The 52,784-nt window shown below is 49.6% G+C and overlaps 1 protein-coding gene across 2 annotated transcripts; it reads right to left on the bottom strand.

Annotated features, from left to right (window-relative positions):
- Positions 1-4,324: 4,324 nt before the first annotated feature.
- On the bottom strand, positions 4,325-45,221 carry ABCA3 (ATP-binding cassette, sub-family A (ABC1), member 3). 2 transcript variants are annotated; one of them, XM_014542206.1, is made up of 32 exons: positions 45,010-45,221; positions 43,569-43,756; positions 41,893-41,972; positions 41,451-41,715; positions 39,627-39,754; positions 38,781-38,946; positions 36,469-36,728; positions 33,941-34,057; positions 33,530-33,650; positions 29,926-30,099; positions 27,482-27,663; positions 26,313-26,456; positions 25,661-25,790; positions 25,332-25,486; positions 24,900-25,055; positions 24,426-24,636; positions 23,155-23,305; positions 20,682-20,780; positions 19,523-19,706; positions 18,538-18,841; positions 16,987-17,260; positions 13,435-13,639; positions 12,854-13,073; positions 12,384-12,542; positions 10,774-10,946; positions 10,070-10,198; positions 9,774-9,968; positions 7,778-7,965; positions 7,196-7,366; positions 6,739-6,929; positions 6,526-6,599; positions 4,325-5,794 (listed from the first exon to the last, which is right to left on the bottom strand). In XM_014542206.1, the coding sequence occupies exons 3-32, from the start codon at positions 41,944-41,946 to the stop codon at positions 5,663-5,665; spliced, it is 5,112 nt and encodes a 1,703-aa protein (XP_014397692.1). In that variant the 5' UTR covers positions 41,947-41,972; positions 43,569-43,756; positions 45,010-45,221; the 3' UTR covers positions 4,325-5,662. The 2 variants fall into 2 exon arrangements, with proteins under 2 accessions (XP_014397692.1, XP_014397693.1); XM_014542207.1 differs by lacking the exons at positions 33,530-33,650; positions 33,941-34,057; positions 36,469-36,728; ... (4 more) ...; positions 43,569-43,756; positions 45,010-45,221 and adding exons at positions 32,628-32,748; positions 33,039-33,152.
- Between the last annotated feature and the right edge of the window lie 7,563 nt (positions 45,222-52,784).

Here is a 52,784-nt window from a genome sequence, read left to right on the forward strand (position 1 = left end):
TTAGTTCTGGATAGTGAACACCCTTCTCAAGGAGAAATGCTTTAATTTCTGTTAATAAGGAAGTGAGATGTTTCAAAACGTTTCCTCTTGATAACCAACGTACCTTGTTATGCAGCAGCAGATCTACGTACTCACTCTCCATTTCAACTCGTGCATGAATCGAGCGCGCCGCCCCCGTTTGCGCCGCGTCTCCCGTCGCCCGCCCGCCCGACACCCCCCACTTCTTCTAAAGCCACTTCTTCAATAGACCTGCCCAGGCCGAAAACCGACTTCTGCGCATGGGCCACGAGTTTCAATCGTACTGTACATGCGCGCCCACACGTGGTATTTTGTGGAAGAGCCACACTCAAGGGGCCAAAGAGCCACATGTGGCTCGAGAGCCACGGTTTGCCAACCACTGGCCTAACCCCAACTTTGGTGTTGGTGTGTGTGTGGGGTGCCTCTTAGAATGTTTGGGCCATCTCTGAGATGCAAGAGTGGATAGAACTTAGTCCCTCTGGGTCCAGGTAGGGCCCAGGCCAACTACCCAGGAACGTCTGTCCCTCTGTCTGCAGGTGACACTCTGTCCCTCAGTGCAGCGGGCAGGCTCTGGATGAGTGTAGGCGGCACTCACCTTCACATTGGCCCACCTGTGTGAGGGGGGTGAGGCCAGGGGGCCTGCGAGCTTACGCCAGAGGTGAGCTGAACAGCAGCTGGCACGGGGTGTCACTCAGATGGAACAGCAGGAATCAGCTGCCCTGGTTGGCGGTCTAGCCTTATGCCAGCCTTTTGGAGCCTTCTCCCCCTCATCCCCAGAGAGCTTGTGGCCGCCCTTGGACCTGCCTGCCAGCCTCCCCTCCCCTCCAGGTGCTGGCCTTGGCTCACTCCTTGGTTTTGTCTGCTGCTGCTTTGTGAGGCCAGGCCAGGGATCCCAGACCAGAGATCTGGGATTGGAATTTGCTCAGCAAGAAACTGTCCAGTTTGTTTGTTTTTCTGAGTCCCTGCAACCAGAGGGCCAGGGCACTACATGGGGAATGGGTAGGGAGCAGGCCTTAGGATGTGGCCACTTCTGCTGGTCTCTGGAGCTTGATGAGGTGAGCTCAGGTGGACAACGAAGGCATACATAGGGGGGTCACCTTGAGGATGCCAACCTGCCTGCTACAATCATGACAGAAACTGTAGTTGTGTCCTGGTGACTGGGTTTTATCTGCGTGTCCCAGCTCCTTGTAGCTGGTGCAGCCATATGCCTGCATTCTAGGCAGTGATGTGGACGCAGAAGTGCCTGGCAGCCGCTGGGAGCTGTGCCCTCTTGCTCCTACGCTGCTTTCTGATGATGCCATCTGGAAGCCTCAGCAGCCCTTGGAGCCTGAGAGATAACCTTGAGGAGGGAGGCCTGCACCTGCATGGAGCAGGCAAATGCAGTCTGACTCCGACAGAATGCCTGGACTGCCTTCTCTGGACTTTGTACTTGGCAGAGAAATAAATTGTCTTTTCTAAACCACTGCAATCTGGGATTTTCTGATGTGCTCAGCAAGTCTGCTGCGGTCTTCATTCTGCAGAAGCCGTTCTTGTGGCCTGGGGGGTGGGGTCCCCTTGACTTGTGACTTACTGCCTGGCAGCCCTTCCCCACAGTGAAAGCGATGGAGAGGCTTGGCTTCAGCCCTGTCCCCCCACTAAGGTCTCCCCACCCTTCCCACATGGCTGCCCTTTCCTTGTCAGAGCTCTAAGTTCTGGGTGCAGCTGTCAGGCTGAATGAAGGTCAGTCCCTCTGTCCACTGCCTGTTTCCGTTGAGCCACACCATTGGACTGGGCAGGACTTTTCTGGGCCTTGCTCTCGGCCCTGATGTGGGTGTCTGTCCCTCAGGAGCCCCCGACCAGGCCACACAGGGCAGGGAAGGCAGGACCTCATCTCCTGGGTCTCCTAACTGCTGTGGGGGCAGGGCAGGAGTGGAGTCCCCCTGGAGGGCTATGCCTGCCAGATGTGACAGCTGTTTGGGACCAGCATCTCTAGGGACTGTCTGGGCCTGAAGGTCTAGAGGAGAGTGATAGGAATGGGAGGATGGATGACAACGACCAACTTTCTGCTGGTGGGGGAGGGGAGCGTGATGTCCACAGCTCCTTTCTACACCCGTCTCCTGGGCTTCGAGCTGCTACAACTAAAACCATCCGGGACAGGGTATGTGTATGGTTTCTTAGGCCCCACTCCTGCTCCTTGAGGACACTCGGCTTCACACCAGGTTTTCAGCAGCTTTGTAGATGATTTGGGACACACTGGACCCTAACAGCAGTGCTCCTTCCTGCTGCTCCTGGGGTCCCTTCTCATTGTCCCTCCCGCAGTTACCCAAGCTCCATGTGTGGGTGCTCCTCTCACAGACAGTCTTCTGGGTTCTCCCCCACTGTGCTGTGTGCCTGTCCCTCTGGTCCCCACTGCTGCAGCTTCGGCTGTGCCTGTATCAGCCTTCCCACAGCTGCCAGGTCATCTTCCTAAGAAGGACCTCTGATTACGACTGTCCCCACTTTCATCCTGCCAGTCTCCTTCAAATTAATCTCTGAACCTCATCTTCTATCAATGAACCCACCTCTCCTTGAACTGATGCTGTCTTGATTTCATATGTGTGCCTCACATACATATTAAACATTCCTTCAGTCCTAAACACCTTTCCTCACATCCTTTTTTGTGTCATCAAAGGAGAAAAATGACACATTTCTAACACGTGGGCTTAAAAACAGCCCAGGAGCCCTGGCTGGTATGGCTCAGTTGGTTGAGGGTTGTCCCGTGCACTGAGAGGCGCTGGTTTGATTCCTGGTCAGGGCACATGCCCAGGTTTTGATCCTGATCCCCAGTAGGGAGTGCAGGAGGCAGCCAATAGATGTTTTTCTTTCTCATTGATGTTTCTCTCCCTCTCCCTTCCTCTAAAAGTCAGTAAAAACATATTTTAAAATAAAACAGCCCAGGAAGCCCTGCAGTAGGGTTGTCAAGTGTGGACATGCAGCCAAGCCGTGCTGGCCTCTACCCTCCTCCAGTGACCCAGCAAACTCAATATGGGCATAGCAACCACAGCTCCTGCCAACAACTGAGGCCGTTCTCGCAGATGTTTTCCGTTGGCCCATGTTTAGGACCACAACCACCCCAAGGTTTATTTTTTATAACATGGAACTAAAGGATGATAGTTTGAAGAATTTTAAAGGGGAAAAAAAGCTACTGGAAACCATTTGCAGTGTTTATAAACTCTGAGAGACTGATAAAAATGCAAATTTGAAACTGACCAGAATGAACCAGTGATGAAAACAAGTGTTTTCTAAAACTATAAATTCTGAGAGAATGTAAAAGGCACAGAGATTCAAATAATGGAAAATGTAGAAAGCTGAGAAATAAATAGTACATAAATAAAAAGGGAGCTGATGCTGAAGAATAATCTGGAAAGTGGCTTAAAGCCCATGAGTGGCCCTGGGGCTAGAGGTCTCCTGTTCACGCACCTTCCTACACCAGCCCTACACCTGTCTTTCCTCACTGCAGACAAACATCTGTCAGTTGGCTATTTATATAACCTGCGTTTGCACTTGTATTTTTGGCTTATTTCTTCACCTCATGACAGTGAGTTCTGTAAGTTTACTACATACTGGGAGAAACGGGCTCTTGCTTTTGTTTGTCTGAAACTTGACAAAGAAAGCTTGTGTTAGGACTGGGGGTGAGGTACTGGGCCCGTGACTCCCATCTTGTGCGTGACTCACAGACTGTGGTCATGTTCCCTTCCAGCCTTTATTTTCTGGACACTGAGTCACCATGTGTTCGGTGCACCCTCCACAGATGGCCGCTCAGTCCCTGCCTGGTCTCCTGGCTGGTGGCTTCTCAGAAGGCCAGGGTCTGGAGTGGAGGATTGCCTTCCCTCCCTGTGCTGGCCGACTCTGGAAGTTACTGATGGGATGGTGCTACACGAAGGGTCAGCTCTGCCTGGTGTTGTGTCCACACTCTGAGGAGCATGGACTCTCAGGATGCCCCCGGCTATCCTGGGAGCCAAGACTTTAGTGCCTCATCACAGCTGGCATCTCCCTCATGGCTAAAAGTCAGTAAAAACATATTTTAAAATAAAACAGCCCAGGAAGCCCTGCAGTAGGGTTGTCAAGTGTGGACATGCAGCCAAGCCGTGCTGGCCTCTACCCTCCTCCAGTGACCCAGCAAACTCAATATGGGCATAGCAACCACAGCTCCTGCCAACAACTGAGGCCCTTCTCGCAGATGTTTTCCGTTGGCCCATGTTTAGGACCACAACCACCCCAAGGTTTATTTTTTATAACATGGAACTAAAGGATGATAGTTTGAAGAATTTTAAAGGGGAAAAAAAGCTACTGGAAACCATTTGCAGTGTTTATAAACTCTGAGAGACTGATAAAAATGCAAATTTGAAACTGACCAGAATGAACCAGTGATGAAAACAAGTGTTTTCTAAAACTATAAATTCTGAGAGAATGTAAAAGGCACAGAGATTCAAATAATGGAAAATGTAGAAAGCTGAGAAATAAATAGTACATAAATAAAAAGGGAGCTGATGCTGAAGAATAATCTGGAAAGTGGCTTAAAGCCCATGAGTGGCCCTGGGGCTAGAGGTCTCCTGTTCACGCACCTTCCTACACCAGCCCTACACCTGTCTTTCCTCACTGTAGACAAACATCTGTCAGTTGGCTATTTATATAACCTGCGTTTGCACTTGTATTTTTGGCTTATTTCTTCACCTCATGACAGTGAGTTCTGTAAGTTTACTACATACTGGGAGAAACGGGCTCTTGCTTTTGTTTGTCTGAAACTTGACAAAGAAAGCTTGTGTTAGGACTGGGGGTGAGGTACTGGGCCCGTGACTCCCATCTTGTGCGTGACTCACAGACTGTGGTCATGTTCCCTTCCAGCCTTTATTTTCTGGACACTGAGTCACCATGTGTTCGGTGCACCCTCCACAGATGGCCGCTCAGTCCCTGCCTGGTCTCCTGGCTGGTGGCTTCTCAGAAGGCCAGGGTCTGGAGTGGAGGATTGCCTTCCCTCCCTGTGCTGGCCGACTCTGGAAGTTACTGATGGGATGGTGCTACACGAAGGGTCAGCTCTGCCTGGTGTTGTGTCCACACTCTGAGGAGCATGGACTCTCAGGATGCCCCCGGCTATCCTGGGAGCCAAGACTTTAGTGCCTCATCACAGATGGCATCTCCCTCATGGATGGCAACAGGTGACCTTTCTGTCCATTCTGGGCAGCCTGGCGAGTCTGCTGCCAACTGTCCAGCCGGTTTCCCGTTTCACACCCAGAGAAGCTCTGTGCCACGTGTGGACATGGAGATGTCACTGGGTGCTCTCTTCACGAGCTCGTAGGGAAATTCACTCCCTGGGTCAGCTGTGGCCCCTTCCGGGACAAGCTCTCCCCAACCGCCCTGCAGCTTGCCGACACAGACCGGACCGGACCGGACCGGCTCTCGGTTGGGATCTTGACTTCTGGGAGTGGGGTTCGACAACCACCTTAGATGCAGGTGCTTGCATGCTGATTCCTGCTGTGAAGACACTGACACACCCAGTCCACATTGTGCCTTGATTTCATGTCCATCATAGAAAACAGTGATTAGAAATAAAGGTGCAGGATACGATGAACTCGGAGGGAGAGGACGTCCACCTGTGCTACCCCTCATCCCACCTCTGCCAGGCTCCTCACGGCCCCTCATCCTCGGCGGGTGGCTGCAGGTGGGCAAAGCTCAGGAAGACTTGCTCCAATGAGATCTGGCTCACAGAGTAGTCGTCCACTCCATACTTCTCCTTGGCCTTCTCCAGGACACCAAACACCTTTGGGAAACAGACAAGCTGCTGTTAACAAGCCCAGGGCCCAGCTTCTCGGCTGGTCTGAGAGTCCTCTGGCCATAAGGGGTGGTATGGCCACAAAGATCCTACCCCTGCCCAGTCCAGCCCCCAGGGCATCCACAGGGAGTTGGCTTTACAGGGTGAGCTAAGATCCCAGAGGGAAGAGATGGGTTATGCTTGGTGAGCAGACTGGGGGACTGGGTGTCCTCCTGACTCTTAGAATATGACCTAAGGCAAGCTGTGTTCCCTCCCTGAGCCAGTTTCCTTTCCTTTTTTTTTTTTTTAAAGTTTAGTTTATTTGCACTAGCATTTTTTTAATTGATTTTTTTTTTAGAGAGAGGAAGGGAGAGGGATAGAGAGTTAGAAACATTGATGAGAGAGAAACATCGATCAGCTGCCTCCTGCACACCCCCTACTGGGGATGTGCCTGCAACCAAGGTACAACATGCCCTTGACCGGAATCAAACCCGGGACCCTTCAGTCCGCAGGCCGATGCTCTATCCACTGAGCCAAACCGGTTAGGGCTCATTTCCTTTCTTGAACCAATATTTTTCTAACTCAAATATTTCAGGCATAAACCCCTAAACCTCGATGATACTATGGTGAGTGTTAGAACAGAAACTAAAGTGATTCCTCCTTGGAAAGAGCCTGGAATCACCACAGAAGGGGTGACTGCTGGAGGGAACTTCCCCAGCCCCTAAGGGGCTGGTGCTCACCTTTGTCCAACTGAGGTCATCACCAGGCAGGTGGTAATGGACCATCCCTTGGTGCTCATCTTCCAGGACACTGCCTGCACAAAGGAGAGACCGTGTCCCCACGAGGGCTGGGTGGGAGGGCGGGCCCACAGAATCTCAGCCCTCGTCCCAAGGGTCAGGGATGTGGGACTTGGTAGGGGCAAGACTCAGATGTCCTCTGTGCAGCTCACACACCTGGGAAGGTCAGGTCCACAAATGCCTTGAACTCCTGCAGCGCCTCCTGCTGACCATCACTCCTGACCTTGGCCCGCAGGGAGTAGCCACTGCCAAACTTGCTCTTGAGGTGCTGCGGGCTGCCCAGGCACTTGAACTGACCCTGCACCATGATGGCCAGCCGGGTGCACAAGGCCTCACATTCCTCCATGCTGGGGAGAGGCGGTGGAGGCCTGACTCAGGGCTGGGGTATGCTGACACCCACCCTCCATGTGCAGATGGGGAGGTGTCAGCACCCAGATCAGGCTGTTCCTGATTCCCATGCTCAGAGTGTGACCCACGTGCTAGAGCCTGGGGATTCTCCTCACAGATTTTGTTCCCACTGATATCAGTCTCTCTCCACCCAGTCCCTCAAGCCCATCCCTCCCACAGACCCCATCCCAGCTCATCCATTGACCCACAGAGACCCAGGCTCTACCTATGGGAGGTGATGACGATGGCCTTGCCAGATTCACGTGCTCTGGCCACAGTGTCCCAGAGCAGACGCCGGGCCACGGGATCCATGCCAGTGGACGGTTCATCCAGGAAGATGACTGCAGGCTCTCCAAGCAGGGCAATGGCCGTGCTCAGTTTCCGCTTGTTGCCACCGCTGGGATAGAGGGGGTGCAGGAGGGGGCAAGGCTTATTATTAGCATGTTATCCCCGGGTCCCGATAGGTGACAGGGCCCAATGACCGCAGAGTGCCTCAGGTGAAGAGGAACGAGGGAGTGTGCCTGGAAAGCCTCCACCTCAGAGAGCCAGAGGCCCCAGAGAAAGCTGTGCCCAGGGGGTCAGTTCCCACCCCACATGGAGCATCACCTTCTGTCTGCACCTAAGGGGAGTCCTGACCTCACCTGAGGTTGGCTTTACCTCTAGGAGGCAGGAACCAACAGGCAGCCCCTCTCACCTCTCGCCTCCCGACCTGTGTGGCTGTCTGTTCAGGGAGACCCTGACCCCATCCTGGGAAGACCCCTGGGTCATCAAGTCATGGGGCGGGGGAGGGGCTGAGGCGCGGGTGCACCTGTAAGTCCTGACCAGCTTGTTGGCATGAGGCTCTAGGAGCAGGCCCCGAAGTGTGTTCTCCACATAGGCACTGATGTGGCGCTCGGGGATGCCCCGAAGCCGGGCGTACATGACCAGCGTCTCCCGGCCTGTCATGTGGTCCAGCAGGGCATCGAACTGGGGGCAGTAGCCAATCCGCTGTCGCACCTGGGATGGGAACACAGCCGAGGAGGTGACAGGTCAGAGGGAGGCTACTCCAGGTTTCTCTCAGCCAGTTTGTCCAGGGTGGTCCATCAGCCAGTGCACAGGCCTGGCATTGGCACAGCCAAAGCTTGCCAAGCGGCACTTCAGTAGGGACACAGGAGGGCTTGGCTGGCTCAAGGATGCCACGAGTAGCCACACTGCCCCATAACAAGGGGTCAGAGAGGGGCCAGCGCCTCGTCCACTATGGGCTGGGTGGGGGCAGGTTGGTACAAGAATGTCGAGGTTATACAAAGTGATCACCACATGCAAATATCTGCTGGTGTATCATCTACTCATTCCTTCATCAGATGTTTAACAAACACCTAACGTGCGGTAGGACTTTTCTTTCTTCTCCCTCTAATGAAAGAGAGGTTTGGTGGCAACACCTTTGGGGTGGGGCATCCCCTGGTCAGATGGCCACCTTCATCAGAGCCAGGGTGCCCCACAGCCGCTGCCATCTCCCCCTACCTTCAGCTGCTGGCTGGGGACAGGTGAGCCTGAGGTCTGTGGATTCCAAAGATGGGGTTTCTTTCCTTTATCCTCTTTGGGATTTACTTACACTTCCAGCATTTGTGTTTAATCGGTCTGGGAAAATTCCTAGCTATTACCTTGCCAGTGATTAACTTTCCCTTTTCTTCTTTCCTGCTGGAACTCGGATTAAATATATTGAGGACTTCTCACCCTTCTCTCCACTTTCTGGATCACATCTATAGTTTTCACTTTCCTATAATTACAGTCTTATTTATTTTTAAACACAGTAAACACAACTGTTTTGTAATCTGGGTCTGGCAATTGCAAATCTAAAGTGGTGGGCTTGTTTCTCCTGCTGGGCTCTTGTGTCTGCAGGTTCTAGTCACAGGGACTGTCTTCTTTGTTTAGCTGTGCACTCATAGGCCTTGAAACACTATTTGGGGTGTTCTTTGAAGTCTAGGACGAAGGCCTTCCTCCTGAGAGGGGTGTGCTGTGGCCCGGCCCTGCTGCAAGGCTCTACTTCATTCCTTTTCTTGCTCTGCTCAGCACCGAGAGGGGTGTGCTGTGGCCCGGCCCTGCTGCAAGTTCAGGAGACGCGGTTACTCCCCGGCACAGGCTCTACTTCATTCCTTTTCTTGCTCTGCTCAGCACCCGGGGAACCTTCCGGGCAACCCCCAGGGGCAGGGAAGCAGGAGGTTGGCCTGGTTCATCCTTGCCCTGAGGGGCAGCCTTTGGGGTTCAGCCCCACATGGGGAAAGTCTCCTATTACACCTCTACCACGGAGGCCCTGGGTCTTTCTCTTCACTCAGCAAGGCCCCTAAACCCATGCCCATTGCCTAGAACAGCTCAGGGCTCCTGGATTTTGGTCTGAGTTCCTTACCATGCTGTGTGCTCTTCCGTGTTCTTACCAATATGGTTTGTGACTAACATTTTATCTCGCTTTTGGTGTTTGGTGGGATGGCTGGTCTGAACAGCCCAGGGACCATTATTGTACATCTCTGTGCACAGACTGGAGAGAGCCTGTTTTTTATTTTTTATTTTTTAGCAGGGCAGTGTGCTGTGAGCACCATGCCCTCCCAGGTCCAGAGAAATGGCTTCTCTGGGAGGGGCCCAGTCTCGGCCCCCAGCCAGGCCTGGGCTTTTCCAGTCAAGGGGGCCCTTATCTCCCTATCCTTTCTCTCTACCCCATCACCGGCTTAGCTCTGCCCACAGTCACTGCCTCATCCACTTCCTGAGCCAGAGATGAGCTGCATCGCTGCCTCCAGGGTGCCCCCTCTTCCCGTCTCCCTAGTGGCACCCACCTTCCCGATGTCTGAGCGGATGCTGTAGCCCCCAACGAAGGCGTCCCCAGAAGTGAGGGTCTCCTCCCCGGTCAGCATTTTGAAAGTAGTGGTTTTCCCAGCTCCGTTGAAACCCAGCAGCCCGAAGCACTCCCCTTTCTGGACTGCAAGGGAGATCTTGTCCACAGCAAAGAGGGGCACCCGCTGCTCATACACCTGTTAGGTTCCAGGGAGGAATCACAATGGGGAGGCAGGGAGCTTCCAGGCAGCCGGGCACTGGGGACAGAGCTGGGGCCTGCGGGGTGTAGCCACCTTACTTTGCAGAGCTCCTTGATGACCAAAGGTGTGTCCAGTGGGGAGTGCAGGCTGGGCGCCAGGATTCGGTTCCTTTCGTCCACCACATCCTGGTCCTCGGGAAGTGCTGACGGCCGGGTGTACACTTCCATCTAATTGTTCCGGAAAAATACCACAGGGGGTAAGTCCAGCCCGAGGGAGCCTTTTCTCTGGGAGGAGGGGCTGAGGTCTTTGAGACAGCTCATGTGTGCAGACTCAGGCCTTTCACGGAGAGAGCTGAGGGGGCCATAAGGACTGAAAGTAACACCGAGCAGACAAACTGCCTGAGAAATAAGGACAGTGCAGACCCTTGGGGAAAACCAGGAAATTTCACTGAAGGGTGTGAGATTTTAATACGTAAAAATACAAAACCCTCTTTTTAGAGAAGTCATATTTTAGAGAAGCTAATTTGCCCTGGGTTAATCTGCGCATGCAATGTGGTCTCAGCAGGTTTTGTTTGTGGGATGGGATCTATGTGATAAACATGCCGCTGCCTGGCAGCACCGCCTCTGCTGAGATGAAGGCCCCCAAGGCTCAGGAGGACTGGGACCCCTGTCCCAGGCTGCGCATCCTGGGTGCACATACACCCTGGCCCCTGCTGGGTGCTGAGGCCCTCCCTGTGTGCTGCCCGAGGAAGCCTGGCCTCAGTGGGAGACCTGCCCAGTGCAGAGCTGCAGGAGCCACTCACCAGCCCCCGCCTCCTCCGGAAGGCACAGATGCAGGTCTTCAGTCTCCACAGCAGGTCGGTCTCAATGAGGAAGAGCAGGATGAGGTAGGCAAACCCTGAGGCAGCCAGGGAGGTCACAAACCTGCCGACCCCTGGGGCACTCCATGCATAGAAGTTTTCCTGGTACTGGATGTCTGTGTGGGCAAGGGAGAGGGTGCTGCTCCTGCGTCCCCTATTCCCTCACTTCTCTACTGGGGTGCTAGCCCAAGTCCCTCTCTCTAGGCCCACCAGGCACTGCACCCCAGCCCTCTACATGGAGGCTGTGAAGGTCCATGGTCCACCCATCTCCCAAGGGTGCATACCGTGTTTGCCACTGCCACCCAAGAGCCCCAAACACTTCCTGTATTTTGGGGCAGTTTCACCTTGCAAGGGGCACCTACGACAAGTGACCAAGTTGTGCTGTCACTCACTCACACATACATTCACTTCCTTGCCCGGGGACTGACTGCACTGAGACATAAAGACAGGTAGGATGTGCCTCCCTTCCCCCAAGTTGGTCCTGTGAAGTAAGAAAGTGGTAGGAACAGGGCAGAGACTGCAGGGCTCTGTCGATGTGACAACTAAGCTGCCTGCTAAAGACTGTTCCGGGTGCAGAAGGGGTGTGTTGGGGGGATGAATCGTGGCCCCCAGAGAAACATCCAGGTCTTAATCCCCCTACCCTGTGAATGATCTTACTTAGAAATAGCGTTTTTGCAGATGTAATTATTAGTGAAGGTCTCAAGGTAAGATCCTGGATTTAGGGTGGGCCCTAAACCCAATGACAAATGTCTTTACAAAACAAAGGAGACGGAAGTTTGAGATACAAAGACACACGGAAAGGCCACATGAAGACAGAGATGGAGAGGGGAGTGACGCTGCCCCAACAGTCAAAGAACGCCCAGGAGTCAGCAAAAGCTGGAAGGTGGCAGGAATGGGCGGAATCAGGTGGGAGCTGGTCAAAGAAGCAGGGGACTGCGTGTGTGTCTGAGTGCTGCGGAGGCCGCAAGGGGTGCCCAGCCCAGTGATGGTAGGGCTGGGGGTGGGAGAGTCCCCTCCACCACCCCCCCCCAGGAGAGGGACCCCCTAGGCCAGTGGTCGGCAACCTGCGGCTTGGCAAACTACGGCTCGCGAGCCACATGCGGCTCTTTGGCCCCTTGAGTGTGGCTCTTCCACAAAATACCGACTTCTGTGCATGGGCCACGAAGTTTCAATCGCACTGTACGTGCGCGCCCGCACGTGGTATTTTGTGGAAGAGCCACACTCAAGGGGCCAAAGAGCCGCATGTGGCTCGCGAGCCGTAGTTTGCCAAGCTGCAGTTTGCCGACCACGGATAGGCTGATCTTACAGAGATTTAGGGTCAGCCAGGCAGGAAGGAGGAAGTGCACATCACTGGGCAGGGGCGGTGAGCACACATCTTCTGAAGACCCTTTTCATGCCTATAGCCAGGTGTCTCAGTCCTGGGACCAGGGACCTGCCCTGCCTGACACACCGTGCGGAGCCTCCCCAGAGGAGCCCTTCACAGGAACAAGGCTCCTGGGGATGCCCTGGCTGGTCCCGGGGGAGAGCCCGGAAAAGGGGCTGCCGACACTCACTGTATTTCCTGCAGTAGTGGGCGGCCACCTCCGAGGAGGTGCAGTACCTCCTGGTCTCGTAGTTCTCATAGAAGCTGCTGAATGCCATCCCCAGACAGTGGTTGGGCAGCACCAGGAATATGCGGTCCAGGGTTCTAGAAAGTTCTTCTAATTTTACCGCTGTGGGGAGAAGGCACAGAACAGTGAGTGCAGGAGGACACGCCACACCAGCCCCCAAGCTCAGATCAAATCAGGGAAGGCAGGTTCCTGATGCTCCCTATGAAGTGTGTGTAAGCCAGGGCAACCAGCTGGGTGTCCTCGCAGGGTGGCCCCACCCGCTCTGCTGCAAATGCAAGGGGAGGTGCTGCTGGAGTGTGGTCTGACCCAGTATCTGCACTGGAATGCCCCCTAGCCCCACATCTCCACACTGGGGCAGAGGTTCCATGGGTGTCCGGGTTGTGGGGAGTAGGGGGCAGTCTCCAGGCACCCACCTGGGATGCGCATGATGGTGACCATGAGGAAGGTGGCGATGCCTGACAGGATGTTGAATATGGTCAGCCTCGTGTAGGCAGTGGCCGCCCCCGAGAAAAAGAAGTTCATCAGATACATGAGGGGTATGATGGCCCAGCCGTAGAGCATGAGCAGCAGCAGGGTGTCGGCCACATGGCCATCCCGTGTGAAGGCATGCACGTCAAAGGCTTTGAACACCACCTGCAGCGGCACAGAGAGGGTGGCTTGGTATGCCTGCAGAGGCCCATCTGCCCACCAGGCCCAGTCATCTCCCATGGTGGCTTTCACCCTGGGATCTTCCCTGATGAGGACCCCCCATTCTCCCCTTTGCTGACAGAACTGTCACCAGGGCACCTGGCCCCAGGGCCCTGCCTACCAAAGGGGGCAGAAGCTGAGGGCATGGAGATCAATGAGGGGGGCTGCCTGGCATTCCCAACTGTCCTCCTGGAGTCAGGGCTGAGCTGCCAGGGTGGGGCTCGGGCTGGTTTTGGTCTGCACAGGGGCCCCAGGGCAAGCCCCCCCGGACGTGCAGGGAAGGTTCCAGCACCAGCTGCGGCCTCACCAGCAGCAGCAGAGTGGGGATGAGGAAGGAGATGAGGTCCCACAGCAGAGCTGAGAGCCAGAAAGTGGCCACATGGACTCCACTCACAAACTGGACATGCTTGGCCTGGACAGCCCTCTCGCTGACCGCCAGGATGGAAAATGTGCTGGCCAAGAATGCCATGGCGAAGAGCAAGTTGAGGGCGATGTCAAATCCCTTCCGGCCCCTGTGGGGGTGGGGGGGACAGGGCAGGTGAGGATAGAGCACAGCACTTCTGGGCAGACGGGGGATGGGGTCCTTGGTAACCACCATTCAAAGCATGTGATGCAGGTTAAGGGGGAAATGCCAGAGCTGGGGATGGTCCAGTACCAGGAAGATCCCCCCATCCCCGGAATAGCTCCTCCTCTGGATTCCCTGTCTCCAGTGACACAGTGCCACTCTCCCAGTCACTTTCAACCTGTGCCACCCACTCCCCACAGACACTCGGGTATCGCTCTGCCTTTCCCACATCTGAGAACGCTCTGCCTCTCTCTGTTCTGCCTTTGTCAGACCCCCATCTCTGGGTGCCTGTATTGCTGCAGCAGCTCATCTCCCCCCCACGCCACCTCTCTAGTGCATTCTACATTCTACATTTAATTGCCAGTAACACCTTCTACACACTGGCTTTTATGGCTTCATTCTGTTGCTTAAACACATCCTGACCATTTTAATATATGATACTGGGACAAATGGATATTAATTGACCCAAAAGAGGAATGCAGTACTGGCGCATGCTACAACATAGATGAACCTTGAAAGTAAAAGAAGCCAGTCACAAAAGGACACATCTATAATAATAAAAGTGGAATATGCTAATTAGACCAGCCGTCCTTCTGGACAAAGCTGGGGCTGTGAGGGAAGGAAGCCCGGGTCCTGGTGCCAGAGGGAAGCCGGTGCCAGCAGCCGGGGGAAGGAAGGACTACTCTTGCACGAATTTCGTGCATCGGGCCTCTAGTATTATATGATTCCATTTACATGAAATGTCTGAAACAGGCATATCCATGGAGACGGAAAGTAGACTAGTGGCTGCTGGGAGATGGAGGAGAGAGGAATGGAGAGTGACTGCCAGTGGTCACAGGGTGTCTTTTCGGTGTGATGAAAGGTGCAATAAAATTATATTGTGGTCCAACAGGTACATGAGAAGATGCTCAACATCCCTAATCATCAGGAAAATTCAAGTCAAAGCCACAATGTTTCCTTGAAAAATTAAAAATAGAACTACTGTATGATCCAGCAATTCCTCTGGGTATTTACACGAAGGAAATAAAAACACTAACTTGGGAAGACAGCTGCATCCCATGTTCACAGCAGCATTATTTATAATAGCCAAGACCCGGAAACAACCTCAGTGTCCATCAATGGGGGAACGGATAAGGGAAATGCAATATAAATCTCAGTATTATTCAGCCACAACAATGAAAGAAATCCTGCCATTTGTGACAACACGAATAGACCTGGAGGGACGATGCTAAGTGAAATAAGTCAGATAAAGACAAATACTGTATGATCTCACTTATCAGGAAAAAAAAAAGCCCCACAAAACCCCAAATTAACAAAACTCATAGATACAGAGAACAGACTGTTGATTGCGAGAGGTGGGGCATGGGCGAAATGGGTGAAGGGGGTCAAAAAGTACAAGCTTCCAGTTATTAAATATATGTCAAGGGGATGTCATGTACAGTATGGTGACCATAGCGAATAATACTATATTACATATTTTAAAGCTGTGAGAGAGTAAATCTTAAAAGTTCTTATCACAAGAAAAAGTATTTGAGCTCTAGCTGGTTTGGCTCAGTGGACAGAGCGTCAACCTGCGGACTGAAGGGTCCCAGGTTGCAGGCTCGATCCCCAGTAGGGGGAGTGCAAGAAGCAGCCAATCAGTGATTCTCTCTCATCATTGATGTTTCTATCTCTCTCTCCCTCTCTCTTCCTCTCCAAAATCAATAAAGAAATATTTAAAAAAGAAAAAATATTTGTAACTATGTATGGTGACAGATGTTAACTAGACTTATTGTGGCCAACCATTTCCCAATACATGTATCAATACATGTATCAAATCATGATGTTGTACACCTGAGACTAACATAATGCTATATTTCATTTATACTGAAAAATTACATTGTGATGAGGGCTCCATGACTCTGTGAATATACCAATAATCATACAATTGTACTACAAACAGGGATACTGTATGGTAGGTGAATTATATCTCCTAAGCTGTTAAAACAAAAATTCCTGCTGCCTGGCCCACTCTTAGCATACTACGCTTGGACCTGCTCAGCCTGACCTCTGGGTCTCCTAGTTTGGAGCCACCAGGAGGCAGCTACCCCCGCTAGGTGCTCCAGCACAGCCCCTGCCTGCAGCTGCCGATGACCTGCCTGGGCCTGAAGGCCCCATAAGCCCGTCTCTTCCTGATGTCTCCATCAAGGGGAAGCCCCTCCCCATTTGGTATCATTTCAAAGCCCTGCCATCTGCTCCATCACAAGTATTTACCTTGTGCTGGTCTGTTTCTGATATACCAAGGAGAGCAAGTGACTGCCACTGTGTCTCGTCTTTTGGGGTGGAAATGGGAGGTATCAGAGGGAGCGGAAGACAGGGTGAGGCCCAGGGCCCAGTCTAGAATGGAGGATGCAGATGAACCTCCCTCCCCCATTAATAAGCTGCCCTGAAGTGGAGTGACTGTTCTGAAATTAACTGACTTTCTTGGCTTCCTCTGGATGGTCCCAGAGGTTTGGGGGCTCCGTGACAGGGATGCGGCTGAGAGTCCGACACACATGATGGCATGACAAGGCCTAAGGAGAGAAACGGCTCCTGGGCTCCCTGACTCGCCATCAAGAAGCAAGAACAGCCCTAACCGGTTTGGCTCAGTGGATAGAGCGTCGGCCTGTGGACTCAAGGGTCCCAGGTTCGATTCTGGTCAAGGGCATGTACCTTGGCTGCGGGCATATACCCAGTAGGGAGTGTGCAGGAGGCAGCTGATCGATGTTTCTCTCTCATCGATGTTTCTAACTCTCTATCCCTCTTCCTTCCTCTCTGTAAAAAAATCAATAAAATTTATTTAAAAAAAAAAAAGAAGAAGCAAGAACACTTGGTCTTGCTGCGTTCTGCTGTCCTGGCTCACACACACAGCCAGGAATGCCCTGAGCACGAGTGTGTGCTGGGATTCCCTGGGGACAGTGGCTGGGAGGAGCGGGTGCAGATTTGGGAAGAGGGCATGGCTACCCTCTACATCTTCAGGAGCTCCCTGCAGGGACCTCAGTGTGTGTGGCATGGAGACTCAACACCTTATCTGCTATCCAAGTCAAGGGTGGGTAAGGGGAGCTGAGAAAGATATGGGGCGAGGATTCCCCGCCAAGAACGGGAAGCTTCCTGAGGGCATAAACTACGCTTCCTCCACCTCCATGGCCCTTGGTGGCCCAGGCAGCGCTGAGGCGGTCAGTTCTGACGAATGGTCCTGACAGGAGGAGGCAGTGGTCTGACCTGATGGGGACGGAGTCCTGACGGGGCACAGGGATGGTGGGGCAGTGCACATACTCGTTGAACTGGTCCTTGGCGGCCTGAAGTGCACTTCGGGGCTGGGGGTAGTTGGAGACTGTGATGGAGGCCTGAGGGCCGCACAGCAGCTTGAATAGGAGGTTGTCCACAATGGCCAGCGCGGTGGCCGGGGAGTGGTATGCCTGGTTGTTGAATAGGGCGGTGATGACTGTCCGTTCGCCGACATCTCTGAAGGATGCTGCCACCAGGCACCGCTCGTTAAAGCCTCCCCCCTCCACCGAGGCCCTGAAAATCAGGAACTCCTCCAGGTCACCTGGGGGACAATGGCAGAGTCAGCAGTGTGGATGACTGGTGCCCACGGCCCACGCTCTGGGAAGTTCTGAAAGCCTGGAGGAACCAAGGGAAAGACACGCAACCTTCCAGGCACACAGAAACTGTCCACGGGCTGTTCCACCCTGCACACAGGCTGTTCCACCCTGCCCGCAGGCTCACTGCTCTCGTCTTGCCTCTCAGCTTTAAAATGGGTACAGCGATGACACCTATACCGCAGGACCCAAGGGTCAGCAAGGGGATAGGGACACATCAGTGAACCCTAGTACTGATATTTACATAGGCTTCCATCAAGGCCTGCTGTCATTACCTGCGGTCAGATGTTTTTGAGTACAGTGTAAAACACCACGCCGTGAGGTGGTCAGAAACTAAAGGCCCCACACTCCACGAGGGAGCAGGCAATTGAACCTTCCAGATGGACTCAGGCCAGGGCATCTATGGCAGCGTCCTGAATCCCCAGAGCCACTGTGCACCATGAGAGCCCCACAGTCTTTGGGCCAGCCTGGGTGACAGCCAGAAAACAGGCTGGGGGCACATGGGGTGACAAAGAGGGGCACCCACCACTGTTTCAATGGGGCTAGTCAGGGTCACAGTCACTGGCGGGGCCAAGTGGGGACTCTGGGCTGCAGGAGCTCCTGCCCAGCACAGTGCCAGCCCATTCTAGGCTGCCCATTCACATAGCTACAGAATAAATTAATTCCTGCCAAGATTTGGTGACCATTCAGTATACTGAATCTCAAAGTAGCTGGCCAGGAAGTGGGAGGGGAGCAGTGAGGGGAGCAAACCTTCAAGCATAGTCCATGTCACTAGAGTGATGCCAGCTCCAAACCCAGGGCAGTGTCCAACTGCCACCCCTGGGGACATGGGATGGCTTTGGTTTTAGGATGATGGAAGAAAACACAGTGTCACATTAACGCATACTGTGACCAGCCAGCAACAAAGAAAAGGTGACGTAAAGATCATGGAAGTTTCACATTTCCTTTGAATGGGCCTAAGTATAAAACTTCAGGGAATGACCCCTTGGACAAAATTTGGCCCTAGAGATGCTGTCTTATGTCTTCTTCTGACTCAGTGCAACCATCTTCTCCCCCAGGGGAGACCTGGCATGTCTGGAGGCATTTCTGGGTGTCGTGATGGGGTGGGGTGGGTGGGGGAGCAGGGGGGCCTGTGGTGCACAGGCTAGAGAAGAACTAACTACCCCAAATCTCTACAGCTCTCTGCTAGTGCAGCTTGGTCCTGAGCCCCAGGGATGCCCCTTACCCAGCACCTCACGAGGCTCCTGGCCCTCAGCCTGCAGCATGTCCTTCAGATGCTCAGCTAGCTGCTGGTCCAGCCGAGAGGTCCCAGGCACTGAGAAGGGCACAACAGTCTTGCCGTACTCGCCCAAGGTGAGCTTCAGGATGGGGTCGTCAAAGATCTCGGAGGAGTAGTTGATGGCCAGGAGGGCCAGGGTGATGGACATCACAGGGACCAGCACCTGGGCCGCCACCATCTTCCACTCCCGCCAGCTGTATGTGGCCTTCTTCAGGAACATGGCCAAGAACTGCTGGCAGTAGAGGGTGAGCTGCAGCAGAGGAGACGAGGTGACACGGCTGCTACTCGGGAGCCAGCATCCGACCAGCAGCCTGGGGGCCTTTGGCTGACATTGTGCCCTGGGGCCCCTGAACTTCTTGCAGGGCTCAGTCAGTGACATGCAGGACACGTGTGTTCTCCCGCTGAGGCCTCAGCCTCCCCTTGCTACTGATATGAGGACACCGGCTGCGCTTGCAGAAAAAAATAAGTCCCTCAGCTGCCCATATCCCCCAACTTCACCTCTTTACTGGCTTCCTAAGTGTGGGGAGTGTCACAGGAACCAGTCCCCAGGTCTGCCGCATGCTGACCATGCAACCTTGGCTCAGGCCTCTGTTTTCTGTCCATAAAATGGAACCAGTGCTGCTTCTACCTCATCGAATGCTGGCACATGTCAAGATCTTGGTGAAGGGGGCACTGTCAGCATCATAAGCAAAAATTCACTCTTATTCCTAAATGGCCAAGTTAGAAGGTCAAGAAATTACAACTGCTCGATAAAAATGCTCCACGTTTTCCTTCTCTTTGCCAACCCATGGGAGCACAAGCTGTAATCTACCCTCTTCCTGGCACGCTGACCTTCCCGAAGTCCACATCTACCCTCATGGACCCTTAGCACGTGGGACTTCGGGGTCTCTCAATCCCCCTGCACTGCCTGGCTCCAGCCCCCAGCACTCACCCCTGTGTTGAGCTTGATGGCGGTGCAGTCCTCAATCAGGGCGCCGATGCCGTCAGTTGGGTCCATTGTCCCACACAGGTTGCTGTCCAGTGCCCAGTCACTTGCCCGCCTCTCGTGCTGGTACTGCAGGGCAGGCAGCTGGATGGCCTGGATGTCCATGCTGGTGTCTACCAGCTTACCGACCCTGCACCAAACACACGAGGCCTGGTCATAAGGGAGGGAGAAGCTATTGTTCCACGGAGAAAGGAAGCAGAGGAGGGGAAAAGAGGGAGATTGTCAGAGGCACTAAAATAGAATGCCATCAGCTTCCTTGGCTGGTTTGTGCATGCATTCATTCATCAGTAAATACCTCCAGAACACCAGCTATTGCAGCCAAGGAAAGTCCAGGAGAGAAAGACAAGCAGACAGGGACCCTGCTCATGGGGATCCCGGTCTCTTGGGGAGCCTGATCCAGGTCAGCATTTATAATCAGGGCTATCCCAGGGGACACAAGGAGGCTTGGGTCATGACAGCTACACTGTGTTTACCTTCACTTATTCTGTTGCCTGCTCTAGGCATGGGCCCTCAAGGAGAAATCCCTACCTCACATTCTGTTTCTTTGCATTTCTAGTTCTTAACACTGTATCTGTCAAATAAGCACTCAACAAATGTCTGATGCATGCGTCAGTCATATCGAGCTCACCCTGCAGTTCTGAAGGTCTGAATGCTAAACTTCAGAGGTGGAGGCATGCTCTGGACTACTGTCTAAACCTGAGAGGAGTTTGGCAAGCCTGCTGTTGCCGGGAGAGACCCCAGGGGAAACGCACAGACTCCCAACAGGATCGGAGCACAGCTGCTCTCCGCTTTCTGAACTGCTGTGCATGTCAGAAACCTCACTGAGTTCACGCGGTCTTGATAACAGAGTCATGATTCAAACTCGGGCTCTGATAGCTGGCCCACTGCCCTGCTTCCACCCCAGGCATACGTCCACCCTCAGGTGGGTGTTAGAGATATAATTGAGAGGACTGCTTTATCATTCTAAAAAAAACCATCCACTCACAAATTGTAATTCTGATTTCTGGTTCAACTCTACAAGATATTATAAACAATATCATTAAATAAGCAAATAGCAGTGGGAAAAAATCACCCCCATTGCTGAGTCCTAGACACATTTACTGACCGTAAGAAGACTTCCTCCATGGTAGTCACAGAGGCCCCAAAGCTGGCAATGCCCAGCTCCTTTTGCTTCTTCTCCAGTTTAGCAAAAAGACTTTCAAACCTGAAAAAAGACCCGGAGTGATGAGTCCCTTCTCAATGACGTTCCAGATACTTTATTCCTAAATAATCACCTCCGTGTAGTGTGGGGGAGGGGCAAAAGAAGTGAGCTCCTTGAAATACCATTTCAAAAAAAAAAAGCAAAGTCAGGTTTTGTTCCCTGCCTTTAAAAAAAATTGACTTGAGCCGAACCGGTTTGGCTCAGTGGATAGAGCGTCGGCCTGTGGACTCAAGGGTCCCGGGTTCGATTCTGGTCAGGGGCATGTACCTTGGTTGCGGGCACATCCCCGGAAGGGGCGTGCAGGAGGCAAGGACTGATCTATAAAACAGTTTCGTCACTTGGAAATTATCAAAGGGAAAGATATGACTCACACAGCTTTTGAAAAGTTCAAATCATGATTACAAATTGCAAACAATTTTTTTGGGAGGGGGCGTTGAGAGAGAGAGAGAGAGAGGGAGGGAGGGAGAGAGAGAGAAGAGAGATTTGTTGTTCCACTTATGTGCTCTGACCAGGGATCAAATCCACAACCTGGGCATATATGGCGATGATCTAACCAATTGAGCTATCCAGCCAGGGTTCCCTGACCCCCCTTTGTTTCCATGTAACGTGTACAAAGGCATTCTTTAATAGTATACACCTACATGAGATCATAAAACCAACCAAAAGCAATTGGTGAATATTTATTTGATTGCAGGGCAAGGACAATTCTTTCTAAAAAGAAATCACAAGGGAGAAGATATAACCCATTAAATGTAAAGTAGCTGCCCTGGCCAGTGTGGCTAGGTTGGCTGGATTGTCATCCTGTGCACCGAAGGGTTGCTGGTTCAATTTTCAGTCGGAGTAAATGCAGGGATTGCAGGTTGAATTCCTGGTACAGGAGGCAACCAATCAATGTTTCTCTCTTTCTCCCTCTCCCTCTCCCTACCCCTCTAACAGCAATAAAACAAAACAAAACATAAAATTAAAAAAAATAAATGTAACATATCTGCATGGGGAAAAAAATCTCACAAAATTAGGCAACTACAAAATTGGAAAAGTTGCAACAAAAATGGTTGATGTTAATTATCAACATGATATTAATGGGTCCACTACAGGCAAATTAAAAAGCAAAACATAGCCCTGGCCGGTGTGGCTCAGTTGGTTGGAGTGTACCCCGTACACCAAAAGGTGACAGGTTCAATTCCTGGTCAGGTTTGATCCCCAGTTGGGGTGCATATAGGAGGCAGCAGATCAATGTTTCTCTCTCGTATTGATGTTTCTCTCTCCCTTCCTCTCTCTCTCTAAAAAAAATAAAATAAAAAATACAGTACTATAAATGTATTTTCTCTTCCTTCTGATTTTCTTATTGACATTTCCTTTTCTCTAGCTTATTTTGTTGTACAAGTACAGTATAATACATATAACAGAAAAAACACGAGTTTACTGACTCTATGTTATCAGTATGGCTTTTGGTAAACAGTAGTAGCTAAGCTTTTGGGGAGTCAAAACTTATATGTAGATTTTTTAATGTGCAGGGGTAGGGAATCAGTGCCCCTAAGCTTTGCGTTGTCCAAAGGTCAACTACATATAAAACACTCTGACTGATAAATAAGAAAGAGATATGAACACATAATATGCAGAAAAAGCAAGGCTGAAAAACCAGGAAGGCCCTAGCTGGTTTGGCTCAGTGGATAGAGCATCAGCCTGCAGACTAAAGGGTCCTGAGTTCGATTCTGGTCAAGGGCATATGCCTGGGTTTCAGGCTCGATCCCCAGTAGGGGGCATGCAGGAGGCAGCCGATCAATGATTCTCTCTCATCGTTGGTGTTTCTGACTCTCTCTCCCTTCCTCTCTGAAATCAATAAAAACATTAAAAACAACAACAACAAAAAACCCCACATTACTCAATCGGGCTTGTAGCAAGATTAAAAGTACTTTTAAGATTTATGTCCCAAAGTTTCAGAATGTGAATCAAGTTTGGTTTTTTACCTCCCCACCCTGGTAGTCTGCACTGTTTATGAGGCATGTGTCTGTGACTCAAATTCTAAGACCAAGAAGACATACAAATTCGAAATTCCGCAGAGAACTCTGGATGGGTTGCTGTGCATGCTTCACCCAGTGTGACCAATGCACTGAGCTCCCCTTTGATGAGTAAGACACTTTTGCTTCTCAGGTATGAGTGTGTTTCCCCAGCTCCACTGCACAGGGAGGCCTGGCACCCTAGGCCCAGCAAGCAGATGCACCATGCTGACCGTGCTGACTGTCACAGGCCCAGGACCTGAGAGATGCCCACTGGCCAGGCCTGACAGGTGCAGGGCGGGTGCCTCTGAGCCTGGAGCCCTTACAGCCCACTGAGCCCCGTTCTCTGATCCGCACGTGCGCGCTCTCGGGACATGTACCTGTGCGTGCTCTCCTTGGGAAGAATGAACGACAGCTCCGCTCCGGCACTGCTCTCCAGGGAGGCGTTGGGGATGTGGTGGTAGACGAGCCGGGAGATGCTCTCTGGGTTGCAGTGAGGCTCCTTCACCAGCGTCATGTGGTAGCCTGCACCTGCACCACAGCGGAGCCCCCATGAGGCTGTCGCCCATGTTTCTGTTGCCCAGGGTCCTCAGGCTCAGGACCATGGCAGGCTCATGGGAAAGGGGCTGGAGAGCAGGGGTCCTCTCAGAACTCCTCAGAGCTATCCTGAGGGTTTGCCTCCTGCTCCCTAGCTGGGAAGAGATGCTGGAAAACATGGGCGCTGAGCATGATAAGGAGGTGAAACCAAGCCAGACTTCAGACTTCAAGTCTCAGAGGCTGTGGTAGATACTGTCCCCAAGAACCTTGCTTTCTCAGTAATGGAACCCCAGGACGGAGGCCACCCTGTCCAGTCTCCACCAGCCTGATGGTGACTACACTGGGTCACCATCTACTTGACAGGACTGTGTGCTGAGCAGGGGGAGCCACAGAAGGGAGGTATCCAACTCCTGAGGTATCTTGTCTTCTGTCTTTGCTCCTTCCCACTGGCAGAATGTGGATGGGACCTGGCACACTGGACATGAGCTGTCCTTGAGGAAAATCATGCCTACATAGCAAAGAGGATCCTGATTCCACATGCGACCCACCAGCCCTGGACCATGTCGTAGGCCACTTGCTGGTGTGAGAGCTGCAGTACTGGCACACGGCTTGGCCTCTCCAAGAGCACTGCTGCTCTGGGCAGCCCTGATTCTCAACTGCTATTCCATTGACCATGACTGGTTGTTGTTCTAATCCACTCAAGACAATCTGCTCCACTTCCCTCCCTATCTACTCTTACAATCTCCTCTGCCTGGGGCCTCGGGTCTCCACCCAGAGGTAGCAGACAGAAGTCTAGGGAAGGCCTCTCCCTGACTGATCTCAGGGGCCTATTACTCGAGGATATTTTTTCACTGATTTTTAGAGAAAGTGGAAGGGAGGGAGGGAGAGAGAGATGTGACAGAGACACATGGATTGGTTGCCTCCCACACGCACCCCTACTGGGGCCAGGGATCGAACCCACAACTCTTTGGTGGATAGGCCAACACTCTAACCACTGAGAACACCGGCCAAGGCAACAGTGGGCACTTTGTTCAGCACACTGGGTCAGTGACACTGGCCCCATATAGAACGGAGGCTGGTCCACCCAGCCCACTTCCCACCCTTGGTCACTCACCATATTTCTGTTTGAGGAACAGCGAAGACCCGCAGCACTGCAGCTCCCCCTTGGCCATGATGGCGATGCGGTCCCCGAGCAGGTCGGCCTCATCCATGAAGTGGGTGGTCAGCAGGATGGTGCGGTCACTTTTCTGCTGCTGAAGGAGGTCCCAGATGGCCCTTCTGGAGACGGCGTCCATGCCCGAGGTGGGCTCATCCAGCATCAGGACCTGGAGGGCGAGGCACAGCCTGGGAACAGGTCTCGGCCCGTGCAGCTCAAGTCCACAAAGACACAGCAGGACCGCCCTTGCCTAACTGCCCATACAGGGTGTCCAGGGCCAGGGTTTCCAAGCCACGGCTGCGGAGCCAGCAGCCAGCCCAGCCGAGTGGGAGCTAGAGGGCAACGCCTCTGGACCCACTGCCCCAAGTGTTTGTCATCGCATATGGGGGCCCTGGCCGTGTCCTTCAGGAGGTTGGGCCCGCTGCCCTGTACCTTGGAGCCCGCGATGAGGGCGATGCCAATGGACAGCTTGCGCTTCATCCCCCCGCTCAGGAACCTGCTCCGTGAGTCCCGCTTGTCCTCTAGACCGAGGATGTGCAGCATCTGTTTGACTTCTTCAGGGCACTTCTGGCGGGACAAGCCTTTCAGCTGAAATAGCAGGGGACAGAGTTCGACAGGGGCTTCTGAGGGGCCATCCAGTGAACCCCTTAGCCTTGGCATTGTCTCATCCTTTCATGTGTGGGCCTCCCAGTCCTGGCTTCCCTCCCACTTCCCCTGCTCCAAGTGTATGGGAGGGCTCCACAGAGCAGGTTTGGTTTGCCGGGAGGCTAAGGGCTCAGCTGGCTGCCTGGGGAACCCAAGCATGCGGACTAAGGAACAAATATGACAAGGACAACCTCTGAATCCCATGCCCTGCCGGCTCACCTGAGCATAGAAGTACAGGTGCTCTGCTACCGTCAGGTTGTCAAACAGGACGTCGTGCTGTGGGCAAAGGCCCAGGCTTTTCCGGATTTGAGCCATGTCTTGTGAAATTTCATACCCGTTGATATATGCCCGCCCACTGGTTGGGGGAAAAAGACCTGCGGCCAAGGAGAAGACCAAAGGCTTAGGTTCAGCAGATACCCTGCCAGCCAGCACGAGGCACAACGGCCTTGCCATGTCCTTGCAGTTTCGCCTCAATTCACCCAAGGACCGGCCTGTGAGCGGTTTGCTGGTCACCCCGCTCCTGCCATGGTGGCCATGTGGCCCCTCACCTGTGAGCATTGAGAGGGTGGTAGTCTTTCCTGCACCATTGTGGCCGAGTAGGACAGTGATCTGCCCCTCGTACAGGTTCAGGTTCAGGTCTTTGACGGCTGCCTTGCCCTTGTTCCCCACTCTGAACACCTGCAGGAAAGGCAGAGGCGGCCCTGGACTTCAGGGGCCCTCAGGAACTCACTCCATGGGTCCCTCCCACTCCCATCATCACTAGTCAGCAGGCAGAGAGGCAGAAGTTTCCGGACAGAGTGCTGACTGCTGGCCATGCTGCCTCCCGCTGTTCTCTGACTCCTCCACCCCCAACAGCTCCCCAACATCCCTGGTGTCTGGCATCAAAGGCTTGTGAGGCCAAGGCATCACTGTGCAGCCAGCACAGAGTCACTCACTGCAAAGCTGCTGAGAGGTTAAGTCTGAGCAGTGGCATGCATTACTGACTCAACCCCGCGTCTCCACACCGGGCCCTGGTGACACAGAGTCTGAGTGGTGGCCAGTGCCTGGGAGAGCTGGTCAGAGAGCAGCCCCGAGGATCCAGGAGGCAACAGGCCCAGAGAACAGGCACCAGCTTGGAGAGAGCCATAGGCAAGGCAGCAGGTCTTACCACCTGTGACTCCGAAGTCCCCCTTCCCTGCCTGTCCCCACAGGGTGTGACACCTTGGATATGTGCTTGATCTTGATCCCGGCCACCAGGTTCTCTGGCTCTGCTTCAAAGTACTCTGTCTTGAGGGCTTTCTCAGGGTCGTGGTCTTCTTCCTCTTTCCCTAAAACCGTTCTTGGGTGCCCGCACCAATACGAGGGCTAGATTGGAAAGCAAACGGGTCTCAGATGGCTGATTCATGTCAGGTCATTGTGTTTGTGACAAATAGAGCAACAATTAACTGACATGCTAAAGGCAGGCAGCAGTCAGGCCTCGGTCTTCCCTCCCACAATGCTGCGCACAGGAGACACTGCTTAGAGCCCCAGGGCTGGGTCAGGATCCAGCATAGCCCCCACTCTCTACTCCTAGGAAGCACTCAGCCTCAGCTTCCTAATCTGCCATATGGCATGACGACAACTCACAAGCATATTGTCATATCATATCAACTCAGATGTGACAGGGAGGAAAAGCAAACAGTGACATTTAATACAGACAGGTTATTGGATGTTCCAGTCCAGAGTGATGTCAGGATAGAACATGAAGGAGGCTGTGTCTTCACACCCTCAACTGCACCCTTACTCACCTACACAGAAGCTCATGAACTATATAGGAGGAGCCAAAAGGCCAGGCCTCCCTCTGCTATGAGGAAGCCCCGCCCCGCCCTGTCTAGAGGATGACTCTCACCCTCTGTCTGGCTATCACAGGGACAGGCTGAGTGAGGGATAAGACTATAACCACAAACCGTACCCATACCCCACCCTCAAGGGAGGCCCGTGGACACAGGTAACACAGGGCCACAGGTAAGGTGAGAACAGGGCCCTAGAAGAACTCCCTGTAGAGGTACGCCTTTGAGGGGAGACTTGGTTTAACCCACAGTTATGTCCCCAGTGCATTTCCAATGCCTGGAATAGTTCTGGCACACCATAATCCACTGGTTTTAAACCATATGTTTTACGTGACTTTGAAATCAGACTGTGTCTTAGGAATCATGGTATGCCACAGTATTAAAATATTAACTGTATTTTTCTTTTTAAAATAATTTTCTTTATTTATTTTCATTGATTTCAGAGAGAAAGGGAGAGGGAGAGAAAGATAGAAACATCAATGATGAGAGAGAATCATTGGTCAGCTGCCTCCTGCGCGCCCCCCACTGGCCAGCATGAGGAGCGGGGGCATCAGGACTCACCGTGATGAAGAAGTACCAGGGCTGGGGCACACCAAACTGCCCCGGGAAGATGGCCTCCACATACCAAGTCACCAGGCCGTAGAGGACAGAGTCCAACAGCAGCATGCCTAGCACTTGCCCAAAGGAGAAGTCATCGTCCACATTGACGGGACTCAGGAGGTCTCGCCACTGGACGCCAGTGCCTGGAAAACAGACCAGGAAATGGGCCTGACACGGCCCTGCAGCCCTCCTCTCCCCGCCAACAGCAATGCCAACATGACTTCTCCCTTCCTGCTCTTACAGCCAATCTGATTACTCTCTTCAGGTCTGTTTTTTAAATATAATTTTTAAAATATATATTTTTATTTATTTCAGAGAGGGAGGGAGAGGAGAGAAACATCCATGATGAGAGCGAATCATTGATCGGCATATATTTTTTTTATTTCAGAGAGGGAGGGAGAGGAGAGAAACATCCATGATGAGAGCGAATCATTGATCGGCTGCCACCTGCACGCCCCACACTGGGGCTCGAGCTCACAACCTGGGCATGTGCCCTTGACTGTTATCAAACCTGGGGCCCTTCAGTCCACAGGCCAACGCTCTATTCACTGAGCCAAACCAGCTAGGGCTCTTCAGGTCTTGAAGGTAAGAGTAAGTTACAAAATCGATGTTATAGAACCAGCAAAAGCTCATTAACTGACAAGACAGGCTCAAATTTGATTGTGAGGCCTGACTGCTGCCTGTGTTTAGCATGTCAGTTAATTGTTGCTCTATTTGTCACAAACACAAACATATATACATAAACAAATATCCCTACATATAACATACATATACATTACGCACACACATACGCATACATATATGTGATTTGGGGTAAGCCCAATGTTGGATCAGTGTGCATTTCATATGTCTTTTTAAAAATGGGAAAATGCTTTGGACACATAGAAAGCTCTATTTAGTGGTGCTCATAGTGTTTTGTCTTCTCCTTGTTTTGCACCAGCACAGTCTAAACGATGCTTGGGTATCCTGTGGAGCCAGACGACCTGTTGGCTCGAGAACCTCTGATGAAAATGGCTGCTCTCTGGCCTTGGTCAATGTTTACTTTGAAACAACTAGAAATTTGTCTGTTTTACGAAAATTCAGTATAGAACTTTGAAAAATGAGAGGTGTCATACAGTTATATTCTTCTCTGTAAATGGCTTTTTAAAAAGTATTTGAATCCTGAAAGGGACGGTGCATTAAAAGTCCACATGGTACTTCACACTACTAAACATGGAAACATGTATTTAAAATGAAAGTGTTGGAAGACATTGTTGGAAGAAAAAAATTCTAAGTAAAGATAAAGCCACACTAAAAAGGAAAAGATAAAGCCACACTGAAGGTTCCTGTGACTATCCACCTGCCTCCTTCCATAGACCCTCCCTCCCCCAACCAGAAGCTACAATAACTAGGAATTGCGTGGTTGGAAGAAACAAGAGCATTCATCCTGAAAAAGAGACCATCTGGATGGGGCAGGGCCAAGATGGCCTTAAGTTGCACACAGGTCAGTCATGTAGAAAGGAGATTGCATCTCACTTCCTGCTGGTGAAGCCAGAAAACAATGTTCTGGTCTGTCCTTGTTTTTCCCTCAGGCCTCCTCACCCTCACTGCCAATCATTGCGGGTTCAGGGGGCCGGGAAAGGGAGAGATGCTAATTGTACCACTTTACAGAGAAGAGGCATGGATCAAAACCCATGGGCTTTGACAGAACAGAGAAAGACAAACGCCATATGATTTCACTTACACGTGGAATCTAAAAACAAGAGAAATGAACAAGCAGAACAGAAACAGACTCAAAGATACAGAGAACATTTTGATGGGTGTCAGATGGGAAGGGTTTGGGGGGATGGGTGAAAAAGGTGAAGGGATTAAGAAGTGCAAATGGGTAGTTACAGAATAGTCATGGGGATATAAAGTACAGCATAGCCAATAATATTATAATAACTATGCATGGTGTTAGATGGGTACTAGATGTATGGGGGTGATCAGTTAATAAGTTCTATAAATGTCTAATCACTGGGTCGTATAACTGAAACTAATATAATATTGTACATCAACTGTAACTGAAAAATAAACAGCTATTTAAAAAACCAAACATGGACTTTGAGACCTGGATGTAATAATTCTGAATGCCTCCTGCTGCAGGCAGAGACTCGGGTAATCGAGTGCAATCCCACATCCGCAGGTGCAGATGCTCACATCCAGTGTTTTCCTGCAGTAACAGCTGGTTCCAGGCAGAGCTTCGAGGGAACTCAAAGCCGCGACTACACCATCCAGGTGGTGGGTGCCGAGAACCTGTCTTCCAAATGCATCACTCGCTCAGCTGTCCCGATGTGTCTATTACCGGAGTTGGAGGTGCGTCTGCTCAGACTCTCTTGGGTGTAACTGAACCAGCAAGGGCAGCTAGTGAAAAGGAAAATACTCACCTTTTGCTTCAAATTTTCCAATGAGTTGGGCTCCCATCGCCATGGCGACATTGGACAGGAGACAGGAGAAGAGCTTCTGGCTAAGGGTCATCCAGTTGTATCGAGGAGCAACGAAGAAGTAGGGGATGTAAGTAAAGAAGTACAGGCAGCCCCCGACGGCGGCCGCCATGTTGGCTACAGATGAAGAGAGAAAGGTGAGTGTAATAAAATCACGCAGGAGAGTTTGCATGAATGTGTCAGAAGGAAGCCCGTGAGCCTCAGGACCCCCTCCCTGGGACCCAGGCGCTGGTGCTGGGGACTCCAGGCTTGGCCTGCAGTCTTTTCTCTAGTCCGGGTGCCCGTGCCCTAGGGAATGTGATCCTGCTCAGGGCGGCACATGTCCTCTTCATCCTGGGACCACACATTGATTTTCCAGCCCTCTCCTACAGACTTCACCTCCAATTGCCTTGCCATTGGACACCTGACATGACTAACACTGAGCCCCTCACCACAGCCTTGCTTCTTGCCTGGTCTTCCCCTTCCCATTCACTCATTCATCTCACGGATAATCACTGAGTGCCTACCCTGTGCCAGGCCTGCTCCAGGCACCAGGGAGACCACTGCAAACAAGATAGACAAAGCCCCACCCCACACCCACCCGAGTTTATAATCCCGTGGGGGACACAGATAGCCAGCAAGGCGAAGAAGGAGGACAAGACATTCCCTAGACCAGGGGCTGTGACTGTGACCAGGTGGCCAAGGAAGGCTTTGACGGGAAGTGACATGTGGGAAAGACCCAAGAGAGGTGAGGACTGGGTCGTGGAGGTGTGGGGGAAACAGTGTGGCTGTAGTCCATGCTGGCAGCCCTCAAATGCTTTGTTCTTAAGACTCCTTAACTTCATTAAAAATTATTAAGGACATCAAAGAACTTTTGTTTATGTGAGTTATACACACACACACACATCAATGTTGACTGCATTAGAAATTAAACTAAGAACATTTAAAGATATTTAAGAATAAAAATAATAAACCCATTACAGGCTAACATAAATATTTTTATGAAAAACACTCTATTTCTCATAATTTAGTAAGACAAGTGCAAGAGGTTACATTTTTGCAAACCTCTGCATGTTTGACTTAGATTATAGCTGCATTGTCATAGCTGCTTGTGTTACATTTTTTGGGTCAAGTGAATAAAGAAATCAGCTTCACACAGATAAGTAGTTGGAAAAGAGAGGGTATTTAATAGCCTTTTAGATATTTGTGGGTATTCTTTTTTGACACTACACCATTCAATAATTGGTAGTTTCTTAAAGGTTAGGTGCCATGTGGAATGAAACTAACCAGTGAACTTTTCATACTATTACACTGAAATCCATTGGTCTAACTTGCACTTTAAATGGATTAATCTTGCATGATTTTATAATATGATGCCTTGGTCATTTGGAAAATATTGCTTGAGTTATGCAGATCTAAATGTTAACACATTTTATTATACAACAGAGAGCCCAAGTAGATATTTCTCCAAAAAGGACACACAGATGGCCAACAGCAAATGCAAATCAAAACCACAATAAGATATTAGCTCAGTTTGTCAGAATGGCTATCATAAAAAAGACAACAAAAATGTGTTGGTGAGGATGTGGAGAAGAGGAAACCCTTGTGCACTGTTGATGAGTGTAAATTAATGTAACCACCATGGAAAACAGTAAGGAGAATCCTCAAAAAATTAAAAATAGAACTACCATATGACCTAGCAATTACATTCCTAGGTATTTATCTGAAGAAAACAAAAACAATTATTTGAAAAGATATATGCACCCCTATGTTCATTGCAGCATTATTTACAACAGCAGAGATATGGAAGCAACCTAAGTATTCATAAGTAGATGAATGGATAAAGATGTGGTACATATATACACAATGGAATATTACTCAGCCATAAAAAGGAAATCTTGCCATTTGTGACAACATGTCTGAAACTAGAGAGTATTATGTTACATGAAATAAGTTGGACAGAGAAAGACAAATACCATATGATCTCACTTATAAGTGGAATACAAAAAACAAAACAAACAAACAAATAAAACAAAATAGAAACAAACTCAGAGATACAGAGAATAAATTGATGGTTGCCAGAATAGAGAGGGTTGTGGGGTGGGGTGGAAAAGGGGAAGGGGATTAAGAAGTACAAACTTCCCATCCTATATAATAAAAGGCTAATATGCAAATTGTCCCCTCCACTGGGAGTTCGACCAGCCGGCCAACCCCCCTCCCCACCGCATCACCTCCCCACAGCCCAATCGGCCCAATCAGGGAGGGCCAGCCGCACCCCAACCGTGCACGAATTCGTGCACTGAGCCTCTAGTTATAAAATAAGTCATGAGGACATAATGTACAGCATAGGGAACATAGTCAATAACATCATTATAACTATGTATAATGACTAGACTTATTGTGGTGATCACTTTGTAAGGCATATAAATGTTGAATCACTATGTTGTATACCTGAAACTAATATACTTACTGTATGTCAATTATAATTAAAAATAAATTTTAAAAAAGAATTAGTCAGGGATGTACTACAACACCTAGAAAATTGAGTCCAAGGAAAGTGCAGATACAAAAACTCTTCAGTTTCTATTTATCACAAATGAAACTGCCAGGTTTTCTGGGGTTTTATCACCCCCCTGTCCTCGGTTCCCGGGGTCAGGAAGACTCACCTTTGCTGAAGAAGGTGCTGACCATGAAGCTGAAGGAGATGGAGGAGATGGCAAAGCAGACCAGGAAGACCAGCACCAGGGAGGGGTCGCTGTGTGCGAGCACCGCCACGTCCTTCTTCACCTGCGTGGGGTGCCACCCCAGAGGTCAGCACACGCAGGCGACAGCCGGGAAGGTGGGGACAGGAAATGTTCCGGCCGTAAGTGAAATGGGTGGGGATTGGTGAAGGGTCTACCCTGAGTGCATGACTATGAAACCACTGCTCCTCTCTACTGAGCCCAGGCAGACTCCCCTGAAATCTGCAAACGTGGAATCTCGGGGTCTCTATGGTGATACTACGGCCGTCTCCGGCTCTCCCATCAAATGGAATGCCTTACTCCTGACATCAGACCCCCTCTTGAAGCCACATATACCTTGACACAGAAGAGCAGGGTCATGAAGGAGACGGCGACGAGGAGGAAGAGGAAGAAGAGCAGAAACCATGCCGTCCAGTGCAGCCAGCTGCTGAGCCCCATCATGCGCATGTACTCCTGGGGGAATAGCAGCACGCACTCCGACACACGCCCCAACGCATGTCCTGACACACACCCCCTGACACCCCCTGCCCGACACCCCAGCTTGGGGCAAGTTCCCACCGCCTGCCACGCCAGACCCTGGTGCCTTAAATGTTGAATCACTATGTTGTATACCTGAAACTAATATACTTACTGTATGTCAATTATAATTAAAAATAAATTTTAAAAAAGAATTAGTCAGGGATGTACTACAACACCTAGAAAATTGAGTCCAAGGAAAGTGCAGATACAAAAACTCTTCAGTTTCTATTTATCACAAATGAAACTGCCAGGTTTTCTGGGGTTTTATCACCCCCCTGTCCTCGGTTCCCGGGGTCAGGAAGACTCACCTTTGCTGAAGAAGGTGCTGACCATGAAGCTGAAGGAGATGGAGGAGATGGCAAAGCAGACCAGGAAGACCAGCACCAGGGAGGGGTCGCTGTGTGCGAGCACCGCCACGTCCTTCTTCACCTGCGTGGGGTGCCACCCCAGAGGTCAGCACACGCAGGCGACAGCCGGGAAGGTGGGGACAGGAAATGTTCCGGCCGTAAGTGAAATGGGTGGGGATTGGTGAAGGGTCTACCCTGAGTGCATGACTATGAAACCACTGCTCCTCTCTACTGAGCCCAGGCAGACTCCCCTGAAATCTGCAAACGTGGAATCTCGGGGTCTCTATGGTGATACTACGGCCGTCTCCGGCTCTCCCATCAAATGGAATGCCTTACTCCTGACATCAGACCCCCTCTTGAAGCCACATATACCTTGACACAGAAGAGCAGGGTCATGAAGGAGACGGCGACGAGGAGGAAGAGGAAGAAGAGCAGAAACCATGCCGTCCAGTGCAGCCAGCTGCTGAGCCCCATCATGCGCATGTACTCCTGGGGGAATAGCAGCACGCACTCCGACACACGCCCCAACGCATGTCCTGACACACACCCCCTGACACCCCCTGCCCGACACCCCAGCTTGGGGCAAGTTCCCACCGCCTGCCACACCAGACCCTGGTGCCTTCCTCACAATGATTTTCCTTAGAGCCTCTGTGTGTGTGAGTGTGTTTGTAGATGGCAGTGTCGTACATGGGCCAAAGGAGGACATGGGCCACCTGGGCCATAGGCCAAGGGCTGGAACAGTGAAACACACACTGGCCAGAGGCAGAAGACATAGGTCCCACTGGCATGTCAGCCCTTGACCTTGGGGCATGAGGAATTTTGCCCTCTTCCTACCTTTCCCCACTCTTCAGTGCTACCCACCTGAGATGCCCTCTCTGTTCCCCAGCCACTACTAGCCATCTTTTCCTTCACCCGAGTGAGCTCCCTTGCTCTCTACTCGGCCATTACAGCCCCATCCCCATAACCTCGTGCTTTAGTCAGGGCCTGAGGGGGGCATGCACTGTGTTGACTAAGCTAACGAACCCCCTCAGCAGTCCTTCATTCCTTGAAGCAATCCCAAACTCCTAGCTTGTGCTTCCCAGTCTCTTCTGGGTACCCAACTGCCCCCCAAGAAGCTGTGTGGTGGGGCAGCTGGTGTTGGGGCTTTGAGTCAGGAGAGCGGAGCCCGGCCCCTCCACTCTCTAGTACCAACCCCACTAATGCCCTTGCTGCAAAGTGTGGCGCCAGGGCTGTCTGTTCCAGGATCAGCAGTGGCTGTGGGATTCTTTAGAAGCCAGAGGCACTGCCTCCCCTCCTGCTATTCTGACATGAGGGGTCCAGACTATTGTTGTGAGCAGCAGGGGCCCCTACAGAAAGGACAGGAGCATAGTGATGCTGGGGACAGGCCTTCCTTGAGGGTCCCAGTCAGGCTGTCAGGAGGTGTGGTGAGGAAACCCAGCTACCCCACTGACCAAACTGACCAGGGAGTCCCAGGACACATAAGGCTGTGATGTTTAATAGAGTGGCCAGTGGCCACATGTCAATGGAAATTAATAAAATTAAAAATTTAGCTCCTCAGCTGTGCTAGGCACCAGTGCACAGTGGTGACAGTACTGGACACAGGACATGTCCATCCATCATTGCAGAATGTCCCATTGGATAGCACGAGTCTGGAGGAGGGGATCAGCACTGATTGTCTCTTGTAAGCCAAGAGCCAGGCTGTTGATTTTCCAGCTTCTTCTTATGCCCAATTTCACAGCCTCAGAAAAAGGGGAGGACTGGTACAAAGGTCACTAACGTACCCACCACTTAGATTCCATAGTCACTTAACATTCTGCCACATTGGTTTTATCTATGTATCTGCAGGTGTGCATGTGTACAAATATTATTTTCTGAACCATTTCTTTGTCCACTGCTAACTATTTAAACTACTCATTATGCCATCTTGTCAAAGTTATTTAAGGTGCCTAAGCAGATAGTACCCACCTCATCGGTTCTCCCAGCCCCAATAATCACAGATTTGGTGCCTGGGAGAGTCTTCTAAATGTCATTTCCCCAGCACTGCAGATATTGCCAAAAGAGAAACTTTAAATAAATATTTGGATACTTTTGGTAGTGTCATGGGTATGGGTTTACAGATGACACTATTCATTCAGGTGTACTCAATTAAGTCCATGATATCCTTTTAAAGTGACACTTCATATACTTGAATTTCCCATCCTATTGTGCCTGGCAGTCGAGAACTACAGTTGTCCTTGATCCATATGCAAAGTGAATTAGCTTTGTGCTCAGCCATATATTTAAGCATTTTGGCTCACTGCTGATCTAACCGCTAGAGCGGCTCTGTTCAACAGAAACAGAATGCGAGCCTCATATGTAATTTAGAATTCTATAGTAGCCACAAAGAAAAAGTTAAAAGAAACAAGTAAAATTAATTTCAACAATGTATTTTACTTACCCCAACATGTTCAAAATGTTGTCTTTTCAACATATAATCAATATACAAAGTACTAATGAAACAGTTCACATTCTTTTTTTTTTTGTACTAAGGCTTCAAAAATATGGTGTTTTACACTCTCAGCATGACTCAGGTCAGACCAGATACACAGCGTGTGCTGAAGCCCAAGGGCTTATGGCTCCCATGTTGGACAAGACAGCTCCAGAGCCTTAGTATACTACACACAAAATATGATACTTTCTTATGGTTTTTAAAATCTGGATATGCCAGGGTTGGTTTCAAAGAAGCCCCAAGTAGGCTAAAGCCACCATTGGCGCCTGCCCCACTCCGCCCGCTCTGCGGCTCCCGCGTCCACGAGCGGCCCCTGCCTGATGACAGGGCCTGGACACAGCCACGCCACAGCGGCACTGTGCCTAGAATCAACCTGCCCAAATGCTTAAAAGCCAAATGCAAATGGGGTTACCTTCAGTTTCCTCTCCTTTTCCTGCACGACAGCCCGGACGATGGTGAGTGAGGTGTAAATAAAACTCAGCATGAGCAGCAGCGGGAGCTGGTACTGGATGGCCACGAGAAAGGGGTCCGAAATGAAAGGCGGGTATGGGAATCTCTTGGCGATCACGGTGAGTTTCTCAAACAGCTGGTGTATGGAGGCGTTCGTGTGGTACTGCATGATGGCTCTGTCCACGGCGTGCTGCACAGCCAGGAAGCCTTCTCGGATGTACCCTACGTGTGGGAGCACAGGACATTCTAGCACATGAGGTCAACACATGTTGGAAAAGCTGCAGCATGGGGTGCTGCCCCCTCAGAGAGCCACATCCACTGAGCTGTACCCGGGTCTCCCTGTTGAACTGGGCCGCAGAGTGACATCACCCTACGCCCTAAGGCCTCTTCACTCTTCTAGTTTGTAGGGACCTCCATAATGCCCAGGCTTGGCCCCTCTCTCCCCCTTCAAAGCCACCTGCTGCCATCACATCTTTCTCTGACCCTCTCTTTTGCCTTCCTTGTCTACTACTTTTAAGGACCTAGTGATTTCAGTGGCTTCCTGGGATAATCGACAATAATCTGGCTAGCTTAAGGCTAGCTGATTAGCAACTTTAATTCCATCGGCCACATTAATTCCCCTTTGCCACGTGTCCTGGCATATTCACAGCTTATGAAGATTCGGATGTGGACCTCTTTGGAGGGCCATAACTCTGCCGACCAGAGAGCTCTGCCCTTGAGTTACCATCTCAAAAGGAGGCAGACACCGCAGCCCAAAGACCACTGCTGTAAGACCTTTGTGTACCTTGTGGTTTCTCCGTGCTGGCCCTTTTAGACTCCCCAAAGTGGTTTGTAATAAAATTCTTAAAGTGAAAGGGGCCTGGGAGGAGTGATAAACTGGGGATATGGTATTCCAGTCCAGAGCTAAGATAGGGAGGGACTGAGCCTAAGAAAGGAGTCGGCATGGTCACAGGAGAGAAAAAGGCAGCCTGAGCTCCTGAGGCCTGGGCCCAAGAAACAGAGGGGGAACATGGGGTGCAGGTCTGGGCACCCTCACTCATAAAATAGTGACGTTGAGAACATCTGTAACATGTGTCTCTAACAGAACTGTCTGGGTTCTGTTAAAAGAGAAAAGCAATATGGAAACCATACTCCCACATGCGGTTACCATACCTGTGTGTTTCCACTATTTCTCTTAGATTTAACTTTTTATGGTTGTGATCATAGTAGGTGCTCAATTAAGGTCACTCATTATTATGTTGGGTGGGGGTTTGATTCTCATCTTTGCAACTAACCAGCAAAGAAGGTAACGATATCTCCACTGAACAGATGGGACCACTGAGACCCGGGCAGTTGAGGCACACACCTGGTGGCGGGGCAAAGGTGAGATGGGACCCTGGTCTCTGGACTCAAAGCCGGTCTTTTCACAACATCACACCACCTGCCCCACGAAATATCCTGCCTGCCTGCTCACACACCGTTCTCTCGCGAGGCTTTGCCATGCTACCATATGCTCTTCATCTTCCTGACTTGTGTGGCTGCTCAACACTCTGAGGAACGATGCCATCACTCTGTAATCAGTAATTTCCCACCCACTACTGACATTTTGTGATCATAAGTAAAGCTATGGTGAACATATTTGTGCATGTGGCTCTTCTTCTTCTTTTAGACGATTCCAGGGTTAAATTCTTATCAGGGGAATCAGTGAGTCTAAGACATGGACCTCTAGGGGTGGGCTGGGGAGGAACACTGGACTAAATGTTCCCAGTGCCTGCTGCGTGCCAGGTTCCCATCCTTTCCACACTGCTCGAGGCCTTCATGTTTTTCTAACTGCTTTATATGAGTCCTTTAGATAACAAGAAACATTTACCCTTCGTCATTTGCTACCCAAGATCCAACTTCTAGAAACATTCTACTGACTCAATTAAGCCACAGATCATTAAACAACCACAGAGCTTAAAGAGCCTGTAAAACTGTATACAGAGACGGCAACGAAGAGAAGGAAAACATAAAACGAAGCTGAAAAGATTCAATGCAAACTGAAGCTCCCTAAAAACTGAAATATAAATGTTTCATTCAAGAGCACATGTCTTCTCAAACAGGAAGAGCCTTTGCTGTTTTAAAAAATGATTTTAGCCTTACAGAAGACAGTTTTACAGGATGTCTTCTTCCTTCTCCTACAAAGAAGATAAAATATTCCTAAAAAGTATTTCTGCAGAGAAATGCAAGGTGGGTTCCCTATGTGATTGTCAGTCACCACTTGGCGGGTAACACCACCCGAAAGGTGCTTCTCACCAGGTTCTCCGCCATCAGGGGATGCGGGTTCCCTTGGTCCTGGGTTTGGGAAAAGTGGGAAAAGGGAAGTGGTGTGCCATCCCTCTGTCTCTTTCACGAAAAACGAGCCTGTTTGGGTCCACATGTAATTTCTTCGAGTGTAACTGAACCGTAAGTGATATTTCACCTGTGGAAACAAAGAGAAAACCAACTGCTCTGAGGGATCCAGAGGAACACACATCTGCATCAACTGAGAGAGGTTAGGGGACTCTTATTCTGTGAACTCACCACTCCCAGTGTCTTCCCCAATGTCAGAGCAAGTGGTCCTGCCCCAGGGGTAACAGGGAACCCCACAGGGGCATTTTGGGTGTTCTTTGCCACGCCTCTCTTACCGTCCACCCACATGAACTCTCAAAATAATGCTAGAGGGATTTGATGGTTTCCCAGTCTTAATCCCATCGGGCAAGCAAAAAACTTTTGGGGTGGGCTGTTTTAAATATGTAGCAGTAGTGCTAATGCCATATCATACTTTAGTCCCAAGTATTTGCTACTTTCTTATCTCTCCTGTATGACTCTTTCCACAGAGGCCTAGAGACCAGTAACGCCTTTTATGAAATTAGAGGACATAAAGGGGCCTATAGTGATGGCTTATAGGCTGCTTTCTTCAAGCAAGTAAGGTTTCTAAATTGCTCTGGCCTGATGGGTTCAACTGTCCCCAGGGCTCCCTCAGTAGGGCCCAAGATGGCAATACTGGACCAAAAAAAGTTGGTTTACTCCCAGGCCGGCAGAGCACTTTTGTAGGCTGAATTAGTTTGGGGTTGCGGGGGAGGTAGGGAAGGACTCGGCTTTGTGGGGCTGAGTCCTCACCGCCAGGGGCAGGGGGTCCTTGCTGTGGTTGAAGGTGTGTTCGAACACGATGGCGGCCAGCACGTTGGAGGAGCGGTTGTCATACTTGATGTAGTCCTCAAAGTCCTTCTCCGAGGGAAAGCCGCGAACTGTGAAGAGCATTGGAGCTGAGTTGCCCAATCATCTGCCTCACTTGAAAAATCTAAATGATTCGGTCATTTGCAGATAAAAGACTGAAAACTTACACGTTTCTCTAGGGTTGTGTAAACCTTTCCTAAGACCAGAGGAGGCTTTTGTCTTTGGCAGAGAGGCAGGCAGAACCCGAAAACCACAGCCAGTCCTGGGGTTCTGCTGAGACTGCAGGCAGGGCTGGCAGCAATGCCAAATCCGTTTCCCTCCTCCATGCAGGCAGCCACCTGCCCTGGGGTCCACTGCCAGGGGTAGTCCCCTTATAGCCTTACAGCCATAGCGGTGTGCTTTAAAAACTTGAGTAGACACTAACGTATAGCTTGTTAACTGATCCTCTATCACCCAGACCCCATTTCATATAAAGGATTTTACTGTAATCACTCAGTGAGGGACCAGGGATCTTCTCCTAAGTGTTTGCTACGCTGAATTCAACAAGCCCCAGGAGGTGTATGCCAAAATCAAGGGGAGGAAAAAAAAAAAAGATCATACTTTTCATACTGAAAGTAAAGAGCTAGAAAAGATGACTAGCATGTGTTTATTGGGAGTATACCTCAACAGGCTTCCTAACGACTCATTTTTCTCTTTTAATCCTCATCTGATCTCAGAGAGAGAGAAAAAAAGAGACGCGGGGGTGGGGGGGAGAAATATCGATCGGCTGCCTCCCACACTGCCTCCCCCCCCTGCCCCCCACCAGGGATCAAACCCACAACCTAGGTATGTGCCTGGGAATAGAACCCACACCCTTTGGTGTATAGGATGATGTTCCAACCAAGTGAACCACCCAGCCAGGGCCTAATGACTCTTTTTTAATTTTTATTATTATTACTTTTTATTTTTATTTTTTAAAATATATTTTATTGATTTTTTACAGAGAGGAGGGGAGAGGGATAGTTAGAAACATCGATGAGAGAGAAACATCGATCAGCTGCCTCTTGCACGCCCCCTACTGGGGATGTGCCTGCAACCAAGGTACATGCCCTTGACCGGAATCGAACCTGGGACCCTTGAGTCCGCAGGCTGATGCTCTATCCGCTGAGCCAAACCGGTTAGGGCATTATTATTACTTTTTAAAATAATTCTTTATTGTTGAAAGTATTACATATGTTCCCTTTTCCCCCCATTGACTCCCTCCAGCCCACCCCAGGCCTAATGACTCTTTTTTAGAGCTGTCCTCTCAAAACCACATCCCAGAAAAGATTCTTGGTACCATATTCTCACACTACATCTACCCTTGTAATCAAAAGGGTTTCTTTGGGTATGTGGTCACCTATTCCCCCTGTGGGTAACTGGGTGCTGCTCAAGCTGCCACACATCAATTCATCTGGCCCTCACAACTCTTTATAATAAGACATGATACAAGCTCTGGCTGGGTAGCTCAGTTGCTTAGAGCGTCATCCCAATATGCCAAGGTTGTAGGTTCGATCCCCGGTCAGGACACATATAAGAATCAAACAATGAATGCATAAATAAGTGGAACAAACAATGCTTCTCTCTCTCTTAAAAAAAAAATGTTTTTTTTAATCAATAAGTAAAAATTTTAAAAAAGGAGAGACATGAGGCAGAGTTGGGGGATTTGCCCTGGCAACATGGCCAACAAGAGGAGATGCTGAACGGCCCTGAACCTCACAGAAAGAAGGGTCCCAGTGGACGTCTCACCTCTCATGTTGATCACCAATGCCCTTCTGGCCGTCTCTGTGATGGTCTTCACTGCGTCGCTCTGGGACGGGATGTAGGCCAGCTCCCAGGCGTCTCCTGGAGGAGGGAAGCTGAAGAACAGGGGCAGCTCCCGGACTGGCTGGCTGGGGTAGATGGTGGCCTTGGGCACATTCTCCGATTGGATCTTCAAGCGAAGCCAAATCAGGATCCCAGAAAACAGCAAGGGCAGGAGGAGTTCCAAGGCCGTCACCAGGACCTTCCGCTTCTGGAAGAGGAACAAAAGCACATGCTGACGGATCGAGAAGCACAGGAGTGGCCTCATAGACCCCCGCCCCTGGGGACACCTCCCTCCAAGCTTCACTCTCCCCTCTGAGGCCCTGTCTCCCAAGGTGCCCACACAGGGGGCACACACTTCTTGCCACGCCCCCAGAGTGGGACTTACCTGCAGCGTGTAGTTCTTCCAGAGCAGGAGGGACAGCTGCCTGAGCACTGCCATCCTCTCACCAGGAGGGACCCTCAGCACTAGTTACAGACCAAGGACAAAAAGTTAGGGTGTGCCATGAAAATGTGCTTTGTGTTTGGGGGAGCACAGGGGAAAGAGGGGAAGGTTGAGTCTTGGGACACATAACCTTCTCTCCATGTTTCTCCTCACCTTTTTTCATACCATCTTCATCCAAAATAGCACACGTGAGAGAGAAACAACAGTTCTATTGCTTGTTTAAAGTACACTCTTTTGGGAAACGGACCTTCTTTCTTCCCGAAACTTAAGATCAACAACAGGCTTTTATGTGCAATGTGACTGCTAGAGTGGTATTTATAATTTGATAAAAAGCTATTCAGATGTTCTCTGTAGTTCATATGAATGTGCTATTTCTTAGCAAAATACTCAGGCTGATGGAATTCCTCTCCATGACTGGCTTCCCTCTCAACCAACACAGAACCAGTGAAAGGAAACTCAGCTTAGTGTGCTGGCTTCGGGGTGATTTCTAAGTTTGGAGAGGGCTGTGGAGGGAGTGGGGGGGAGGAGAAGCCTGAAATGGGGGCCCTCACTGGCCTCACTGACTCAGGAGCAGACACACAGGCGGGATGATGGAATGTACCTTCCCGCCTTGAACCCTAAGGAAGTATTTCCTGCTTTAACTGAGCATTGGTATGTGAGCCTCCCACAAGAGTGGTCATTTTCGCCCTGATTGGTTTGGCTCAGTGGATAGAGCGTCGGCCTGCAGACTAAAGGGTCCCGGGTTCGATTCCGGTCAAGGGCATGTACCTTGGTTGCGGCACATCCCCAGTAGGGGGTGTGCAGGAGGCAGCTGATCGATGTTTCTCGCTCATCGATGTTTCTAACTCTCTATCCCTCTCCCTTCCTCTCTGTAAAAAATCAATAAAATATATATTTTTTTTAAAAAAAAGAGTGGTCATTTTCCTTCAAAGAAAATCTATCCTGTGTCACTATGAATGTTATATTTGAATCTGGTACATAAACTGGGAAAGTCTGCTGAGAGATTATGAAACACAAGTGATAGCAGAATGGATGGAACTGGAGAGCATTATGCTAAGCGAAATAAGCTAGTCAGAGAAAGATAAATATCGCATGATCTCACTCATTTATGGAATATAATGAACAACATAAACTGATGAACAAAAACAGATCCAGAGACAGAGGAGCATTGATCAGACTGTCAAACCTCAGAGGGAAGGTAAGGGAGGGTGGGGGTAAGGAGGAGAGGGGGGGGCACGGGGGGATAAGGACACATATGCAATACCTTAATCAATAAAGAAAAACACTTTTTAAAAAAGAGATAGCAGAAACCAGAGTGGGGTTTAGAAAGGCCTCTCTCGGCCCTGGCTGGGTAGCTAAGTTGGTTAGAGCATCATCCAATACACCAAGGTTGCAGGTTGGCTCCATGGGGAGGGCACATACAAGAATCAACCAATAAATGCATAAGTAAGTGAAACAACACATCAATGTCTCTCTCTCCCCCCCGCTTCTTTCTCTCTCTCTCTAAAATCAATCAATAAATATAAATATATATCTACTCTCAATTGAGGAAACCCATTGTACTAGATTTCAGGTGTGAGAAGTAGAGACACCGAGCTCAGAGTTTATTAAATGCTTACCTGCCAGAGAAGGAGGTGGTCACGTTCTGGAAGCTGCGGGCATGGAGGCTGAAGTGTGGAGCAGGCTGCTCAGACCTACGGTGGTCAGCAAGAATGGCAGAGGAGGGGAGGCCCCAGAGAGCTCCTGGTCACTGTCCATGTACCGAGGACGCAGGTGGAGCAAGAGGAACCCTTCACAGCTCACAGCCCTTTAAGTGGGGAGAAACCTCCGTGACTTACAGGGGAAGAGTTCTGAGTTCAATGAACTGGCTCCACATTCAGGCTGATACTAACCCAACACCATCCATCAAGTGGCCTACAATCACGCAGAAGACTCAAACGGCTAGTCAATCATTCATTAGTGAACACAAGCTAACACTACTGCCCCAAGCACCTGCCTTCAGACCCAGTGTGCACAGAATGAGAGTTTGTTTGCTTTTTAAAACAGCTAGTTTCACTTTTGGCTCCAGTCAGTTGAAAATAATTTCCATTAAAGCCCTTCTTTCAAAGTAAGATCCTGCTTTAAAAAAACAAACAAAAACACACAAAACAACACAAGAAAAGATGTGTCCATAGTTATTCAAAATGTATGCTTTAAAGTGTAGTCAACAAATATTTTGTATATTTATAGACAACACAACTGCAAGAAGTTATTAATTAATGTAAAATATGGCTTTCGGTTAACTACATGGTTAAAATGTGAAGAAATTAAAGCTAAAATAGTATAAAGTGCCATTAAGTGGCAAAGTAATAAATTATCCCAATTGTTTTAAAATCCACAAGGTGGAAAACTGCCTTAAAAATCGGTTGTAGCCGAAACCGGTTTGGCTCAGTGGATAGAGCGTCAGCCTGCGGACTGAGGGGTCCCGGGTTCGATTCCGGTCAAGGGCATGTACCTTGGTTGCGGGCACATCCCCAGTGGGGGGTGTGCAGGAGGCAGCTGATCGATGTTTCTCTCTCATCGATGTTTCTGACTCTCTATCTCTCTCCCTTCCTCTCTGTAAAAAATCAATAAAATATATTTAAAAAAAAATAAAAATAAAATAAAATAACTTTAAAAAAAAAAATCGGTTGTAGACAGGCAGTAAGAGAGCAGCGATTTAATGATATCCTGGAGGCCAGTGGTTTGGGAAAGATTTCTACAAGTGGGTTAGGCTAAGAGGGGAAGACAGGGCCTCCATCTGGGACCAGTCCTCCTGCGGTCATCTGGCCTGGCCAAAATGATCTTCCTTCCTCTATCTCCAGAGGGGAATGTAAAAAAAAAAAAAGGTCACAGCTCATAGAGGTCTTCTGGTCAGAGACGTTGACGACTTCCTTTTCTGGAAAAGTCTGTCCAAGGAAGGACACATCACCAAGCCCAACCCTGTCCCTCTAGGTGGGAAGGAGGGTGGTGGTGGGGTGGGGCAGAAGGACAGACCCTCCACCTTCCTACCAGGCTGAACGGCAGTATCTGGGAACTGACCTGAGTCCTGGGAGAGGCTCCTGGCTGCCTTTTCCTCCGGGGCTACGGGAGGACTGGCGGAAAGGAGGTGGCCTTGTGCAGAGGGCTCTGGGGTGGGGCTGGCAGGGTGACCTTGGAGATCAGGAGCACTGAGGCCTCTTGGGACATCAGGAGGGGCCCAGGGCTCCCTGGCATGACTCCCTGGCACCTTTGGGCAAATGGAGGGTGCTAGAGAATCATTTGAAAAATAAACATAAAACGTCCCTCACCAAGTTAGAAAATCAAAGCGCAAAGCAGATCGCAAGTATGTTACTTTAAAAAGAACAGAGCCAATAACAAAGAAATATGGATGTAGGAAAACAGAGACCAGACCGCAGGGCTGACTCTTTGTTCTCTCCTGCTACATTAAAAGATAAGAAGCTTTTATATTATATACTTTTATACTTACACAGTCTCTTATTTCAACTCTGGCTTCTGGTATCAGTGCCCTTTTATGGACAAAGAAACCAGGAGGAAAAACCTGGCCCAGGATCACACCACAAGAAAGCCACAGAGCCAGGGTCTGAACCTCCCAGGCTGCGTTTTTAACTACTATGCCACTACATCCTTGTGTATCCTAAAGGCAGTAAACATCTTTATAAAATGTGTATATAGTGCCTCCAGAACATAACATTAGAAATCAGAAGAAAAATGTCCCTTGAGGCCCACCACCTTAGTATTTTATTTATTTGTCTCCCCGAAGCACCCAGCTTGTGGCTTTGTACACGCCAGGCTTTATCCAAAGTCTCACTAAATGCTGTATTTGTGTCTGTTCTGTTTGAGTAAAAAAGAATTTAAAGGAGGAAATTCCCGGAATTACAAAACCAAGAAAGCCTTCTGGTTACAAAAGCAAATGTACACGAGGAAAGGAAGCTAAAGTTCCTTAAAACACTTGACCCTGGTGGCACCGAGAGTCCCCAGAAGTGGAAATGGCCTCGATCCAGAACCACCCCAGGCAGGTTCTACTCTAAGACAAACACTTGGCCACTTGCAAAGCCACCACCTCCGCCCCACAAGAGCATGTCTTCCCCCTGCAGAGGCTCAACTTCACTCCTGCAGGGACAGAGCCAGGAAGGGAAGGGAAAACTTTATTTTCCTGACTAAAAGGCTTGTTTGCTCACTGTTAAAATATTAAACATTACACAAACTGTTGAGTATTTCAATATTTGCTTTTTAGGTGAGCAACTGAATTGGTCCAGAGTGAGTGCATACTGTGGGTGCTAATTTCTGAGAAGTCTCTTGATGGCACATAGAATTCCCCTAAAAATGGTTTTTCCAGTAGTTTTTGTTAAAGGGCTGTGGGGCGTGCCAGTTCACGAGCACCCACTGTTGTTCAGGGGCCCGCTGCTTAGCAGCACAGACCCACTGGTGGTCCATGAGGTCCGAAAGGTTGGCGACTGCTGCTGAGTGCATCTTGAGGAGTCTAGACACTTCCAATTTTATTTATTTATTATTTTTAAATCCCCACCTGAGGATATTTTTTCCATGGATTTTTAGAGAGCGTGGAAGGGAGGAAGGGAGGGGGAGAAAGAGAAATATCTATTGGTTGCCTCCCACATGTGCCTGGACAGGGGCCAGGGATCAAGCCTGCAACCCAGACACTTCCACTTTTTAGATTTGTGGGGATTTTCTTTTTCATTATGGGCTTAAATATGTCCTACATTTTATATATATGCCAGTGCAAAAAATAATGTTTTATTTCTGCATATATGGAACAGAATGGTGTTAAATGCTTCAAGAGAGTCACTGCTGAGCTATCCTCAAGACCAGAGAGCAGAAGTGGACAAGGCACACACCCTATTATGTTCCTGTCATATCTCAGGTTCAGTACATCTCCTTCCATGGAAAACTAACTCTGCACGGGCCTGGAGGGAGGAACAGGTGGGAAAGAGGGGTCTCCATAAAGCCACAGGCATGCCTCCTGGCAGAGAACAGACAACCATGGTTCTGCCCTCTTTACCACAGGTGTGGAATAGAGAGATGGCCTGGTTGGTGGTGCTGGCCAGGACTCAGCACTTTTCCTGAGAAACAAGGTGGATGAGGATCTATCTCAGCTAGGAAAGCCCTTCTTTATCAACACAGGAGTCTGTAACAGTCAGCAGCATTAGGGGTCGACATGTGTACACACTGAAGAAGGCCTGACAAGTACTTAATTAATGTTTGCTGGTAGAATCTGTGGCCTTTTAGGATACACAAGACAAAAAAGCATTTATTAATCCAACAAACATTTGCCAAGTGCTCACTGTGTGATGGGCACTTTTACCAGGTAATAAGGATTTGGAAATGAAAATTTCAGCGTTCTTAATCCAAGGAGTTCACAGTCTGAATGTTTGCATGTACTATAATTGCTAAACCTGAAGCCAAATAAAAGCATCATGAAATTCTGGAGAAGACAGAATTTGATGTGTGTACGTGTGTATGTGTGTGTGTGAGTGTGAGTGTGTGTGAGTGTATGTGTAAGAGAGCTCTGGGAAGGCTTTCAGGAGGAGGTTGCATGGGAGATGGGAGACTGGTCTCAAGTTTCTTATTTTTCCAATCTTATGTTTGGTTTATTCTTTTTTTAAAATAAATATATGCAAATTTATTAAGTTAAAAATTCTGTTAAATGCAGAATACCTGCTTTAAATTAAAATGAAATTGCAGAAATATCCCCCTATACAAACATACATAAATATACAGGTAGATTTATCCAAAAAACAAAATGTCTGATCAAAATATGCATGGCAGAACTGGTGCTCTCTGGATTCACTGGGCCACATTTTGCAGCATTTGGAGCACATTGGTCTCCAGTTTCTTGTTAGTTGGGGTGGGAGGGCATTACTAGATCACGGAGAAATGAAAGCGTGTGTGTGGAGTGGTGGTGGGGAAACAGCAGGGAATAAGCCAGAAAGAGAAGCCAACAAGGGCTTGGATGCTATGTCAAGAAGGGAGTTGGGGTGGGGCACGGAGGGAGAGGGTCTCCAAATGTGCAGTAATGCTGCTTGTGGGTGTTTTGTTTTGCTTAATCTTTTACCCAGTACATGATCCTTTTCTGGGGGCAGAGTGGACAGTAAATATGTGAAAATGTCTAATTCAATGAATTCTTCAGATGAAATGCCCATATAACAGTAAACACTGTCAAAAACAGGCTAAAACTAGCAGGCACATTTATTGAGTATGGTCCCTGCCAGTGAACCCACTATTAGTCTCCAAGTGTGGTGAGCAAGATTATCTGCTGGAGTAATGGAATGGTGAGAAATATTGTTTATGTTTCTTTAAAAATGAGAAAAATTGGCTTTACTAATATTTTTAAAAATATTTTTATTGATTTTTAGAGAGAGAAGATGGTAGAGATATAGAGAGATAGAAACATCGATGAGAGAGAAACATTATCGGTGGCTGCCTTCTGCAGGGGATCGAGCCCACAACCCGGGCATGTGCCCTGACCGGGAATCGAACTAGTGAATTCTTAGTTCCTGGGTCAATGCTCAACCACTGAGCCACAACAGCCAGGCAGCTTTACTAATATTTAATACATGGACGGACCCTGGCACCTTTGTTGGCCTGTGTGTCAGCAGCCATGGGAACCCCGATGGAGGAGAGGTTCTGTGATACGGGGGTGACAGTGGGCCCTTCCCACTAGTTTACTTGAAGCCTCTAAGATATGTTAGAGTTTACATACTTCAAGATAGCATGGTTGAAGGACCTTGTATGCATATATGCATGGCTCATGGACACAGATAATGGGTCAGTGAGGGCCTGGGATGGAGGGATGGGATGGGATATGGTCGTATTCAATTAAAAACAAAAACCAGACTCTTAAATAGCCGAAGCATTATAATACTTTGTAGTGACTCAGGAATACCTGTGAAGATCTTTTATGACACAGAGGTTCACTGGTTATCTTGTGATTTAGAACTTAAGGAGGAAATCTGCATTTTCTTTCATGAAAAGTTCCAAATCTGGAGACCTTTTTCTTTTTTTTTCAAGGGCAAATGACTGCAGCAATGTGTCAGCTAAGCTTATTTCTTTCAAGCCAAAATACTCAAATCAGTCCCTTTAAGGAAAAGGTGTGATTGTGTTGCCAAGGATGCTGCAAGAGCACCATTTCACAAACATCTACACCTGCACACCCAACGCTTTGGGAACTAGATTGCCAGCTTCTCTGATAGCCCATGAACATTTATCAGCCCAAATTCAAGAGCCCTTGCAGGATTGGTGAGTGGGATTGAAAAACAAGTACTGAAATCATAGCACAGTCTCTGTGTCTCCATGAGGTGTGGTATCACATACCACAAGAACCAGGAACTGAAATAAACAGGACACAGAACCAGAACCAGACCTTCAAAGGCTGGAACATATATTTCACCATTTTATAAATGCGATGCAGACTTGATCACATGGTTTCTTTTAAAAACAGCATATGTTGGTGCAGTAGATTTTGTAGCATTAGTACATTGACAAATTTAATCGTGTTCACTTTCCCTCTCACCCTTTAAAAGTTCTATATTTGTGTATATTTCTATGTCCATAATATCAGGACAGTAGTGTATAACTATAATTTATAAATAAATATAATATATGGGGGAAACATACTTAAATTCTTTTACACAAGAAAGTGCACAAAAAATAGTCTTTAGACAACTTATTTACACAAGTGGTCCTGGCATGAATGAGATGGGAAGAAATCCCTAAGGCTCAGTCATTGTCTGTGAGCAGACCCCTCCACACCTCTCCAGGCCAGGTTTGAGGCTGTGGTCATTTGCATTGGGAGGCTCAAGGGGAAACCTAGTGTGCTGGTCTCACACTCAACACTACCACCAGCTCTGTTCAGGGTTGGGGGCAGCCATCTCCTCAGGATCACATGGCTCTGAGTTTACAGTAAAGCTTCTGGTGGGTGTTGGTAGGGCATATGTTTGTCAAAGATGTGGCCCAAAGGAGGTTATTGGGAGAGAGTTCTATGAAATCTGCGCTGCTCATCCCTTTAAAACTTCTATATTTGTGTATATTTCTATGTCCATAATATTCATCACAGTAGTATATGGCTATAATTTATAAATAAATATAATATATGGGGATACACACTTAAATTCTTTTACAAAAGAAAGTGCTGCCTGCTTTTCTAACCCCTGCTGTAGCCTCAGTCCCATTCCCAGTCCTGCTAGCTCATCTGCCTCTCTGGGTGTAGGAAATGAAGTAATGGAGCAACGGGAATCCCCAGGGAGAGGTAACCATGGATCTTCTGTAAGGAGCAAGGCAGTGTGGACGAAAGGGGCCACACGCTGACCTGACAAGCTCAGGGAAGGCCTGCGTGGCAGCCTAGCAGACTCAGAGACCTAAAGTAACCACAAAGGATGGTCTGAAATTAAACTTTAACTAAAAGCAGTTATGGTGGGCAGTTATGTCCTAGGCCAGTATCTTCACTGACAAGATCAACTTTGATCCTTACTGAGCCCATTTGCCTTTTTGCCTCTAAGATAACATACCCTTGAAATGTCTGGGTAACTTGTAACTTCCCTTTTTCTGGAGCCCCTGGGGCACAACCAAATGTTCTGGGCGCCAGGACAGATACTACAAATTCCTTCATTATCATGTTAATTGATCCTGCACCCACCTAAGTATGTGTCCATCATTTTACTTTTTATCCTATCACAGAGGTTTCCCCGCTTCGCTTAATCCCACCTCCTTAAATCTGTCACCAATGAATTTCATGTATAAATACGGATGTAACCCTGCCATTCTCCGGAGCACTATCTCAATTCGTTGAGGTTCTGCTTCCCGGCATATGTCGACAGTTAATGGAGCAACGGGAATCCAAAATTCTTTACAGGTTTCAATGGTTTTTTACGTTAACAGCAGCAAGTCATTACTCAGTTCCTGCAACGGTTCCTACCTGCCTGTTGACTCCAACTCTCTTCAAATGTGCAAATAACTCTGAGCCATTCATACACTGCACGGGTCCCCCAGGACAGGGTCTGACACACCTTACACTTTCCCACAGGTGTCTGGGCCTTCTAGGGTTTTGTCTGCTTGGAATACCATCCACCATATCTGTCTCCACCTTCTGAAATCCCACCTATTATTTCTCAGCCCAGTCCTAGCACCTGTCAATCAGCCACTGATAACCTTGGTTCAAGGGTTTTTCATCTTGGCTGAACAACAGAATCTTTTGGAGGAGCTTCAAGACAGAAACTGATGTCTGAGGCCCATCCCTGGAGATTCTGGACTCTGTTCTGGACATACGGCTCTTTCCCAAGTGATTATAACATTCAGCCAGAGTGAGACCTTCTGCTCTTGCTGAAAGCTATCCCTCCACCTCTGGACATCTTCAGCAGCTTTTCTGGTTGTCTCATGTATCACGTATCTTGTCCTGTCTTATGTCACAGTTACTTGTGAATAAGTCATCTCTTTAACGCTACCCGAAAGTCCCCCAGAGCAGGGACCACGTCCAGGAAATCTTTCGATCATTCACAGAGCCTTGCCCACATTTTCTTCGGAGTTCTAGAATGCTTTCCCCCTCAACAGACTCAATAGCAGAAGAGTCTACTGCCATCTCAAGAAGCAGGTCTGGAGAAGAAACTGTTAACTAGGGAGTATTACGTGGGCCTTCCCAGTTGAGACTGTCAAAACAGGGTCCTATGAGACTGCCTGGCATATGCACCATGGGAGGCTAACATCTTTTTTAAAAACAGCTTGAGGTAACCTCTGTTCCAAAAGGCTGTCTCATCAGAATGGTGGTAGATCACCTTAGAGAGGGAATGATGCCATCCTATTTGTCAGATAGAATAAGCAAATGTTTATTTTTTTAATTCTCTAAAAAGTTAAAAAGATGGGGGAGAGGGGATTCTCATGGCATCCATTTTTACCTATTTTCTTTTTCTCTTACATTTCCCATGATGCAAACTTCCTAAAGGAAAACAACCTTCATCCTTTCAAGTTCACAAAAGGCAGCATCAAATATACCAAATCAAATGGTATAGTTGCTCAGGAGAAAAGAGCATTAACTTTTTCACTTGAACCTTGTCTGAGTCTCCAGGCCTGGCATGTGCTGGGACTGCAAGACCAAACAAGAGCCAATCAGTGCCTTCAAGGAGCTCACAGTTCGAGAGGCAAAGGGACAAACAAACATAAATAATCCTATAAGGCAATAGCTTTAATTGGATCATGTCCAAAGAAGTGAGGAGAGGGCATGCATTTACATACAAATAGACACTTGCCCTAAACCCTCCTGCAGGAGACAGGCCCTGCCCTCATTAAGCTTAGAGTGTACTGAGTGAGGACAGATACCCGTGCAAACACAAATTATACCAAATCGGGACTGACCATGGACACCAGAAGGTTGTACTTCGGGTTGTTGAAGGCCTCTCTGCCTAGACCAGGAGTACCCTTCCTGCTGTCCCCGACACAACTCCCACCACCAACAGTGGACCCCCGGATCCTCAATGAACCCCGCTTCTGGGACTGCGGGGTTGGGAGCAAGGCGACTCCAGTATGGAGAAGGATTACCACCCACATTGGGACTCTGCACCGAGAGATGAGCCAGCAGCATTCCCGGAGGCCCTGCCTCGGCTGCCCAGCCTGGGACGCAGCAGGACGCTACCAGACAGGTGTTGAGCGTGCCTGCTGGACGAATGCGGCGGGTCTCATCGCGGCTGGGCACAAAGGACTCCGCAGCTATTCTAATGTCCGGGAAGGTCTAGGTTTCTCGAGGCCGGTGGCTTCAGCGACCAGCCTGCAGGGATGGGGACACGCCCAGAGAGGTTCGAGCGGCGAGGAAG

This window comes from Myotis brandtii, unplaced genomic scaffold (assembly GCF_000412655.1).
Source record: "Myotis brandtii unplaced genomic scaffold, ASM41265v1 scaffold292, whole genome shotgun sequence".
Classification (NCBI taxonomy): domain Eukaryota; kingdom Metazoa; phylum Chordata; class Mammalia; order Chiroptera; family Vespertilionidae; genus Myotis; species Myotis brandtii.

What these genes read in the sequence shown, in the direction of transcription:
- ABCA3 (XM_014542206.1), bottom strand. Translation starts at nt 41,946, where the DNA reads ATGGCAGTGCTCAGGCAGCTGTCCCTCCTGCTCTGGAAGAACTACACG. An exon ending in AGGACCCCCTGCCCCTGGCG is followed by an intron (nt 38,947 to 39,626) that starts GTGAGGACTCAG and finishes TTGTTTCCACAG; the next exon opens with GTGAAATATCACTTACGGTT. An exon ending in AGATCAAGCACATATCCAAG is followed by an intron (nt 25,791 to 26,312) that starts GTGTCACACCCT and finishes CCTTTCCTGCAG; the next exon opens with GTGTTCAGAGTGGGGAACAA.